The sequence below is a fragment of the Oncorhynchus gorbuscha genome, linkage group LG20 (genome assembly GCF_021184085.1).
Source record: "Oncorhynchus gorbuscha isolate QuinsamMale2020 ecotype Even-year linkage group LG20, OgorEven_v1.0, whole genome shotgun sequence".
Classification (NCBI taxonomy): Eukaryota; Metazoa; Chordata; class Actinopteri; order Salmoniformes; family Salmonidae; genus Oncorhynchus; species Oncorhynchus gorbuscha.
The window spans coordinates 13,947,129-14,017,605 of record NC_060192.1 but is presented as its reverse complement, the minus strand read 5'-3'; the positions used below and the strand labels follow the sequence as shown (position 1 = coordinate 14,017,605).

At 43.0% G+C, this 70,477-nt stretch overlaps 6 protein-coding genes across 12 annotated transcripts in view; 3 read left to right on the top strand and 3 right to left on the bottom strand.

The window, feature by feature from the left end:
- Nucleotides 1-77: 77 nt before the first annotated feature.
- LOC124007396 (neurofilament light polypeptide-like) lies at nucleotides 78-2,646 on the bottom strand. Its single transcript, XM_046317910.1, has 4 exons — nucleotides 1,532-2,646; nucleotides 1,080-1,204; nucleotides 494-936; nucleotides 78-358 (listed from the first exon to the last, which is right to left on the bottom strand). The coding sequence occupies exons 1-4, from the start codon at nucleotides 2,582-2,584 to the stop codon at nucleotides 87-89; spliced, it is 1,893 nt and encodes a 630-aa protein (XP_046173866.1). The 5' UTR covers nucleotides 2,585-2,646; the 3' UTR covers nucleotides 78-86.
- A 3,291-nt stretch (nucleotides 2,647-5,937) lies between these two features.
- LOC124007483 (phosphoglycerate mutase 2-like) lies at nucleotides 5,938-11,656 on the top strand. The gene is made up of 3 exons (XM_046318094.1): nucleotides 5,938-6,451; nucleotides 7,390-7,570; nucleotides 11,284-11,656. The coding sequence occupies exons 1-3, from the start codon at nucleotides 6,035-6,037 to the stop codon at nucleotides 11,451-11,453; spliced, it is 768 nt and encodes a 255-aa protein (XP_046174050.1). The 5' UTR covers nucleotides 5,938-6,034; the 3' UTR covers nucleotides 11,454-11,656.
- A 4,239-nt stretch (nucleotides 11,657-15,895) lies between these two features.
- Nucleotides 15,896-19,383, top strand: LOC124006628 (T-box-containing protein TBX6L-like). Its single transcript, XM_046316678.1, has 9 exons — nucleotides 15,896-15,992; nucleotides 16,155-16,301; nucleotides 16,559-16,661; nucleotides 17,475-17,639; nucleotides 17,770-17,916; nucleotides 18,034-18,110; nucleotides 18,200-18,279; nucleotides 18,398-18,635; nucleotides 18,909-19,383. The coding sequence occupies exons 2-9, from the start codon at nucleotides 16,225-16,227 to the stop codon at nucleotides 19,381-19,383; spliced, it is 1,362 nt and encodes a 453-aa protein (XP_046172634.1). The 5' UTR covers nucleotides 15,896-15,992; nucleotides 16,155-16,224.
- Nucleotides 19,384-30,986: 11,603 nt separating this feature from the next.
- LOC124007015 (crk-like protein) lies at nucleotides 30,987-46,144 on the bottom strand. Its single transcript, XM_046317253.1, has 3 exons — nucleotides 44,943-46,144; nucleotides 43,956-44,424; nucleotides 30,987-33,036 (listed from the first exon to the last, which is right to left on the bottom strand). The coding sequence occupies exons 1-3, from the start codon at nucleotides 45,251-45,253 to the stop codon at nucleotides 32,902-32,904; spliced, it is 915 nt and encodes a 304-aa protein (XP_046173209.1). The 5' UTR covers nucleotides 45,254-46,144; the 3' UTR covers nucleotides 30,987-32,901.
- A 148-nt stretch (nucleotides 46,145-46,292) lies between these two features.
- LOC124007194 (mediator of RNA polymerase II transcription subunit 15-like) lies at nucleotides 46,293-66,289 on the top strand. Its single transcript, XM_046317585.1, is given in 20 exon segments — nucleotides 46,293-46,428; nucleotides 52,736-52,839; nucleotides 53,353-53,440; nucleotides 54,977-55,028; nucleotides 55,128-55,154; nucleotides 55,278-55,442; nucleotides 55,872-56,170; nucleotides 57,211-57,531; nucleotides 57,747-57,851; nucleotides 59,369-59,479; nucleotides 60,072-60,196; nucleotides 60,327-60,411; nucleotides 60,413-60,458; nucleotides 60,740-60,874; nucleotides 60,961-61,024; nucleotides 61,123-61,189; nucleotides 61,366-61,526; nucleotides 61,769-61,935; nucleotides 63,976-64,074; nucleotides 65,805-66,289. Coding segments are annotated over 19 exon segments (2,331 nt in total). The 5' UTR covers nucleotides 46,293-46,428; nucleotides 52,736-52,762; the 3' UTR covers nucleotides 65,942-66,289.
- Nucleotides 66,290-69,287: 2,998 nt separating this feature from the next.
- Nucleotides 69,288-70,477, bottom strand: part of smpd4 (sphingomyelin phosphodiesterase 4) — a 20,008-nt gene continuing 18,818 nt past the window's right edge. For all 7 annotated transcript variants that reach the window (XM_046317303.1, XM_046317304.1, XM_046317305.1 and 4 more), the window contains 4 exons: nucleotides 70,441-70,477; nucleotides 70,185-70,316; nucleotides 69,968-70,096; nucleotides 69,288-69,887 (listed from right to left, as the gene is read on the bottom strand). The exon at nucleotides 70,441-70,477 is cut by the window's right edge and continues 194 nt beyond it. In XM_046317303.1, the coding sequence (XP_046173259.1) occupies nucleotides 69,564-69,887; nucleotides 69,968-70,096; nucleotides 70,185-70,316; nucleotides 70,441-70,477 (622 nt within the window). In that variant the 3' untranslated portion in view covers nucleotides 69,288-69,563. The remainder of the gene's footprint in view (nucleotides 69,888-69,967; nucleotides 70,097-70,184; nucleotides 70,317-70,440) is intronic.

Sequence of the window (70,477 nt, the reverse complement as noted above, 5' to 3'; positions counted from 1 at the left end):
TTGCCGAGCTGAGGTTTTATTAGACTGTCTTTTGGCTTGTGTGGTCTTGGGCCACAAACTTACTTTTTAGCCTTTGGTATTTCAGATTAGTCTTTCCCTTCGGCAGATTTTTCTCTCTTCTCCTCACTCTTGGACATCTCTGGTTCGCCCTTCCCTTCTTTGGTTTCTGAGTCGTCATCTTTTTTCTCCTCACTTTTACCTTCATCTTTCACTTCATCTTTATCTCCCCCTTCTTTATCATCTCCTCCCTCTTTCTCTACCCACTCCTCTTCCACACCTTTCTTTCCATTCTCCTCCCCACCCTCGTCCTTATCTTTCTCTCCATCCTCTTTTGCAGTTTCTGCATTCTCGTCTCCACCTATATCAAAAAAGGAAATAATTGAGAATAGAGGAATAATTTAGTTAGTATACAGGTTTGTAAAAATGTCAGCATGTAAGCCATACACAACAACAATAGAGAATATTCTTTGAGGGGAAATATCCCAACGCTAACCTTGATCTCCATCTTTAGCATCCTCTCCATCTTCCTTCTCCTCCTCGCCTCCTTCATCCCCATCTTCCTCTTTCTCTTCTCCCTTTTCCTCCTTCTCCTCTCCACCCTCTTCTTCCTCCTCCTGTCCCTCCTCTTTCTTCTCTTCTGCTTCTTCCTCCGCCATTGCCTCCTCTTCCTCCTTCTCCTCCTCTTCCTCCTCCTGTGGTGGGCTGGCAGAGTCCCGTTGGGCCAGGCTGGTAGAGATGATGTCTTCTCCAGAGACGAATGAGGAGCCGAGGAAGCGTGAGGTCATCAGGTAGGGGGCGCCAGAGCTCAGGCTAGACTGCATTGAGAACATGGAGCGGCGGAAGGAGGGCATGACTGACAAGCTGTGGCCATAGACATTGGACATACCCCCTGATCCACCCACACTGAAGTGAGACTCCTCCCCCTCCAGCAGCTTCCTGGAAAAGTAAAGGATCATGGGAAAGATAAAACTTTAGAATAAAAGAGCAAAAGACTTTCCTTGACCTGGACTGGCATTAGTATTATTACATTATATTTGTTTAAGTTGAAGCTCTGGCCAATGCTCCTCATAGCATCCTACCTGTAGGCAGCGATCTCAATGTCCAAGGCCATCTTAACATTCAGCAGGTCCTGGTAGTCCTTCAGGTAGCGAGCCATCTCCTGCTTGGTGGCTCTCAGATCATTCTCCAGCTGGCCAATAGTGTCCTATGGGAGACGTTTAAAGGTTATGAAGTGGATAAAAATAAAAAATAAAATTACAGTGGGTAATACAGGTAATATGCTTAAAATGTCTAAATGGATTACATTTTAAAGGTATTCAAAATAATCTTATTTGTTCCTATTCTGTATTACTAAATCAGTTCCACTTGGCACAAAATATAAAACGTTATTGGTGTCTTGTATTCTGACATAGTCATTTACCTATTAGTAAGCAGTTTCTAAACATAAATAAATTCACATTAAGATTGCATTTATTCTGAGGTATTTGCATCAGATTTGCTGTTTAATTCGCCCTGCAGTACCACCACTGACCTGCATGTTGCTGATCTCAGCGCTCTGCTTGTCCTCCATGATGTGTAGCTGGTTTTCCAGAGACTTGTTGAGACCCCGGCAGGTATCGATCTCCAGCAGGTGGGCCTTGAGCTGCCGGCGGTACTCCCCTGCCTCATCCCTGGAGCTCTTCATCACGTCACTGTGCTGGGCAACACTCTCCGTCAGGGAGCCCACCTTCCCATGGAACCACTCCTCAGCAGACTGCATGTTCTTGGCCGCCAGCCTCTCGTACTGGGCCCGGATGTCCCTCAGAGCACCGGACAGGTCTGGTGTGGCTGCCTCCATCTCCACAGCCACCTGGGCCCCCAGCTGGGCCTGGGCCTGGAGCTCCACCACCTCCCTCTCGTGGAGCTTCTTGAGGAAGGCCACCTCGTCCAGCAGGGTCTCCACCCTCTTCTCCAGCTCAGCCCTGGCCAGGGCAGTCTGGTCGGCCCCACACCGTGCATCCAGCAGCCTGCCCTCCGCGTCCTCGCGGGCCACCACCTCCTCCTCATAGCGGGCCTGCAGGGCGCTCAGGGCCTGCTCCAGGCGCTCCTTCTGGCCCAAGGCGGCCTGCTGCTCCCCACGCGCCTCGTCCACGGCGGCCCTCAGGGCCCGCGCCTCCTGCTCATACAGGGCCGCCAGGCGGGAGGGTTCACCGTGCCTTTGCCTCAGCATCACCAGCTCAGCCTCCAGTACACGGTTCTGCTGCTCCAGCTCCCGCACACGCTCGATGAAGCCAGCGAAGCGGTCGTTGAGGTCCTGCAGCTGGGCCCTCTCCTGGGTCCTCACTGTGCGGAACTCAGAGCTCACCTGGGTCGCCTGGTTCAGCTCCAGTTCTACAGAGGAGGAAGAGGCCATGGATGAATGCAGAGCCTGGCCAGGAAAGGAGTACTGCAGACGGGAGCTCACGGAGGAGGAGAGAGGGGAGGCGTGGGAGGAGAAGGCCGATCGTGACCTCCCCTTGGTCACCACTCCGCGGGGGGCTCCCTCCACGTGCCAGCGGCGATAGGAGGAGGATGAGTAGTAAGGGTCAAAGCCGAGGGTACTCATGGCTGGGCTGGGAGGGCAGGCAGCTCTGTTTGGCTCTGTGTCAATGTGTCTGTAGGGCTCAGGTGAAGAACCCAGACTGATGCTGCTGCAGTGGCTCCAGCTTTTATAGCAGGAGGAAGAACTCTGACGCAGGCGCATTCCCAAACTCTGACTATGCGGGATCGATAGGCTTACACTGCAACGGACAGAGAGGGAGAAAGGAAAGGAAAGAAGGAAAGAAAGGGGGAGGGAGAGGTTGCAGATGGAGAGATATGTGTTTTTGAGGGTACAAAGGAGATTAACATGTTTCTAGTTTCTCTATACTGTTTCTGTCATACACAGTAACATTGACTACTAATGTTCACAAGTTAATGTTCAGGAAAGTAGAGTTAGGTAGCTAAAGCCTCTGGATAATGAAATATAAATCTGCACTGTACCTGCACCGATAGTAAAAATGAATAGTCGCATGAAATTACTTGAGTCATTCATTTGAATGTAGGTCTCGCAGTCCTCCCTGTAGGGGAAGAAAATTAATGGGCTGTCCTCATTCTACAGCAGCCTATGCATTGATATTATACACAGCTTCTCCTCATACAGTGACACAGCACCTGCCCTGCTGGCCAATTAGAGAGAGACACCCATGACCACATAAAACTCACATTGATAAACACCGAACACACGGCTGGATGGTATGTGTTTATTTATTTATACATTATGGCTGGGAAGCTACTGTTTGGTGCCTGTAGATACTTGTGAGGTTCTGAATTAGATGCTGTAATGATAATGTGTATAAATATGATGATGTCTGTGAAGATGTGTTTGTGTTTTTGGGAAGATAATGCATTGATAATCATAATAATAGATCATCGTAATAATGATAGATAATGCATCTATTATACAAAAAAGGTCAAATGAATTCAAATACATTTTCATGATTGCCTTAATTGGAAGGGACACTGAGGAATGTGAAGAGAATTTAAGTATTTAAGCATAGTATGAGGATCTTGTGAGAGAACAGGCTGGTATAAGTCCATGTTTAGGTGCAGTATATTATGCATTTCGCCTGTACACATTTGAGGAGAGTGTATGAATTTACGTGTGTTTGTGTGTCTCTTTTGTATGTGTGTATTTTGCTGACAGTTCTCAAAGCAGAAGCCTTGAAGGTGAGATGGATGTGGGTTGCTAGGCTACAGTAGGTGCGGGGTGCTGCCGCAAGCTGAGTCATAAGTAAAGTCGGGGCCGGTTCCAGGCGTTATCAACATAAGCCCCAGGCATTTTAAGAAATCAGTCGGGGGCTCAACTTACTGTTGAGAGTAAGAATAGTAGAGTATACAATGTGCAATTTAGATTGTTGTGCATCGGCATTTTGACAGTCACTCAATTAGCCCATGTCAGTCACTGACAGTCCCTCAACTAGCCCATGTCGGCTAAAATGTTTTAGATTGGTAAATGAGTCTAGCCAGGTATATATACTTGTAGTTATCATGGTCAAATTACCCTGACCTCCAGGGGGCCCCCATTGATTTTGTGAGTCACTCTCACTCAGAAGTCATATTGACATGGCAAATGTGTAAAATTATAGCAAACTTGCTTTGAAACTGCAACATTTTCTTTACAGCCCATGTTGTAAAAATAAATTAGCTTAGGGCCCCAAAAAGTGAAAGCCAGCCCTGAATACAGTAGTTTTTTCACCCATCCCCTCCACACCCAGCCACGCAGTATCCTCTCCACTTCTCTCTCATACACCCTTCTCTTTCAGCTTTACCTGCTTTACTGCTCTCCTTTCTCTCTATTTCTCGCTCTCTCTCACGGCAGCATCCTCAGTCTTTCTCTCTCTTTGTGATTCCTCTATCTCTCTGTCCTTTTTTTGTGATATAATATATGCAGATTGACTACATGTCCAGAGTTCCATTACTAATGTATTTGCTGATATTGTATTTCTCTCTTTCCTCAATGTGATTGGTAAAAGGGGCATTGGTCAGTTTAATGCAGAATCAGTATTTTCACCTGTAATGGCCCCAGAGTTTAAGTGGGTGGTAGGAACGGTTTGAAACCTTGGTGCATTTCTGCATAGAATTTCAAACATCCCAAATAAATATTTGCTGACTGTATTTATTTGCTGACTGTTGTCCTGTGGAGGCCCAATAGTGGTTGTACTGGGAATAAGTACAGTTTCTCATGTGTGTTCTTTGGAGTATGTGTGATATTATACAGTAGCACTACTATAGTATGTGTGATATTATACAGTAGACCTACTGGAGTATTTGTGATATTATACAGTAGACCTACTAGAGTATGTGTGTTATTATACAGTAGGACAACTAGAGTATGTGTGATATTATACAGTAGACCTACTGGAGTATGTGTGTTATTATACAGTAGGACTACTGGAGTATGTGTGATATTATACAGTAGCACTACTATATATGTGTGATATTATACAGTAGCACTACTATACTATGTGTGATATTATACAGTAGCACTACTAGAATATGTGTGTTATTATACAGTAGGACTACTGGAGTATGTGTGATATTATACAGTAGGACTACTAGAGTATGTGTGATATTATACAGTAGGACTACTGGAGTATGTGTGATACTATACAGTAGGGCTACTAGAATATGTGTGTTATTATACAGTAGGACAACTAGAGTATGTGTGTTATTATACAGTAGGACTACTGGAGTATGTGTGATATTATACAGTAGACCTACTGGAGTATGTGTGTTATTATACAGTAGGACTACTGGAGTATGTGTGATATTATACAACTTCCCCTAACGTAACCCCATGTTGAGACAGAATGTTTTAGTCTGTTTTACCCTAGTCACTACTACCTCATTGCATGGGATAATTGCCTGTATCAGTTCTAGTTTTGGAGTCAGATTACTAATTCCATTGCCTTAAATTGATGTCAGAAACTCTACCACAGTAGGTTGCTGGCACCCTAATTGGGGAGGATGGGCTCGTGGTAATGGCTGGAGCGGAATAGGTGGAATAGGTCAAATATACATGGTTTTCATGTGTGTGATGCCATTCCATTTGCTCCGTTTCGGCCATTATTATGAGCCATCCTCCCCTCAGCAGCCTCCCGTGCACTCTACAGCACCTCAGCAGCAGCAGCTTACTCTGATCTTTACACTTTTATTTCACAGCTCTCGGTTTAAAAGTCATGTTGCTATTTTAGCTCAATCCCTGACCTCTGGCCTTCCCAGCTGGGACATGTCCCTCCAGTCCATGGGAGGCACTGCCCTATTGGCTGAGCCTAGTTGTCCATCAGGGGGTGAAGTGCCCTCATTGGTGGAGAGCAGTTTACGCCCGGCTGCTATGCAGGGCCTCATTCCAGAATGCTATAAAAAGAGTGTGTGAGGAGTCGCTCTGGGCTGTTGGTCTCAGAGTGTGTGTGTACCATAAGGTAGGAGCGTGTCTCGTGTGTTTGGTAAAGGAATTTAAAGCAACACTGCAAGCATGACTACTGCCCATAAGTTGGTGATCGTCCGTCATGGCGAGAGTGAGTGGAACCAGTACAACAAATTTTGCGGCTGGTTTGATGCCGACCTCAGCGAGAAGGGCCTGGAAGAGGCCAAACGTGGTGCCAAGGCCATCAAGGACGCCGGAATGAAGTTTGACATCTGCCACACCTCCGTGCTGAAGCGAGCAGTCAAGACCCTGTGGACCATCCTGGAGGGCACAGACCAGATGTGGCTTCCCGTGTACCGCACATGGCGTCTGAACGAGCGCCACTACGGCGGCCTGACAGGTCTCAACAAGGCAGAGACAGCCGAGAAGCACGGAGAGGAGCAGGTCAAGATCTGGCGTCGTTCCTTCGACATCCCCCCTCCCCCCATGGAACACGACCACGCCTTCCACAAGATCATCAGTGAAGTAAGAGGCCGGTGTTGCTGGTGGTGAATCGTAGTACATCACAAAACAGACTTGTGAACCACATTTTAGATCTGTGACTGCTAACATAATAATAATAATAACACCTGACACATTATTTTAAAGCCTTGCGTGCAACTACTCCTGGAATATGTTCCCATCGTACAAGGAAACCAGTCAATTTCAGGAGATTTATGACTTGCTTAGGAGGTCCTGCAAGACTTGCAGGTTTCAGTCGAAGTAAAACAGCATTCATTGGATGGATGGAACAGTGTTGGATGAAATTCTAGAACTTCTCATGTAAGACTTGTTACTTGTATGAGCCAAAACATGTACTGTATGAATCAAATGAAATCAAATGTTATTTGTCACATGCGCCCCGAATAGAACAGGTGTAGACCTTACCGTGAAATGCTTAATTACAAGCCCTTAACCAACGATGCAGTTTTAAGTTAAGTTACGAAATTTACTAAATAAACTAAAGTAAAAATGATTTTTAAAAGTGACACAATTAAATAACAATAACAAGGCTATATACAGGGGGTACTGGTACCGAGTCAATGTGCGGGGGTACAGGTTAGTCGAAGTAATTTGGACATGTAGGTAAGGGTAAAGTGACTATGCATAGATAATAAACAGTGAGTAGCAGCAGTGTAAAACAAAGGGGAGGGGGCAGTCTCATTGTTCACCAGTCTTATTGCTTGGGGTAGAAGCTAAGGAGCATTTTGGACTTAGACTTGGCACTCCGTTACCGCTTGCCGTGAGGTAGCAGAGACAACAGTCTATGACTTGGGTGATTTCCTCTGACATGTACTGCTTGAGGTACTACGTAGGCTTTGCCAGGTTTCATTTGCAGCCCTCTAGGATGTTACATCATACCTGCTTTTGTGATGATACATTTGAGCAGTGTAACCCAACATGCTGTTCTGTCCTCCCACCAGTCAAGGCGCTACAAGGGCCTGAAGCCCGGTGAGCTGCCCACATGTGAGTCCCTGAAAGACACTATTGCCCGTGCCCTGCCCTACTGGAACGATGTCATCGCACCTGAGATCAAGGCTGGCAAGAACGTCATCATCGCTGCCCACGGCAACAGCCTCCGCGGAATTGTCAAGCACTTAGAGGGTTGGTATTATGGGCTGCTGCAGTGGCTGGACACAGGGGGGTCAGGAAGTGGGAGACGAGGTACAGGGAAAAGGTTAGGGTTAATGTTTCACAAGGAATGTTGGCATGTTGTCAAACATCACATGACTCACAGATCTAACAGATGCATAGCCCCTGCACAAACTGAAAGGTCTGCAGCCTGCAACAAGTAAGGATGATGCACAGTAGTAATGATGATACACAGTAGTAATGATGATACACAGTAGTAATGATGGTACACAGTAGTAATGATGGTACACAGTAGTAATGATGGTACACAGTAGTAATGATGATACGCAGTAGTAATGATGGTACACAGTAGTAATGATGATACGCAGTAGTAATGATGGTACACAGTAGTAATGACAATACAATGATAATACTAACATAATGTGTATACACTCAGGACATTAATCACCTAACTGTTTGCTTACTGTGGTTCAGTGAGAACTCAGTGAGAATACAGCTGCTGGGCCTGTAGGCATAGTATGGTACACCACATGCACCCAGTCACATAAATATATATATATATATATATATATATATATATATATATATATATATATATATATATATATATATATATATATATACACTACCGTTCAAAATGTTGGGGTCACTTAGATATGTCTTGTTTTTGAAAGAAAAGCACGTTTTTTTGTCCATTAAAATAACATCAAAAATACAGAAATACAGTATAGACATTGTTAATGTTGTAAATGCCTATTGAAGCTGGAAACGGCAGATTTTTTATGGAATATCTACATAGGCGTACAGAGGCCCATTATCAGCAACCATCACTCCTGTGTTCCAATGGCACGTTGTGTTAGCTAATCCAAGTTTATCATTTTAAATGAATATTAGAAAACCCTTTTACAATTATGTTAGCACAGCTGAAAACAGTTGCGCTGATTAAAGAAGCAATAGACTAGTTGAGTATCTAGAGCATCAGCATTTGTGTGTTAGATTACAGGCTCAAAATGGCTAGAAACAAATAACTGTCGTCTGAAACTCGTCAGTCTATTCTTGTTCTGAGAAGTTAATGCTATTCCATGTGAGAAATTGCCAAGAAACTGAAGATCTTGTACAACGCTGTGTATTACTCCCTTCACAGAACAGCGCAAACTGGCTCTAAACAAAATATAAAGAGGAGTGAGAGGCTCCGATGCACACCTGAGAGAGAGGACAAGTACATTAGAGTGTTTGGTTTGAGAAACAGATGCCTCACAAGTCCTCAATTGGCAGCTTCATTAAATAGTACCCGCAAAACACCAGCCTCAACGTCAACAGTGAAGAGGCGACTCCGGGATGCTGGCCTTCTAGGCAGAGTTTCTCTGTCCAGTGTCTGGGTTCTTTTGCCCATCTTAATATTTTATGTTTATTGGGAAGTTTGAGATATGGCTTTTTCTTTGCAACTCTGCCGAGAGGGCTAGCATCCCGGAGTCGCCTTTTAAAATTAAAAACTTTGATTAGCTAACACAACGTGCCATTGGAACACAGGAGTGATGGTTGCTGATAATGGGCCTCTGTACGCCTATGTAGATTTCCACGACAAATCAGCCGTTTCCAGCTACAATAGTCATTTACAACATTAACAATGTCTACACTTTATTTCTGATCAACTGGATGTTATTTTAATGGACAAAAAAAATGTTTTTCTTTCAAAAACGAGAACATTTCTAAGTGACCCCAAACTTTTGAACTGTAGTGTATATACATTATATATATATAAATATATACACAGTACCAGTCAAAAGATTGGACACACCTACTCATTGAAGGGTTTTTCTATATTTTTACTATTTTATACATTGTAGAATAATAGTGAAGACATGAAAACTATGAAATAATACATGTGGAATCATGTAGTAGCCAAATTGATTATTCGAAAATGGATTAAAGAAAAAATTTGCTCAGCAATCTACACACAATAACCCATAATTACAAAGCAAAAGCAGGTTATTTGAATTTGTTTCAAATGTATACTTTTTAAAAACCGAAATACCTTATTTACAGACTCGAAATTGAGTTCAGGTGCATCCTGTATCCATTGATCATCTTGACATGTTTCTACAACTTGATTGGAGTCCACCTGTGGTAAATTCAATTGACTGGACATGATTTGGAAAGGCACACACCTGTCTATATAAGGTCACACAGTTGGCAGTGCATGTCAGAGCAAAAACCAAAGGAATTGTCTGTAGAGCTCCGAGACAGGATTGTCTCGGAGCCAAAAATGTCTGCAGCATTGAAGGTCCCCAAGACCACAGTGGCCTCCATCATTCTTAAATGGAATAAGTTTGGAACCACCAAGATTCTTCCTAGAGCTGCCCCCCCCGGCCAAACTGAGCAAATGGGGGAGAAGGGCCTTGGTCAGGGAGATGATCACTCTGACATAGCTTTAGAGTTCCTCTGTGGAACTCTAAAAGACACATGACAGCCCGCATGGAGTTTGCCAAAAGCACCTAAAGGACTCTCAGACCATGATAAACAAGATTCTCTGGTTTGATTGAACTCTTTGGCCTGAATGCCAAGCGTCACGTCTGGAGGAAACCTGGCACCATCCCTACAGTGAAGCATGGTGGTGGCAGCATCATGCTGTGGGGATGTTTTTCTGCTGCAGGGACTGGGAGACGAGTCAGGTTTGAGGCAAAGATGAACGGAGCATAGTACAGAGAGATCCTTTATGAAAACCTGCTCCAGAGCGCTCAGGACCTCAGACTGGGGCGAAGGTTCACCTTCCAACAGGACAACGACCCTAAGCACACTGCCAAGACAATGCAGGAGTGGCTTCAGGACAAGTCTATGAATGTGCGAGGCATTGGAAAACCTCTCTGGTCTTTGTGGTTGAATATGTGTTTGAAATTCACTGCCTGACTGAGGGGAAATGTGTGGGGTACAGAGATGAGGTTGTCATTCAAAAATCATGTTAAAATCTATTATTGCACATAGAGTCCATTCAACTTATTATGTGACTTGTTAAGCACATGTTTACTCCTGAACTTACTTAGGCTTGCCATAACAAAGGGGTTGAGTGCTTATTGACTCAAGACATTTCAGCTTTTAAATTATTTTATGAATTTATATATTTTTCTCAAAACATAATTCCACTTTGACATTATGGGGTACTGTGTAAACAAAATCAGGCTGTAACACAACCAAATGTGGAAAAACTTAAGGTGTGTGAATATTTTCTGAAGGCACATTTCCAGATAACCAGGAGTCTATAAATAGCTTGTTGCTCTCTCCCTGGAGCTCAGACAGACACAGTGGAAAAGGCCATGGGCACGGTTCCCGTTACTGACACGACCTTTCTGCAGAAAGGTTCTGCATTCTCCAGGAGTGGTGGGACCGGGGTGATGCCGACAGGGTTGCTGGGTTGCAGGGTTGCAGAGGGAGAGGGGGTGACAAAAGGGCAGAGGGAAAGGGCAGATAAAGGTAACGTCTGCTGTAACAAGCTACTTAGTGGCCCCCCTAGCTCTCCCCTGAAAGAGGAGTATGTACGACCTCCCCTGTCAAAGGTGGTACTAGCTAAGAAATATACCAGCCTTTGAGGATCTGTACTTCCCCTCCACTGGGAATACACATGTCAAATACATTGCCTTATGTGAATTTCCTCTATGTGGATGATCAGTCTTGATTTCACAAACTATCCTCTGCTCACTCCTAACATGTCTTTCTGTCTGTCTCGTCAGGCATGTCAGACGCTGCCATCATGGAGTTGAACCTGCCAACAGGTATCCCCATTGTGTACGAGCTGGACGCAAACCTGAAGCCCGTCAAGCCCATGGCTTTCCTGGGAGACGCTGAGACTGTGAAGAAGGCCATGGAGGCTGTAGCTGCCCAGGGCAAAGCTAAGAAGTAAGCCAGCCTGGAGACATCAAGAGGAGAAAGAGAAAAAGTGACTGTCCCTCCTCCTGCTCAAGCCTTGTCCACTCAACCAAACACACACGCACACACACACACTATTGTGGAGTGTCACAGTCCCACTGTAGGTGTTGGTAAAGCCCTGTGTTAAGGGCACAACAGTCTGACACAACAAATAAAGAAAACACCTTTTTGTGTCTTTGCCTGTTTCTGCTTTTATCTCTTTCCTCTTCCTCCATCTGTTTTGATGTTTTTCCTCCTTTATAATATTTTTCCTCCTTTTCCTCTCTTGCTCCACCTTTTCTCTTCTTCCATTTATCCTCCATGACCTGATCTTCCTTCTCTCCCTGATGGGTAATTCACTGGTATAAAAGCATGGCGATGGTGGTGCTGTGTAATCTTATCCAGATAGCAGAGCAGAGCGGGGAGGAGAGAGAAGAGGAAGGTCACTGAGTTCCTTTTGGCAGCGTTCCTGTGGTGCAGCAGCACCTTGTCTGACTCCGTCCCTCCCCATCCCTCTCATCTCCTCAGTACAGACACAGTACACTGGCTGGGGCTGGCTCAGAGCCAGGGACACGTTTAACACTGGACTAGTCGCTCTCTCCGGAGACAAAAGGACAGGTGCAGGGGATTGTGTGTGTGTGTGTGTGTGTGTGTGTGTGTGTGTGTGTGTGTGTGTGTGTGTGTGTGTGTGTGTGTGTGTGTGTGTGTGTGTGTGTGTGTGTGTGTGTGTGTGTGTGTGTGTGTGTGTGTGTGTGTGTGTGTGTGTGTGTGTGTGTGTGTGTGTGTGTGTGTGTGTGTGTGTGTGTGTGTGTGTGTGTGTGTGTGTGTGTGTGTGTGTTTAGGGGGTGAGGTACCAGGGCAAAGTCAGTGTGTGTGGCAATATAGCTCAGTATTTGTATGATTTATTTTAGTGTTTTATTTTGCTCAACTTTATCAAGGGTGCCAATAATTTCGAAAATGACTGTATATCAGATGACTGGGTCACAGAAGGGGGCACTAAAAGGAATTGCCTTCACATTAGATTGAACGCAAATGACATCAAACCTAGAGCTGGGACAGCAGTAAAATACAATTTTACACTAACTAGCACTGTTCTAAAGTGGATAAATAAAATCATACTTCCATCAATTAAGTTAGAAAATCTTTAATTAAATTCTCAACTACAACCAACCTTATAAAGCAGTGTGTTGTAAGGCAATCAGATGTTCTTATTCAAGTTCTATACTGTAAGGTATCCATGTCTTCACTGACACAAACAATTTAGCTTTTCCAATCAATCTTACTTCAAAAATATGTTTTTCTCTTTTCTTGCATTGAATAAAATCCTTAATTTAAAGTGAAAAGTATTCATTCACATAATAAATGATCAAGCCCCAGAACTGACTTCTCTCAATTTTTCAAATATAAAACACAATTATAATGTTTAATGTGCTATTGAGCAGGCAAAGGCTAAATGCTACCTACTAACAGTGGTGTTGATATGGAAGTAAATACCACAGTTGTTCAATGTATAATCTATAGGAGAAATTAGAGTATCAATGTATAATCTATTGGAGAAATTGGAGTATCAATGTATAATCTATAGGAGAAATTAGAGTGCCCCCTAGTGGTTCAACATGTTCTTATCTGTTGAGTGACTCAGATTATTTTCCACATTATTAGAATTGCATGTGTGGGGAGACAGAAGCAGCTGAGCCCAATAGGTTGCCATGCAACCAGAATCCACCAGGGTGAGCTCGTCCCACAGAGATGCTCACTGCAGCAGAGAAACTTCATCTGAAGAGACCAGAGAATGCCAGAGAAGCCGGTGTTTGAAGGATGTATTGGCACAGGTGTTGTAAGGCCTGAGATGAAGTCGAGCGTTGCGTCATGCCTAACAACAGCCCTTAGCCGTGGTATATTGGCCTATCGCTTTATTAAGCCAATGTCTAACTTCTTTGACATGAAACGGTCCCAACGCAAAAGATATCTAAGTGTAACCATTTTTGCCATGCATACTGTATCATAGTTGCAAAGGTCATCTGGAAAACCTACACTTCAGGCACATAGGCCGACAGAATTCCACCTTCCAGGCTGAGGTTGATCTAGGCGGTAGGGACGTGTCTCTGCATGTCAGTCTGGAAAGTAGATGGGCCTAATTGAACACTCCGATGTGCTTCAACTTCTCCGAGACTACTGTACAACGCACACAAACACACCTTGATTTTACCTGAGTATTTGGGCCTGCCTGAGTCATCCTGGTTTTTCCCATCGGGAACATTCTTAAAGCTGAAGGTGCAAAGTCGAACAGAGATACTAAGCCTTCTGCAACAATGAGTTTCACACCGACATACAAAGTTTGTGTCATGCATTTGTTAGACGTCCTCTGTTGTATCCCTATGAGATATCCCATTTAGCACTGTGTGAATTGAATTATATCCCTATACTAACTCTTGAGACAATAGCCACTAAAGCTACCACACACAAAGGCCTCACCCTCTACCCTTGTGCTATGAATAGTGTTGCATACAATGTCCACACAGAGACACAGTAACCTATTCAGAATCTAAACAATGTTTATTCAAAGAACTTCTTCACCAATCTGGGCCATGTCATGTGCTCAAAAACAGTGCAGTAATAGTTTAACACAGAGTAATTAACACAAATACAGTATGCAGAACACAGACTCAAACCCAACTTCTGGAGTCCTCTCAAACCTCAATGATGATTGCGTCTGAAATTCAGATAGGATGTGCCTGGGCTGTGTGACCGTCACTCCTTCACTGCTCTCTGGGTGTGTTTAGCATGTGTATGGATCTCAGCCGGGGATCAGGAGGGTGCTCCAGACCCAGACAGGGGCCGCATGGGATCAGAGCAGCCAGAATGGAGGGCCCTGCGGTGGGGTTATCACACATCAGAAATCCTGGAGCCTCCATCCATCCCCCCATCCCCTCCCTCTGTCCTTTCAGGCTAACAGGCCACTTGTGCCAGCCCCATTAGGCCCCATACGGCACCTCTCCAGGCCTGGGGGCCCATCGGCCATGATTAGCCAGAACTGCCTCCCATTGTCAAGGATGGAGATAACTCAACCCCCCCGCTCCCCCATTTAAAACCCTTAATCAACAGGGAAGTTCAAGAAAGAGTTAAGTAAAGTATTTACCAAATAAACTAAGTAAAAAATTATAATAAAAAGTAACACAATAAAATAACAATAACTTGGCTATACAGTGGGTACCGAGTCAATGTGTGGGGGGTACAGGTTAGTCAAGGTAATTTGTACATGTAGTTGGGGGTGAAGTGACTATGCATAGATAATAAACAGCGAGTGGCAGCAGTGTAAAAACAAAACAAATGGGGGGGGGGTCAATGTAAATGGCTCCTGGATGGCGCAGCTGTCTAAGGCACCACATCTCAGTGCTCGAGGCGTCACTACAGACACCCTGGTTTGATTCCGGGCTGTATCACAAATAAATCAAATCAAATGTATTTGTCACATACACATGGTTAGCAGGTGTTAATGCAAGTGTAGCGAAATGCTTGTGCTTCTAGTTTCAACCATGCAGTAATATCTAACAAGTAATCTAACAATTTCACAACAACTACCTTATACACACAAGTGTAAAGGAATCGATACGAATATGTACATAAAAATATATAAATGAGTGATGGCCGAACGGCATAGGCAAGATGCAGTAGATGGTATAGAGTACAGTATATACATATGAGATGAGTAATGTAAGGTATGAAAACATATAAAGTGCCATTGTTTAAAGTGGCTAGTGATACATTACATCAAGATGGCAGGATGCATTAGATGGTATAGTGTACAGTATATGCATATGAGATGAGTAATGTAGGTTAAGTAAACATTATATAATATAAAGTGGCTAGTGATAAATTGATTACATCAATTTTTCCATTATTAAAGTGGCTGGAGTTGAGTCAGTATGTTAGCAGCAGCCACTCAATGTTAGGGATGGCTGTTTAACAACCGGCCGTGATTGGGAGTCCCATAGGGCGGCTCACAATTGGCCCAGCGTCTTTCGGGTTTGGCCGGTGTAGGGCATCATTGTAAATAACTGACTTGCCTAGTTAAATAAAGGTACATTAGTTTATTTGGAAAATATACATATTTTTTTTAAACAGTGATTTCTAGAAACAAAAGGTCACGTTCGGGCAGCTATTTCCTCACAGCACCACAGTATGCCCACCCCCTCCATTTCCCACCCTCTTGTCTGACACTTCAAAAGTTCGAAACCAGGCACACCACTCTGTTGTAACCACACCCACTTTGCCCTCACGGGCCATTCCCCTTCTGGGCTGACCAATGAACTCCAGAGGTCAGCCCCTCTAACTCCACAAGTTAAGGATATGGAAAGGAAAGTCTTGATCTTGATAGGAAACCTTTCATGATCCAAGGTCCACAGCTCCTCTCACAGTATTCTCACAGGGATGTGGGTCTGACAGCAGCGATATCAGCGCACACATTTGGATAAGGAATTCTCTTCTCTTTGACCATTGTGGTGAACCGTGCAGGCAATGCAGCATATCTCTGGTAAGCATCACTTTTTCAACCTTTGCTACGTCAGTCAGTGGTCTAACAAGAGAGTAACAGCAAGTCTATTGCATAGTTTAAATGTTGCATTGCCTGTGAACAAAGGGTTTCTCCAGCACTGGTCCACTCTGTAAGGCTCCATGTCCCCCTCTCTCTCTCCAGAGCCGAGGCCCAACATGATGACCCCGTCCCCCCCCCTACAGCTGAACCCTACCACCAAGGCAGTGTCAGGATGACCCTGGAAAAGGCTGACCTCTGGAAGTCCTTCCACAACCTGGGGACTGAGATGATAATCACCAAACATGGCCGGTACAATTGTTGTTATATCCTTCATCATCATTTTTGATCTGCGTAAATCTCCTAAACACATTCTATGATATGGTGTGTTCACTACAAAGTACATTTCGCCCATAATTTCATGCCATATCGTAGCTTTACCAATATTGTAGCTTTACCAACGTTGTGAAACTGTATCTGCTGCTAGTGTACTTTGTCTGAGAGAGCGCATAGAGTTGTGATCGGGAATTGAGAGGATAATACAATTAGTGTGGATTTGTATGTATCAGGAGGATGTTTCCCCATTGCAACGTCAGTCTATCTGGACTCCAACCCTATACCAACTATGTCCTCATGGTGGAAATGGTTCCGGTGGACAACTCCAGATACAGGGTAAAAACAACATGTCCACCATCCTTATATAATGCCTCAAGTTGCAAGGAGTTTTTCCTAGCCACCGTGCTTCTGCATCTGCATTGCTTGCTCTTTGGGGTTTTAGGCTGGGTCCTTGCGTAAGCACTTTGTGACATATGCAGATGTAAAAAGGGCTTTATAAATACATTTAATTGATAATACATTTGATTGATATATCACATCTTACACACACACTACAATACATTTCTATTGAGCAAGTTCCAATTAGATAAGCTATATGTGTCACAGTTTGGATTATAGCCAGGCATTGTTTTAAAAGGAAACATCAGGAGATGAAGTAAAGACAAGCCTGCAGTCAGTCTGCATCCAGCATACAGTCCAGACGGTGCCCCGCCCACACCCAGCCACACTGCATATCAAAGACCATTACTACATCCTGTTTTTCTACCCCCATTTAACAACCCCCCCCCCCCCCCCCCCCCGCTCCAATCAAAGTGAATGGGGAGCAATACCCCCTCCATGCATCCACTGGCCCTCCCCTCAGTACACATTGCTTTTGACCATATGCTCCAGAGGGAGGGAGAGGAGTGTTTTTCCTTTGCTATAGCAGTTCATGTATATATGTTGGTAGATTATACGCAATTATATACATACCTATAGGATACTGTTCAAGCTTGCAATAATATGCACCACATATTCCTTATATATATCAGTGTAAAGACTGGGGGTATGTGAGTTTTTGTGGAGCGTCTACGTGTCGAGGCTTGTCTTGTGGTTCGTTTCACACCTGAGTAACGCCCGTCCCCTCCCCCCTTCTCTATCTCTTTGTAGTGGAATAAAGGCCAGTGGGACATGGCTGGGAAAGCCGAGCCCCAGCTCCCCTGTCGGACGTACGTGCATCCAGACTCCCCCACCCCGGGGTCCTACTGGATGAAACAATCGGTGTCCTTTCTCAAGCTCAAACTCACCAACCACACACTGGACCAGCACGGCCATGTAAGAACACGTATCTCCCTCTCTACTGGATCCCCAGCCCGCAACCTCTCACAGTCTGAGAGTAGACAGCTGTCACTTCTGTAAACAACGTTATTAGTTGACTCATTAGTGGTGTCTGTTCTCTCCTCAGATCATCCTGCACTCTATGCATCGCTACATCCCACGCTTCTCTGTGGTCCAGGCTGACAGTCTGCACAGTGTGCGCTGGGGACACTTCCATTACTTCTCGTTCCCTGAGACCTCCTTCACTGCAGTCACGGCCTACCAGAACACTAAGGTCCGTCTATCAACTCACGTATTAAGCACATACAAACGCCGTAGCCACGTAATCAACTTGCTCTTTGGGAATGGGTGTAACCTAATCTGATGTCTTCATCTCCACTCCTGCTTTCAGATCGCTAAACTGAAGATTGACCACAACCCCTTTGCTAAAGGATTCAAAGGGGAGAACACCCGTACTCATAGCAAGAGGTAGGGATCAATAGAACTATAACACTACGTGCGTGTGAGTTGGGGAGACGTGCCTTACAAGTTTTTATTGTCTTTTTTTAAATATATAGGTGTCGATCCAACAAGAGTTCTGGAAATGCTTCAAAGAAAGCCAAACAAGACAGAGAAACAGAATTCAAAAGTCCTTCAGGTGTGGATCTTAACTCTATACAGTAAGATTAGACTGATCAGATCTGTATAATGTCAAATGTTGTCCAGTCCGTAGGCCTATAGGCAGTCTCATTGATCCAGAATCGTTTCCCATTTAGACCTCCAAAGGGCAAAATTAGACTGTGAGCCAGCAGAACGGGGGATAACCTTGGGAACAACGGAGAACATGGTGACGGCTAAGGAGGATCTCTTCTCCCCCTGGGCCATAGAACAGGACCCATCCCAGAGCCACAGCCTGCACACTGAACTACTGGAGCTCCACGACCACAGACAGGACTACAGCACCGAGGAGCAGATGGTGCCTGGCCCTGCATCTATGTCCTCCCAACCATGCAGGTACTGTACAACCACCAGGCACAACATACAGGCGAATCCCCACTCTAACAGCCTGCACACCCACACAGGTTCATATGCAGAATCCTGACCCATTATGCCAATAGAAAACTCAGTGACTCAGTGCTATACTTAACAGGCACTCTATGGTGCAGACTACACCTCCATACTGTGCAATTAAAAGTGACACTTTGAGTCAGCGAGTGTTTGATTTCACATACTGTATGTGGGTTGATGACATATTAGTAACCCGCTACATATTTGTATTTTCTCCAGATCTGTTGAGCATGACAGACTTCCATCTCCATCTTCTGTAGTGGAGGATTGCAAAGGCAGGCGCAGCTATGAGTCTCACCTCCGTGATGTAGCCACTGTCCCTGGGCACAAAACTAACAGTCCTGGCCCTGTCAGGGACATGGGACACACCCCCTTGGCTCAAGCTATGCCCCAGGACTATAGCATGTCCCCTGTCCATCTGCCCACGTCCTCCAAAACCTACCCTGGGTACCTGGGTTACAGTTACCCCCTCTATGGCCACTACACTACTAACCAGGGCATGGGTCAGTGGAGTGAGGGTGGTACAGGACAGTACCCTGGACAGTCCTTGACTCACCACCTGCCCTTCTTCACCAGTCAAACACTGACTGCAGACCACGGCACCCACCAACGCAGCGTCCATCACCATGGCAACACAGAGGCAGAGTGGAGCTGGAGCCAGTACTTGAGTTTGGATAATGATCAGAATAGCTGACTCTGACTCACAAAGTGAAGGAGCTGAGATTCATTCTGTGAACAAAGCTACTTGTGACATTTCAGAAAAGTGAGAGCCTATGATCTTTGTGCACGAGGTCCAAACCAAGATATCGTCAGGTGTGTTGAAAAAAAAAATGCTCTCTGCTATGGACATGTGTGTCAAGAGAAGTGTGTGCAATTTTCTGTTCCAAGTCTATGCAGAGCTGCAGTCCTATTTAGCGGAAATAGCAGAAGGCTATTTGAGCTATATACTGGACTTAATGGACTGAGCCTCCTCATACTGTGCCTAGTGCTCCATATGAACTGCATTCAAATGTTTGTGGGCATTCATGCTTGTATTACGCATGTGATGTGCATATGCGTTTTTGTTTACTTATCAAAGTGATGATAATTGAGATCAGATTATGACCAAAAGGATATCATGATATCCACAAATAAATAATAATAAGATTCCCATAACGGTATAGTTCTCTACGTCATAACTGTTGTAAATATGACAACTCTTAAGAGGTTTCTCACAAGCCACAAGTGGTTCCAACATGAAGGGTCATCAATGTTACCCAGCAGAAACTGCATGACAGAGAGATACAAAGGGACACAGAGGTGAGTCCTTCACTCCCACAGTCGGACAGGCCAGGAACACATGTAAATAAGTCAATCAATCAAATGTATTTATTAAGCCCTTTTTACATCAGCCGAAACCCAGCCTAAAACCCCAAACAACAAGCAATGCAGGTGTAGAAGCACGGTGGCTAGGAAAAACTCCCTAGAAAGACAGGAACCTAAGAATAAACCTAGAGAGGAACAAGGCTCTGAGGGGTGGCCAGTCCTCTTCTGGCTGTGCCGGTTGGAGATTATAACAGTACATGGCCAAGATGTTCAAACGTTCATAGATGACCAGCAGGGTCAAATAATAATAATCACAATTGTTGTAGAGGGTGCAACAGGTCAGCACCTCAGGAGTAAATGTCAGTTGGCTTTTCATAGCCGATCATTCAGAGTTAGAGACAGAAGGTGCGATAGAGAGAAAGAGAGTTGAAAACAGCAGGTCCGTGACAAGGTAGCACGTCCGGTGAACAGGTCAGGGTTCCAAAGCCGCAGGCAGATCACTTGAAACTGGAACAGCAGTACGACCAGGTGGACTGGGGACAGCAAGGACTCTTCAGGCCAGGTAGTCCTGAGGCATGGTCCAAGGGCTCAGGTCCTCTGAGAGAAGAGAGAAAGAGAGAGAGAACTGGAGGGAGGATAGTTAAATTCACACAGGACACCGGATAAGACAGGAGAAATACTCCAGATATAACAGACTGACCCTAGCACCCCGACACATAAACAATTGCAGCATAAATATTGGAGGCCGAGACAGGAGGGGTTGGGAGACACTGGCCCCATCCGACGATACCCTCAGACAGGGCCAACCAGGCAGGATATAACCCCACCCACTTTGCCAAAGCATAGCCCCCACACCACTAGAGGGATATCTTCAACCACCAACTTACTACACTGAGACAAGGCCCTGTATAGCCCACGAAGATCTCCATACGGGACCAACCCGAGGGGGGCGCCAACCCGGAAAGGAAGATCACGTCAGTGACTCAACCCACTCAAGTGACGCATCCCTCTTAGAGACGGCATGGAAGAGCACCAGTAAGCCAGTGACTCAGGCCCTGTAATAGGGTTACAGCAGAGAATCTCAGTGGAGAGAGGGGAACCGGCCAGGCAGAGACAGCAAGGGCAGTTCCAGAGCCTTTCCTTTCACCTTCACACTCAAATTAAATTGATTTATATAGCCCTTCGTACATCAGCTGATATCTCAAAGTGCTGTACAGAAACCCAGCCTAAAACCCCAAACAGCAAGCAATGCAGGTGTAGAAGCACGGTGGCTAGGAAAAACTCCCTAGAAAGGCCAAAACCTAGGAAGAAACCTGGAGAGGAACCAGGCTATGTGGGGTGGCCAGTCCTCTTCTGGCTGTGCCGGGTGGAGATTATAACAGAACATGGCCAAGATGTTCAAATGTTCATAAATGACCAGCATGGTCAAATAATAGTACTCATGGGCAAAAGACTACACTCAATCATATGACCTACCGAAGAGATCAAATCAAATTGTATTTGTCATATACACATGGTTAGCAGATGTTAATGCGAGTGAAGGGAAATGCTTGAGTTTTCAATAAAGACTTAAAGGTTGAGACCGAGTCTGTGTCTCTCACATGGATAGGCAGACCATTCCATAAAAGTGGAGCTCTATAGAAGAAAGCCCTGCCTCCAGCTGTTTGCTTATAAATTCTAGGGACAATAAGGAGGCCTGTGTCTTGTGACCATAGCGTACGTGTTGGTATGTACGGCAAGACCAAATTGGAAAGACAGGTAATGCTTTGTAGGTTAGCAGTAAACCTGGAAATCAGCCCTGCAGGAAGCAAGTGTAAAGAGGCTGGCACTGAAGTAATATTATCACATTTTTTGGTTCTAGTCAAGATTCTAGCAGCCGTGTTTAGCACTAACTGAAGTATATTTAGTGCTTTATCCGGGTAGCCCGTAAGTAATCTAGAAGTGACAAAAGCATGGATTAATTTTTCTGAGAAAGAAAGTTTCTGATTTTTGCAATGTTACGTAGATGGAAAAACGCTGTCCTTGAAACAGTCTTGATATGTTCGTCAAAAGAGAGATCAGAGTCCAGAGAAACGCAGAGATCCTTCACAGTTTTATTTGAGACGACTGTACAAACATCAAGATTAATTGTCAGATTCAACAGAAGATATCTTTGTATCTTTGGACCTAGAACAAGCTGTTTTGTCCGAGTTTAAAAGTCAAAAGTTGCAGCCATCCACTTCCGTATGTCTGAAACACAGGCTTCCAGGGAGGGCAATTTTGTGGCTTCACCATATTTCATCGAAATGTACAGCTGTGTATCGTCCACATAGGAGTGAAAGCTAACATTATGTTTCCGGGTGGCATCACCAAAAGGTCAAATATATAGTGAAAACAATACTGGTCCTAAAACGGAATCTTGAGGAAGACCGAAATTTACAGTTGATTTGTCAGAGGACAAATGTCAAAATGTGATCTATGAAATCAAAAGCAGCACTAAGGTCTAGGAGCACGAGAACAGATGCAGAGCCTTGGTCTGACGCCATTAAAAGGTCATTTACCACCTTCACGAGTGCAGTCTCAGTTCTATGATGGGGTCTAAAATCAGACAAAATCATTTGGTATACATTGTCTGTCTTCATGAAGGCAGTGAGTTGCTGCTCAACAGATTTTTCTACAATTTTTGAGAGGAATGTTTGATTTGATATAGGCTGATAGTTTTTTATATTTTCTGGGTTAAGGTTTGGCTTTTTCAAGAGAGGCTTTATTACTGCCACCTTTAGTGAGTTTGGTACACATCCGGAGGATAGGGAGCCGTTTATTATGTTCAACATAGGAGGGCCAAGCACAGGAAGCAGCTCTTTCAGTAGTTTAGCTGGAATAGGGCATGCAGCTTGCAGCTTGAAGGTTTAGAGTTCATGACTATTTTCATCAATGTGTCAAGAGATATAGTATTAAAAAACTTGAGTGTCTCCCTTGATCCTAGGTCCTGGCAGTGTTGTGCAGACTCAGAATAACTGAGCTTTAGAGAAATACGCAGATTTATAGACGAGTCTGTAATTTGCTTTCTAATGATCATGATATTTTCATCAAAAAAGGTCATGAATTTATCACTGCTGAAGTTAAAGCCACCCTCACTTGGGGAATGCTGTTGTTTAGTTAATTTTGCGACAGTATCAAAAACACATTTTGGATTGTTCTCATTCTCCTCAATTAAGTTGGAAAAATAGGATGATCGAGCAGCAGTGAGGGCTCTTCAATACTCCACAGTACTGTCTTTCCAAGTTAGTCGGAAGACTTCCAGATTGGTGTAGCGCCATTTCCGTTCCAATTTTCTGGAAGCTTGCTTCAGGGCTCTGTAATTTCTGTATACCAGGGAGCTAGTTTCTTATGAGAAATGTTTTTTGTTTTTAGGGGTGCGACTGCATCTAGCATGGCGTCCGTTACTCCTCAGCAGGCCAGGCTTGTTCCTGTTTGTGGGTGAGTCCCAGAAAGAAGACCAATTATCTACAATTTCTACCTTTTGGGAGGGGCAAAAAACTGTTTCCAACCAACGATTGAGTTGTGAGACTCTGCTGTAGAGCTCATCACTCCCCCTAACTGGGAGGAGACAGATACAATTACTCGATGCCAACATCTTTCTAGCTGATTTACACGCTGAAGCTATGTTGCGCTTGGTGACCTCTGACTGTTTCATCCTTACATCGCTGGTGCCTTCGTGAATAACAATATCCCTATACTCTACACTCGCCAGTTTTAGCCTTAGCCAGCACCATCTTCAGATTAGCCTTAACGTTGGTAGCCCTGCCCCCTGGTAAACAGTGAATGATCGCTGGATGAGTCTAATACTGCGGGTAATGGAGTTTCCAATGACTAGGGATTTCAATTTGTCAGAGCTAATGGTGGGAGGCTTCGGCGTCTCAGACCCCATAATGGGAGGAGGAGAGACCAGACAAGGCTTGGCCTCTGACTCCGACTCGTTGCTTAATGGGGAGAACCGGTTGAAAGTTTCTGTCGGCTGAATTAGCGACATCGGTTGAGCATTCCTACAGCATTTCCTTCCAGAAGCCATGAGAAAATTGTCCGTCTGCGGGGATTTTGCGAGGGAATTTATACTAGTATCTGTACTTATTGGTGGCACAGATGCTGTTTCATCCTTTCCTACACTTAAATTACCCTTGCCTAACAATTGCGTCTGAAGCTGGGCTTGCAGCAGGGTTAACCTCACCATAATACCCTGACTACACCGCTCGTGTCGCGTGCGCAAGCGTTGCAAAATACATTTTGAAATCTATGTTATTCAATTATTGCACCCACACTGCTCGCGCACGTCAGCGAGTGTCTGCGTTGCCAAGGGCTAAAATAGACGTCATTTCTATTTCTGACGCAGATCGCGCTGCAAGTCCTGCCTCTCCCATCTCCTCATTGGTTTATAGAAACAGGTAACCACGTGCCATCTCCTCATTGGTTATACCCACGTAGGTGATTGAAAGACAAACTGTGTTGCCGGTTGTTGTGGTAATACTATGAAAGTTTAGATGCCAATCACAATATATGTTTAAAGATGAAAAAGCCTGGAATGAGGAGAGATGACTAGAAACGATTCGGTTGACCGTTTCATGTGTGGATTAAATGTTGGAGTAGAGGACCTTGTGCATTTCAGGTAAAATAACAACGTTGTTTTACAATGTTTATATCCCAGGACAAATTAGCTAGCAACAGCAAGCTAGCTAAATAGGACAAGTTAGATAGCAAGTGCAAGCTAACTAGCTAAATTGCCATAAATGTTTAATGCTTTTTGACCTGTCCCCAAATGAATGTCATTGGTTCAGAGTTTGTTTTGATATTTTAACCTGCGTGTCGTGCGCCATCTATGCACGATGGCGCACGAACGCAGCTGGTTTGGGTTCCGTAAGGCGATTGTTCTCCTGTATATTATGAGTACAGAGACTGCAATTAGAAGGCTTAATGTTACTACTTAGCTTCGGCTGGTGGAGGCCCTGTAGAACCATGTCCAGATAAAGCGTCTAGGTTGAAAAAGTTTAATTAAGAAAGTCGAGCGAGCAAATTTTTTAAAATATTTAATACGGTAATTAAAAAGTAAAAAACGGAAAATTGGCAGGTAGCAAAGTAGCGTTAGCAACAAACCTCACAGCAGCACATAAACAAGTCCATAAGTTTTTCATTCTCATAGGATGGTTGGTAACGCAGGGTTACAGACGGACATAGAAGGGCACTAAGAATAGTTGGTAACAGTTTACTTGACACCCAGGGTCATAACACATTATGACACGGTCATAACAATGTCACAACAACTGACATAACTTGCATAACCTGTCATAATACAGTCATAACACTGCCATGAATTTTTGTGTCATATATTGTATTATTTTATGTATTATTTCACACACTCCAACACTCACACATAATTTCCAAACTAAGCAATTGTGTTTAGTGAGTCCGCCAGATCAGAGGCATTAGGGATGACCAGGGATGTTCTCTTGATAAGTGTGTGAATTGCAGGACCATTTTTCTGTCCTTCTAAAAATTCAAAATGTAACAAGTACTTTTGGGTGTTAGGGAAAATGTATGGAGAAAAAAGTATATAATTATTTTTAGGAATGTAGTCGAGTAAAAGTTGTAAAGTACAGATACCCAAACAACAGATGCAGTTTATACCTGAGCACAGATCAGTTAGATATTGTTAGTTTATACCTGAGAGCAGATCAGTTTGATATTGTTAGTTTATACCTGAGTGGAGATCAGTTAGATATTGTTAGTTTATACCTGAGAGCAGATCAGTTAGATATTGTTAGTTTATATCGTACCTGAGAGCAGATCAGTTAGATATTGTTAGTTTATACCTGAGAGCAGATCAGTTAGATATTGTTAGTTTATACCTGAGAGCAGATCAGTTAGATATTGTTAGTTTAAACCTGAGAGCAGATAGATCAGTTAGATATTGTTAGTTTATACCTGAGCACAGATCAGTTAGTGGAACCTATTTTGAAATGTAAGGAGCTGCAATGCAATGAACAAATTGCATTCCTATTCAGTAATTAAATTCAATATTCATGAACCATTTAGACATTCTTATATTTTATATTATCGTAATCTAAATCGCACAAAAGTGCCGAAAACATATTCACAGATATTAAACTAGGTAGAAAATTATTAATGGACTGATGCCCATGCAAACACAGTGAGTGACAGCTGCTCAGTGGTGAAAAAAGTACCCAATTGCCATACTTGAGTAAAAGTAAAGACACCTTAGTAGAAAATGACTCAAGTAAAAGTGAAAGTTACCCGGTAAAATATTACTTTAGAAAAAGTCTACATGTATTTGGTTTTAAATATAGTTAAGTATCAAAAATAAATGTAATTGCAAAAATATACTTAGTATAAATCATTTCAAATTGCTGATAATAAGCAAACCAAACAGCACAATTTTATCAAAAGTAAAAGTATAAATAATTTCAAATTGCTTATATTAAGTAAACTAAACAGCACAATTTTATCAAAAGTAAAAGTATAAATCATTTCAAATTGCTGATATTAAGTAAACTAAACAGCACAATTTCCTTATATATTTCTTACAGATAGCCAAGGGCACACTCCAACACTCAGACATAATTTACAAACATTTGTGTTTAGTGAGTCTGCCAGATCAGAGGCAGTAGGGATGACCAGGGATGTTCTCTTGATAACTGCAAGAATTAGACAATTTTCCTGTCCTGCTAAGCATTCAAAATGTAACGAATACTTTTGGGTGTCAGAGAAAATGTATGGAGTAAAAAGTGCATTAGTTTCTTTAGGAATGTAGTGAAGTCTAAAGTAAAAGTTGTCAAACATATAAATAGTAAAGTACAGATACTAGTTAAGTAGTACTTTAAAGTATTTTTACTTCAGTACTTTACACCACTGCAGCTGCTTGCGTACAGACAGTGGTTGTGATACTCCAGGACCAGTGTGCCATTTAAAAATCCGTTTTAGCTGTTCCTAGCATGACAAGAGCCTGAGCTGGCCATAAGTTCAGCTGACCGTGACTAATGAAAACTGGCTAAAAATAGGCTCATCATTCATTCTGTGCTTTCTGCTTCATTTGAGCAAGTCAACCAAGGAGAAAATCGGATTCCTTTCCCCGGACAGGACAAATGGATGGACCAGAGGGGAGATGAGGAGTCAGAGAGGAAGACGTGACTGACCAAGCAGAGTTGAGGAAAGGCCATCACAGGGAGAGAACATAACATAGGAGAAGGCATGCCACAAAGACTTCCCTTTCTCAGTTTGAGGTTGAAGAAAGTCAGGGAGCATCTCCTCTCTCTCACACACACTAACACCCACAGAAACAAATGCACACACACATACATGCACACATACACGCACACACACACACACACACACACACACTGAAAATAGCCAAAAGAATATATGGATTGGGTAAACACTAGCATTTACAAAGCCAATCAATGCTGACTCATTAACCTATCTAGACTGCCACAGAATGTCATCCTGCTCCACTACTTAGCATATACACATTGTAGAGAAGATAGAGCCTGACTTCTCTTTCACACGTCCCAGGGTAACACATCACTATGGGTTCAACACTCCAACATGGCAGCCACCAACAGATAGCTAGGGGGCGAGCTGCTAATGGAATGGAGAGAGGCCTGTATCGACCTTGTGCTACACAGCCTGATTCATTTCAGGAAGTACCATTGAAGCCATAACAGTCTAAATGAATACATCAAGTTAGCCTTTAATGACTAATTTAACCTGACATTTTGTGTTGGAAGCTAAATAGGACAGAACATGATGCAGGTTGGTCTGATTTCGAGTCTTTGTGGCAAGGGCAAGAATGTAGAGAAGTCTACTTGGCTGGAGTGGAGCAGCGGGTAGAAGTCCATTCGATCAAATGGGGGCCCATACCTGTAAAAGGAAGGATCAACAGGGGAGGCTGGGAGAAAGAGGAACACAACCGTTTCAAATTTGGGGTAAAACAATGCCCTCTTGTGTATGCAGTTACATCTAGGATACTGTATCCTTTATTTCAGAAGTATACGTGCCTAGAAACAGTTACGTAATGGCCTTATTTATAGCGCCGCCAGTGTAGTGCCACTTTGTCTGCGAGACACCCGTTGGTGGTGGTAACCCCAGAGTTGGCCGTAGTTGAGCACTCTGCTCGTATGCACCTGTTCTTGCGTATCACTGCAAGCATCTGTGGCCTTCCAGTCAGCCTGGGCTGCAGTGGCTGGAGATGACAAACGTTGAGCTCAAAGAGTAGAATATACCACGTAGACTGCTAGAAGCAGGAGTCAGCCATTCAATCAAGTGTGAGACATACTGGAAGATGAGTGGATATAGACGCAGATGTGCAATGCACCTCTGTTGTGTAATGCAATCTCCAAAGACCACACTATGGAGGGCATGTTTTTTACCATCTGACTTGTTGGACAAAGTCTACGAATAGCCTAGTCGAGGCTGGGTGCCATGGTGGTTTCCATACCAATGGGCCAGGTAAGTCAATCTCTCCCCTCCTTCAACACAGACCACAATCTTCTTTCTCACCATGAAGACCTTACAAAAAGATGTACTGAACAAAAATATAAACGCTACATGTAAAGTGTTGGTCACATGTTTCATGAGCTGAAATAAAAGAGGACAGAAATGTTCCATAGGCACAAAAAGCTTATTCCTCTCAAATTTTGTGCACAAATTTGTTTACATCCCTGTTAATGGGCATTTCTCCTTTGTCAAGATAATCCATCCACGTGACAGGTAAAAGGCCACTCTAAAATGTGCAGTTCTGTCACACAACACAATGCCACAGATGTCTCAAGTTTTGAGGGAGCGTGCAATTGGCATGATGACTTCAGGAATGTCCACCAGAGCTGTTGCCAGAGAATTTAATGTTAATTTCTCTACCATAAGTTAGAGAATTTGTCAGTACATCCAACCGGCCTCACAACCACAGACCAGGTGTAACCACGCCAGCCCAGGACCTCCACATCCAGCTTCTTCACCTGTGGGATCGTCTGAGACCAGCCACCTGGACAGCTGATGAAACGGTATTATTTCTGTGCAAACTGTCAGAAACCGTCTCAGAGATGCTCATCTGCATACCCCATCCCAAAGCCATATTACAATTTACGTGTTGTGTGTGATAATTGCGTTGTTTGCTGTTAATTCATATGCCTTGTGTCTGTGATATATAGGCCTAAAGGCTGAGACAATGAGAAGACGGAGACAGAATAAATTCAACCACACCATTGTTTTATCACAAAACGGGATAGCAACCTCTCTCTGGTGAAGTCCATGACGCAAATGGCATGAAACAGACAGTTACATGACCTACAGCATGGTCAAGCAAGTTAATATTTCAGACATTTTCAGACCACTGAACAACTATTGATTTAGAACCACATAGAGTTAAGAAAACAGGAACTGCCTCCACTATTCCAGCACCATTTACACTTCAACATCATCAAATCACCTCTGCTTAGTCTAATACAGTGACAATTAAAAGATACCAAAAACAATTTAGTCCAATCAACATGAGCTAAATATGATGTGGCTGTCCATGGTTCTGATTTCTGTTTGTGTGTGCTTGCGCATGCATTGATGCAAGTAGAAAAACATGTTGACTCACCCGACTTGTAGAGAAATGCCAATGTCATCCTCCACTCTTTCATGTTGACGAAGCGGTCTATGACAGTACATACATGTATTTTTTGCTGTCCTAGGCTACCTGGCTAAAATGCTTGCTCATTAGCCTAACTTCCATTCATGAGCAATGTTAGTTAACCTTCTACATCTAGCTACATATTGAACTTCCATCCTCTCAGGCCAGGGGCACAACAATGTATGAATTTATGGTTGGATCAGAATCGCCGTTATAATCATTGGCCAGTATGGAGAATTAAGTAAAACTACAAGTCCAAATCCCTATCTCCATCCATGGCTAATTTAGGAAAGGGACAATTTTAGCTAGCTAGCTAGCCATCTGAGAACAAGACAACGAGATGCAACAACATAAGTTGTTTCTGTTAATGACATATGCTCTCAAAGCGATTTGATATAGAGATGCCAAATCCAAGCTGGCTTCCCCAGACACTTTTTTTCTTTCTTTCGCCAGGACCATTCACAGTTGAGCTCGCTCAGTCTAGCTCAAACGATGATTAGCTATTTTTGCGTACCTTTTTTGTCAAGGGAGGCCAAATGCTCACGGGCTTCCCTTGCATTCAATGCTATGGGTGAAAACAATATCATACTCGTTTGGACCAGACAGTATCAGATAGATGGCCTACACATAGAGACAGAGGGGCGCTGTTTCGCTCGCTCAGATGCTTTCTCTTGGGAGATTACATTCAGCCTCTTGCAAATTGAAGGAAAATTCTGAAATAAAATGATAAATTATTTGACATCATTTGTATTTTTCTGTTGGGGGGGGGGCAGTAGCTTGGCATCCCTTTGCGTCCATGAATACAGGTCATGTGAAATCCATAGATTAGGACATAATTAATTTCAATTGACTGATTTTCTTCGATGAACTTGAAATTGTTGCATTTATATTTCTGTTCAGTATAATTTTACAATGCCCAAACTAAGATGATATTGAATGAATGGAGTACGTTTCCAAAAGTATACCCTATTAACATGAAATGCATGCATGTAGTAGACCTAAATGTACATATTTGGATACCGGTCATGTAAGGAGAAAAGAGACTAAACCTTGCCCTTTAAAAGTGTCTCTCTCTAGGTCAGCGCTGTGTGTGCGCAAGTCCTTTTATTAGCACTTCATTAACATTAATTAATTGCTTCCTTTCTCATGGGCACAACCACAATCAAAACTGAAACTAATAGAAATGAAGCAGAGAGCAAAAACATCCCACCCACCTACTCCTCTCCTGTTCCACTTTAACATACACATCCCCCCCCACCCCATCTATGCTGAGCAGGAGACCTATTTGGAGCATTCGTATTCCCATCTCATAAGAAAGACGTCAGAGCAACTTAAAAGAAGTAGATGTACATTTTATTAACTTGTTCTGTACATAAAGGGTCATACCAGCACGGGTGTTAACCATGGGAAATATTAACACATGTAAATGGTATAAGAAAATAAAAAGGCACAATTTTTCATTTTGAATTAAGAATACAACATGGAGGCTCTCTTAAAACACGAGGGGAAAAGCACAGTAATACTTTTAATGCCTTGAGAGAAAAAAAAATCTGAAGCAGGTTGAAAACATCTTCACCTAACAAAAACAAGAATTAGGATTGGCGTATTGCTTAATCAAATGGGTTAATATGAAAGGTTGGACAAGGAAAACCAAACTATATTTGAAAGAATTTATTCCACAGACAACGAAAAAAAAAGAAAAAAAAAGTCTAATTCATACTTGGAGGAAATTAGAACTGACAAAGCAGCATTTGACCAGGAAGAAAAACCTCAAGGCCAAGAAGTCATGCAGAGGCCACCAACAGGTATTTTCTTCTCCCTTTTTAGAAAGCGACCTTCGGTCTAATTTTCAGTTTAACAGCTGGCTAACATAATAAACAAAAACAGTACAGTTGGGACACGATTGATAGCTGTACAATGGTATTACTCTACCCAATGAAAAAGCTCAGGGGGATTGAGGGAAAGCACTCAGGGAGAGTAAGTCTGTTTTCTTCTTTACAGCAGAGATCTAGTAGAGCACTTTATCAGCGCGTGCACACACACATACACACACCTGAGAGCAGGACAGCTCTGGCATCACAACATCAGACATACCAAAGACAACCATGTTGTCTGCCCAGAACCTGTGCTCGACAGTCAACACCATCTACAAACAAGACAAAAGTGTAACCAATCACCACCTTAGGGAACCTGGAGAGAGAGAAGAGGAAAGGATTGCTTGTGCGAAAGTTGCATTTTCAGTGAAAGGTATTGATGGGATGTCATTGGCTGGATGAAAACTTTGCCCGCCTCCCATGACCCATAACATTGGATGCAGGAGGCATCTGTCTCATAGAAAAACCCTTACCCCTCAAAAGTATTTATAAGCCCTCTTATAACATTGGCTATAGCCTGGTCACAGCCATGCACTTACACTATGACAAACACCTTGCAGAACTCCTGAATTGATGGCATAAATAAAACAAAAAGATGTCATCACACATGGCCATTTCACATGTTGTCTTGGGAAAACATAAATAAGGGAACTCTGTCGACTAGGTTCATGTCACTGAGGCTGTGGGCTATTCCACAAGGCAGGATCCATGTGGGATTCTTCTCCTGTCCCTGTCTTGACACAGGCTGAGCTGAAAAGAGACTGATCCTCACACACACAGCAGTTGCCCTAAACAAGTAATGGTTTACCGGTGTGTATGTGTGGCTGTGGTTAAGGTACAACAGTGAATGATTGTTTGGTGAGAGACAGTTAACTGGCTGGTTCTAACCTCAGGCCCCACCTGAAGCCCTCTATGCCTTTGCTCTCCTGACCTAAGTCAGTTCATGTGATGTTCAGTCACCTTTCATCCCCCCCCCCTTCTTTTTAGTTTTGTTTTACATTAACCTCCTCCAATCCACAATATGAAACACACAAGCAAGCACTCAACAAATTCCTAACTCTTCAAATGTAACAAAATAAAATAAAAAAATGACCAGGTAAGACATGGCGTCGTGGGAGCCATGGCAACACACATTAAAGGACAAAGGCAAAAACCACAGACCAAACTGTAACCAAGTTGGCGATGTAGGAGTTTAGTTAAGTCTGTAGCTGTAAACAGTCAGAAAGCTGCACGATGGTTGGCGTGACAATAACAGGGAGCGCTGCGGTATAGCCTCAAGCAGGCAAGCGCGTAACCGTGGTGACACTGGCAGGCGGGGTGGAGACAGCCAGCATTTTGGGTGTCACTGTGGAAGGGTTGGTTGGGGTCCAGGTCATTCACACTCATCTGGATTCAGGGGGTCTATTATTTTGACGTGGGTGAAGGGGAAGAGACCTCTCCGGCCGTTTACCTCTCCCTCCCACTGACCGCTGATGTTCATCCTCGTCACTTTGACTATATCACCCACCTGAGGAGAAATGGAGCATGGCGTTAGAAGAGTTTTCCTTAACACAGAAAAATGTGGTGGAAAATGTAAGATAAGTGCCAACCATCACATGATTTGGTCAACCCTTCATGTATTTGACACTGTACTATGGTTATGACAGGCTGAGCAGAAAGCCATAAATCGGATGCTTTGTGACACTGTGCATGACCCCAAACTTCAGACCACATGTTATTTACTCAGGATTAAATGTGGAAAGTTGGCATTGTTAAGAGGGAGATTAAAACCTGAAAGTGGAGGGAAGGCTTTAGATGTTGCAGAAACATTGGATCAGATGAGGCTTCATGGACATTGAAGTCATCCAGACCTATCTGCAATCGATAATCATAATCCTTCAGACAAATTCCTCAGCTTTAATAGTGTCTTTTGCAATCAACGCATGCTCTTCTTGCATAGTGAAAGAACATGTTAATATAGTCAACATTTAAAAAAGGTGCAATATGCACAAATCGCTCCATCATTTCCTGGTTGCTAAAATTCTAATAGTAAGCTTAATTTCAGTTTATGTGACAAAACAAGCAATTTATAGTGTAGAGAATCATTGTACCATATAAACCACTGAAATATATCGTGTACAAAAACCGAAAGTAAAAGTAGTAAACACTCAATTTAAAAACAGGAAGCATAGAAATTAGTACATAGAACAGATCTCCTGCTTAAGACTTGCTTTCAATGAAGAATGACAGATCTATAAATCACATTTATGTGAATTGGGTCAGGTTGACCAAAAAGCTTTAGTAGAACTAATCTGACTACAAAGATTACAAAGTAATGGGTGAATGGGGTTCTGCATAACCACTGTAAAATCTCAATGTATATGCTACTAGCACTTTATTCATATCAGAAATGATTCTGTTGTGTGGTGATACAATTTTCCTAAACTGATTTTGCAAATGGTCCTTATCATTACAATGTAAATTATGTTAAGACTAACTTTAATATATTTTCAATAAAACCTTAGTAATAACCAGATTTCAGTAAGCCTCTCTGTAATAAGAGTGGGTGGGTGGTAGATCACAGGGTATATTCCTCCCTTCAGATGGAGTCAGAATAATGACTTTGTTTCCGGAAGCAGATAGGCCCCAAAATAGACTGCTGCTAAATTGTAGGTTTCTGCAGTAGGAAATGACCTACTCTAAGCAATTCAGAGAGTGAAAGAGATCACATTAGTGAGTGTGTGAGAGGAAGCGAGAGTGAGCGAGCAATGAGAAGACTAGAAAAAAAAGACAGAAAGAGAGAGATGAAGTGTAAAAGACTAATAACAAAACACTTTACACATATGGACCAGTGGAGGCTCCTCAGAGGAGGACTAGGGTTGACCCAATTTAGTCGACTGGTCGATTGTTTGGTCGATCGAGAATTTGTGTGTCTTGATTGACACCTATCGGAGTGGACCAATCCATTGTGGAGGCCTCATCGATGCCACACCAGTACATTTACCGTTAATTCCCATAATTTCTCAACTACAATGTTTGGTAACCGTAATTTCTGTTATTGCATTCAATATATTAGTCTTTTAGCGTTCTCATTTTTGCAATTGACACGTTTACAGAGCGCGCAACCTAGGCTACACTTGTGAGAAACAAATTTTGGTTAATTTCATTTATGTGATGGCAAATTATTAATTTTGTTTTGAGCGCTCCTGTCAATGTTGAGTAGTGCACCTGACTACTCAGAAGTAGGCCTAGGCTACTAGGCCTGCGTGCAAATGTAGGCTTATAAATGTGCCCATTTGGGAATCTAATAGTATTTCTGACTGTCTTAACTCAGCACTACTGAGCTGTGGAGCCTCTCAAAGGCGTTTTTAGCTTCAGCTCAAACAGCAAGTAAACAAAGTCTGTGTATACATCCAATGACAATGCTTCCTTAATGTAGAATATGAAAAAACATTCCAGCTCTCTCCCGTTCAATAACCACTGTGTGAAAGAAAAAACAAATGTAATGCTCTGGTTTAGTGGGTGGAAAAGTCAGAAAATATTTGATTACTTCTTATCCTACACGCAAATAGCCTACAGCTGTGCCTATCCGGAGCTCACCAGCATGGTTAACTGAGGGTCCAGAATATTTTATACAATGTTGCAAGTTTGTTAGCACAAGCTTAAGGCTTGACCAAATTGATACAATGTTTCAAGTTCCTTGCAGACAAGCCACGAGTAGCCAGTTTTTTTATTTGTCAAAATCAGGATATTTTCTACCTTCAGGCTGCAATATTTTTATTTGTTAGCTTTATCTAGGATATTTTTTTACAAAGTTGGCAATGGAAGTTACTTTTAGACTTGCATAATTTTCATAGAATTTCATTATTAAATAACATGACAAGACTGAGATACGAAGACTATCATAAAATAAACTGTTCCCCAAAAATGTGCATATGAAAATCATAACTGGCACGCAGATTGATAGAACTGACAAGATAAATTGGCACTCATTTACATTTAAGTCATTTAGCAGACGCTCTTATCCAGAGCGACTTACAAATTGGTGCATTCACCTTATGACATCCAGTGGAACAGCCACTTTACAATAGTGAATCTAAATATTTTAAGGGGGGAAGGGGGGTTGAGAAGGATTACTTTATCCTATCCTAAGTATTCCTTAAAGAGGTGGGGTTTCAGGTGTCTCCGGAAGGTGGTGATTGACTCCGCTGTCCTGGCGTCGTGAGGGAGTTTGTTCCACCATTGGGGAGCCAGAGCAGCGAACAGTTTTGACTGAGCTGAGCGGGAACTGTACTTCCTCAGTGGTAGGGAGACGAGCAGGCCAGAGGTGGATGAACGCAGTGCCCTTATTTGGGTGTAGGGCCTGATCAGAGCCTGGATGTACTGAGGTGCTGTTCCCCTCACAGCTCCGTAGGCAAGCACCATGGTCTTGTAGCGGATGCGAGCTTCAACTGGAAGCCAGTGGAGAGAGCGGAGGAGCGGGGTGACGTGAGAGAACTTGGGAAGGTTGAACACTAGACGGGCTGCGGCGTTCTGGATGAGTTGTAGGGGTTTAATGGCACAGGCAGGGAGCCCAGCCAACAGCGAGTTGCAGTAATCCAGACGGGAGATGACAAGTGCCTGGATTAGGACCTGCGCCGCTTCCTGTGTGAGGCAGGGTCGTAATCTGCGGATGTTGTAGAGCATGAACCTACAGGAACGGGCCACCGCCTTGATGTTAGTTGAGAACGACAGGGTGTTGTCCAGGATCACGCCAAGGTTCTTAGCGCTCTGGGAGGAGGACACAATGGAGTTTTCCACTCCAAGTGGAAAAGGTTGCCAACCCCCGGTGTAGCCTATTACCGGCAACTTGGGGAGCGTAGTGGTAGAATTTGTGAAAGCGGGCAGAAGGTGGTTCGGGAACAGGTTATTTAAAAAAAAAAATCTGGTTAGGCTCTTGATTTCTGGCTCTCGACTGAATTGTGAGTCTTAATTATTTAATCAGTGTGCTTAATGCATCAGACAAGCGCCTACATATAGTTGATGTTATTAAAACACATAGGGGTGTGTTTTTATATGGAAACATACACTTTGGCTAAAACGATTTGTTGAAAGAAGTTGGCAGTTTTTTTTTGGGGGGGGGGGGGTCAGGGACAGCCCTAGGGAGGACTATACTCCTGAGTGAATATCAGAAAAATTGTGAAATATGTGTTTTAAAGTTACGTTTTTAGATAGAACTATACAAATATATTCACGGCACTAAATAATTGATTAAAACACACTGTTCTGCAATGAATGTCTACAGTAGCCTCAACAACACTGTAGGGTAGCACCATAGCGTGGCCAGAGGACAGCTAGCTTCTGTCCTCCTCTGGGTACATTGACTTCAATATAAAACTTAGGAGTCTCGTGGCTTTCACTCCATTCCATAGACTTACACAGCGATTATGACAAAGTCCGGAAGACCCACTCAATCCGATCGGAGCTCTTGCAGCATGAACTGATATGTCCACCAAATCAAAAGATCAGAGCATCTAGTACTGAAAGCATAAGCTACAGCTAGCTTGCACTCCAGTGCATAAAATGTGATGAGTAGTTGACTCAAAGAGAGAGAATGATAGTTGAACAGTTTTGAACAAATTAATTTATTCCCAAATTAAGGAGAAGCAGAGAGAGCTACAGAACCAGTCAAAAGTTTGGACACCTACTCATTCAAACGTTTTTTTTATTTATTTATTTTTTACAATTTTCTACATTGAAGAATTATTGTGAAGACATCAAAACCATAAAACATCACATAAGGAATCATGTATGTAGTAACCACTGTGTCAGATTTCAAAAAACGTTTACGGAAAAAGCAACCCTTGCAAATAATCTGAGACGGAGCTCAGAACACTAACCAAATTAGCCGCCATGTATTAGTCAACAGAAACCAGAAAATACATCATCAATGTTTCCTTACCTCAGAATGCAGTCGCAGGAATCGCAGGTCCACAATAAATGCCGGATTTGTTCGAAAATGTCCGTTATTTATGTCCAATTAGCTACTTTGGTTAGAGCGTTTGGTAAACAATTCCAAAGTCAAAGCGTGTCCATTATAACGTGACAAAATGTCCAAAAGTCAGTAAAAACATGCCAAACGATGTACTGAATCAATCTTTAGAATGTTGTTTACATAAATCTTGAATAACGTTCCAACCAGAGAATTAGAATGACTTCAGATGACCGGTGGAACGCAGGGCCATCCCCTGTGAACGCGTATGGTGAATGTTAGGGGGCACTATTTTTATTTTTGGAAAAACAATGTTCCCAAAGTAAACAGCCTATTTCTCAGGATCAGATGCTAGAATATGCATATAATTGACGGGTTAGGATATAAAACTCTAAAGTTTCCAAAACTTTAAAAATATTTTCTGTGAGGATAACAGAACTGATATTGCAGGCGAAAGCCTGAGAAAAATCCAATCAGGAAGTGACTCTTATTTTGAAAGCTCTGTGTTCCTATGCATCCCTATTGACCATTGAAAGGGATATCAACCAGATTCCTTTTTCTATGGTTTCCCTAAGGTGTCTTGAGCCTTTAGACATAGTTTCAGGCCTTTATTTTGAAGAACGAGTGTGAATGACCACATTACGTAAGTGGTCAGGTGGGGGCTCCGAGTGATTTTTGCGCAAAAGAGAGAGGTGGCCATTGTTCCTCCCGGTCCTAGTGAAAAGCCAACTATCCCAGTTGATATATTATCAAATAGATATTTGAAAAACATCTTGAGGATTGATTATAAAAAAACGTTTGCCATGTTTCTGTTGACATTATGGATATAATTTGGAATTTTTGTCTGTGTTGTCATGACCGCTATTTCCGGTGGATTCCTGGGCATAAGACACCAAACTAACATAGGTATTTGGTTATAAAAATATATTTTTGGAACAAACGGAACATTTGCTGTCTAACTGGGAGTCTTGTGAGTGAAAACATCCGAAGATCAAAGGTAAAAGGTTAATTTGATTGCTTTTCTGATTTTCGTGACCAAGCTCCCTGATGCTAAGTGTACATAATGCTATGCTAGGCTAACGATAAACTTACAAACGCTTGTATTGAATTCACTATAAAGCATAATTTCAAAATCTGAGACGACAGGGTGATTAACAAAAGGTTAAGCTGTGTTTCGCTATATTTCACTTGTGGTTTCATGAATATGAACATTTTCTAGTAATATTTTTTGACTGTTGCGCTATGCTATTCAGCATTGCTGATGACAAATATACCAGATGCGGGATGGGTAGTTCTAAGAGGGAGAGGTATATCTATAATTCCCATGTGTATAACTTGTATTATCATCTACATTTATGATGAGTATTTCTGTTGAAAAGATGTGACTATGCAAAATCACTTGTTGTTTTTGGAACTAGTGAAACTAATACACCAATGTAAACTCAGACTTTTTTTTTATACAAATATGAATTTTATCAAACAAAACATGCATGTAGTGTAACATGATGTCCTATGAGTGTCATCTGATGAAGATAAAATTAATCACTAACCTTGAATTATTTTTATTTCTGCTTTTTGTGAATGCTATATTTAGCAGGAAAATGGCTGTGCTTTAGCTGAAAAGCATATTTGAAATCGGACACTTCGGTGGGATTAACAACGAGAACAGCTTTAAAATGGTATGAGACACATGTATAGGTTTATCAATTGTAATTATGAGATTTCTGTGGTTTGAATTTGGCGCCCTCTATTTTCACAGGTAGTTGTCATATCGATCCCGTTAGCGGGATTGCAGCCATAACAAGTAACAAGGCACACCTGTTAATTGAAATGCATTCCAGGGGACTACCTCACGAAGCTGGTTGAGAGAACGCCAAGAGTACACAAAGCTGTCAAGGCAAAGGGTGGATACTTTGAAGAATCTCAAATATACTTTGATGTTTAACACTTTTTTGGTTACTACATGATTCCATGTGTTATTTCATCGTTTTGATGTCTTCACTATTATTCTAGAATGTAGAAAATAGTAACAATAAAGAAAAACCCTGGAATGAGTAGGTGTGTCAACTTTTGACTGGTACTGAACGAATACATAAAAGCAACAAGTAAAAAGTGTTGGTCTCATGTTTCATGGGCTGACATAAAAGATAGGAAAAATGTTTCATATTCACAAAAATCGAATTGCTCTCAAATGTTGTGCACAAATTTGTTTACATCCCTGTTAGTGAGCATTTCTCCTTTGCCAAGATATACCAGCCACCTGACAGGGGTGGCATACCCAGAATTTGACTAAACGGCATGCCCATTACACGGGTGCACCTTGTGTGTGTGTGTGTGTGTGGGGGGGGGGGGGGAATAAAAGGCCACACTAAAATGTGCAGTTGCGTCACAACACAGGTGTCTCAAGTTCAGGGAGCGTGAAATTGGCATGATGACTGCAGAGCTGTTGCCAAAGAATGTCATGTTAATTTCTCTACAGAGAATTGGGCAGTACATCCAACCGGCATCACAACCGCAGACCACATGTAACCACGCCAGCCCAGGACCTCCACATCCGGCTTCTTCACCTGCAGGATCGTCGGAGACCAGCCACCTGGACAGCTGATGAAACTGTGGGTTTGCACAACTGAAGAATTTCTGCACAAAGTGTCAGAAACCATCTCAGGGAAGCTCATCTGTGTACTCGTCATCCTCGCCAGCGTCTTGATGTCAACGTTGTGAAAAGAGTGCCCCATGGTGGCAGTGGGGTTATGGTATTGGCAGGCATGAGCTACAGACAACGAACACAACTGCATTTTATCAATGGCATACTGAATGCACAGAGATACTGTGACGAGATCCTGAGGCCCATTGTCGTGCCATTCATCTGCCGACATCACCTCATTTTTCAGCATGATAATGCACAGTCCCAAGTTACAAGGATCTGTACACAATTTGTGGATACAGACAATGAACCAGTTCTTACTTGGCTTGCATACTCACCAGGCATGTCACCCATTGAGCATGTTTGGGATGCTCTGGATCAACAGTGTGATCCAGTTCCCGCCAATATCCAGAAACTTTGCACAGACATTGATCAGGAGTGGGACAACTTTCCACAGGCCACAATCAACAGCCTGATCAACTCTATGCGAAGGAGATGTGTTGCGTTGCATGAGGCAAATGGTGGTCACACAAGATAATGACTCGTTTTCTGATCCACACCCCTACTTAATTTTTTTTTTTTTTTTAAGTACCAACAGATAAATATCTGTATTCCCAATTAAATTAAATCCATAGAGGTGGGCCTAATGAAATTATTTAAATTGACTGATTTCCTTATATGAGAAAAGTGTAACTTTGTAAAATATTTTAATTGTTGCATGTTACGTTTGATTTTTTTGTTCAGTGTAGCTGCGAAAAGGAATTATATATACACAATGAACAAAGTGATCATGCTGTTTTTATGTGGCTGCTATGAAAGTGAACTGTGTTTGCGTGTCAGCAGGGATGTATTCATTCCACTGATTCAGTTGAAAAAAAATACCTGAATTTGTCCAACAGAAACTCACACTGTTGGACTAATGATTAAACCATAGATCAGCTAGATGCAGGCAAGTGTGCAAAGCAATATTGAATGTGTCACTATCACCTTGATTATTCAAAATTCTCTAGAACTGTGTACCTACGTTATAAACTTTCATTCATAAGCTAGGTTGTAGCAACCTGATAATGTGTAACACAAAGCTAACACAATATCATGTAGTAGCCTAAACCTATCCATGTTACAGACTTGGGTGAATGGAATATGAGTAAGTCAACCAATATGCTGTAATAGAAATAAGACCATGCTCATAAATGCTAAAAGTGTGTGTACGAAGAGTGGATGTGTGATGAGTGGGTGTTTGAGGACAGTGCAGCAACAACAGGGGGAAGTCCCCAACAAACTTGTACCCACCATGAGCAGAACCTCTAAATGAGAGATGGTTTACTTTAGTGTGGAGGTCTAGTTCTAGCTACTGATGACTAATGCTGCAGATCTCTCTCTCCCTCTGAAAATGTGCACTATGACTAATGGCACATTTGACAACATGCACATCTCCAATCAAAATACTGCTACAGTCGAGGGCTGTGGGTGAAAGGAGACTGGACATTACCTACAGATGTTCATACCAAACCAATACATTCAAAGTCATGAAATAAGTCACCTGAGTTAGAAGGAGTGACCATTGCCTCAGGTGGTGTGATGGAAACTATATTCAGAGTCAGAGAGACGAGGACAAAAGCTGAGAGATTCTGATGTGGAGCCATAGCAGTTTCCATGATTAAATCAGATGACTTAATCCAAGGTGGTGGAAGCTACCGTAATACCCCATTTTTCTCCACTGACTCAAACTCTGCTGAATTCTGGGGGAGGATGGTAATCCAAGGCATTAGTCAGCCTTGCTCTAGTTTGTGAAAGTGGTGGTGCAATTCACACAACCCGACTCTCTGTCAGATGGGAATTTAAATGCAAACCTTCCATCTGCTCTGAAGGATACATGATGAGAACAAATTCTCTCTCTCTCTCTCTCTCTCTCTCTCTCTCTCTCTCTCTCTCTCTCTCTCTCTCTCTCTCTCTCTCTCTCTCTCTCTCTCTCTCTCTCTCTCTCTCTCTCTCTCTCTCTCTCTCTCTCTCTCTCTCTCTCTCTCTCTCTCTCTCTCTCTCTCTCTCTCTCTCTCTCTCTCTCTCTCTCTCTCTCTCTCTCTCTCTCTCTCTCTCTCTCTCTCTCTCTCTCTCTCTCTCTCTCTCTCTCTCTCTCTCTCTCTCTCTCTCTCTCTCTCTCTCTCTCTCTCTCTCTCTCTCTCTCTCTCTCTCTCTCTCTCTCTCTCTCTCTCTCTCTCTCTCTCTCTCTCTCTCTCTCTCTCTCTCTCTCTCTCTCTCTCTCTCTCTCTCTCTCTCTCTCTCTCTCTCTCTCTCTCTCTCTCTCTCTCTCTCTCTCTCTCTCTCTCTCTCTCTCTCTCTCTCTCTCTCTCTCTCTCTCTCTCTCTCTCTCTCTCTCTCTCTCTCTCTCTCTCTCTCTCTCTCTCTCTCTCTCTCTCTCTCTCTCTCTCTCTCTCTCTCTCTCTCTCTCTCTCTCTCTCTCTCTCTCTCTCTCTCTCTCTCTCTCTCTCTCTCTCTCTCTCTCTCTCTCTCTCTCTCTCTCTCTCTCTCTCTCTCTCGGCGTTAGATACCCACTTGGCATGTCATCGGCCCTAGCTTCCCCCTGTGGGGTACCTGTCCATCAGGTGTGATCTTTGGGAGAGCGGGAGCCAGGGTTGGGCGTTATCCAAATGTTCATATTCTCATGCAGTCCTTCCTCTCATACCGGGATTTACAGTATTACCAGCTTAGTACACAAGGGGTCACCAAAACTCAAAAAGCCTATTACCAGAACGCTAACAAAATCAGCACAAGTAATAATGAATTTCCATGGAGGCTGCTAGCTAAAAATATGCTCACGAGCGCAAGCAAAAATAAACAAATTGCAAAAACAGGCAATCAGCTTATAAAGTGGGTGTCACTAGGGCAATGGGCCTTACTTTTCTCTGCTAAAACATTTTGAAATGTAGCTGTTTCCATTTTTTCCTATGATACACATTAGAAATATGATGGCCACCCATCATGTTTGGCAAAAAAAACCTTGCCTTTTCATTGTAAGCTCATTTTACTTGTGTGGCTGCCAGCCAAATAATGTTGCACTTCTGTTGGCATCTGGTGACAATGAAGCTATTTTCTGCCAAATGTGTTGCACTAATATATTTTCTGAGAAGATAAACTAGTTGCACGTCAGGTGAAATGAAGAACGCGATCTGCTTTATCTCCTCACGCATTGTACAATTTGATTGCAGGTATTTACTTAAAAAGTAGCTAACAATATAGAAATGTATTGAAAAACAGTTTCAACAGCATTGAAAAACCACCTTGTGGCCATTTCCAAATACCCCAGTATGTGGTATACCGCCCAAGCCTAGCGGGTGGCTCTTGAGGATGAGCTCAACAAATAGAGAGAGGAGTCCTCTAGAGCTCAAAGCCACCCACCACCACCCTCAGCATTTATACTCCAAAAAAAGCTGACAACTTTGCACTTCCTCACAAAATATCTACACAGACTGATTGATGGAATCTATACCACTGGTCAGGAGAAGAGAGCAGAGAATAGGAGAAAAGGGAGGAAAGGAGATTACTTAAAAATGAGGGATGCAAGACAGAATATGCTTGCTGCATCAGAACTTTCTCAAACACAACGGTATTTAAATGACCTGATACATAATATTTGGCACAATGTGTACTGTGGCTGCAGGCTATAGTTCCTGACAAACTGCAATGCAGTTTCCACAGTATTAGCTCATTAAATCTAATAAAATGTACACAAAATAGTGAACCAACTAATCAAATATGAGAATAGGGGACAACTGGGAGGATTTAGGCCTCCCTTCACAAAGCCATACTAGAACAGAAAGTGAGGAACTCCTACCTCTAGAGCCAGGGCAGTCTTGTCATATGCACAGGGTACTCGTTTCTGAATGGCCTTAGCCATGACTGGCCCGTTCTGCATGGAGGGTAGGGGTGTGATGACTGCTCCAGGGGTGCCAGGAGGCAGGGGTGAGGGCGTCTGAGGCTGGGCGTAAGCGTGGGCCGGCTCTGGGATGCCATAGCTGTTGGAGTTGCGGGAGCTGTGAGGGGGCTGGCCAGGGTGAGGGGATGGTCGCACCAGCTTTTCCACGTAGGGCACAGGGATCATGCCCACTCGGCCCTCCTTGCTCTTGGCGCTCCACCACTGCTCCTCAGGCTTCTCCAGGATGATCAGGATCTCCCCTTTTTTGAAGGGCAGGTCCTCAGTGTCGCTGCCCGTGAAGTCGTACAGAGTTCGCACGTACTCCAGGTTGTCCTCTAGACCCCCCATCGTCTGAATGGGTCCGGTGCCTATCGCTGTGTTAGGGTACCTAGGCAGGAGGGTGAGCATAAAATACAGATTAACATGCAGATTTTCAAAAGACTGTTTCAAGATAATATTAAAAAGTTTTACTGCTGAACTACTGAAACCATCAGCTGACAAGCTGGAAATATATACATTCCTCTCTAAAAACAGTAGTGACTGCTGTTTTGTAAGTGTGGCCCTCTTTGTGAACACACAACTAGACAAGGTTCAAATGGTTATGCAGCAACAATAACTCTGGCAGAAGCACTGGAAGGAACTACACAATTCCTTTCCTTGTTAGACGTGTCATTACAAGAGAGGTCAATCAGGTCACTTATTAAGTATAAGCCTGGTAGCCTATAGTTTGTGATTGAAATGTGGTACAACAATCAGAATTGGTTTCTAATAGGTCAATCACATAGGAAATGTGTCAAATAATTTGAATTCTAAATATCTTGCAAACCTAAGTCCTAATTGCATTTAACTGCATTCCTTTGAGTGGTTTGTGGTAGCAGGTGCAGCCTATGAATGACAGTTCCTTACCTGGGGGCAGGTTCTATCAGTGTAGTCGTATCCAGGTAGTGGATTTTGTAGAATTCCAAAAGAGCTGGGAGGTGCTCGAATTCTTGGTCACCGATCTTGAACCTCTTGCTTGGCAAGGAGTTGATGATATAGTGGGACACTTTGGAGTTTTCAGATACTGACAGCACATAGTCGCCAGGGCAGGTAGAGGAATCCCGAACCAAAAACATGCCATGCCTCTGTCCTTGTAATCTATTCTGCGCCTCCTGTCTCGACACCGGCCCAAAATACCAACTGGACCGGTCCGATGAATCAAACCGTGCAGATGACATATTTGATCCAAATTAAATTAACTCAAAATAGAAATACCAAATATATTAGTTTAAACACTAAATAAATAAAAAAATATACAAGTTACCTAAATAAGCTAGATAGATAACGATGCGAAACCGATTTTCACAACTAAAGGTTGAAGATCCAGGGCAGGGCAAGCCGTCGCCCTATACTCGTCTTGAATCAATTTCTAGCCGAAGGCTGCAGGTCTCAGCTAGCTACATCCAATAGAAACGTTACCTGGCGTTTCAGAGACAGGCTGTGACTAGCTTGAGCCAACTTCGAAGCATAATGTTTCTACGTTTATTGTCAATGATAAATGCCAGATCTCGGTGTCAAACTACGAGAAGTGACACACATTTAGAATGCCTGGCTGCAACAATGATCAATCAAGGTTCCCCTTTTCGTTCCCTCTTCCGAAAAAAATATAATCGGATCTATGTCATGAAACAATATATATCCAGTCACTGTCTAAATGAGAACAGAAAAGGTCTCCTCACTACTAGATTAAACGAATCTCCATGTCGAAACAATGTTGCAAATAGCTGCGCGCTGGAGCCTAAATTGTAATTGTTGAATTTCTTGGTCGAACATTGGCACGATTCGCGGAAATATATTTTTTAAATCCTATTCTGGTGTCCCGACAGACTTTTTAGGCAGTAACAAAAATGGCGGCCTGCAACACGTCTTCACACAAAATTAATTCACTAAATAGTGACTCAGCTCCAATGCATGCATTTTTAGCCACAAAAATGTAGAGTTTGTTGCGTATATTTGTATCCCCTGGAAAGTTGAATAATAGGGTCCCTCTATAATTGTCTTTCCCTTCTTTATACTCGGCTCCACTCCTCCTGCCTGATGGAGTCCGAGACCGAAAAATGGCGGCTAGAGGGCGGGTCTGTGCGCTCCCAGCCTTTCGAGTTTTACTAGCTAGCACAGCCACAAAGTCAAAAGGGCTAATATTTTATTTATTTAAATAAAAACAAACATTTGCTTTTTAGTCTTTACGATTGGGTTTAAAATCATATGTTAAGAAAATAAATTGTAGAAATAGGCGGAGTGTATATGATTGTGGCAACCAAGTATATTTTCACGTCACTGACACCTCGCGCGAACGCTACGGAAGAGGAAGACAGAGGCCCAACTCGACGGGAAATCTTTCTTCCTCCAGCAGGTAGCGGTTTTCCGTTGTTTCGCCCACCAAGCAAATAGTTTTGTTTGGAGGTCAATAGTGGTTTCCATCCAATTGGCGACAGATTTTCATGCGAATATTCTAAAATCCGCATAAAAATAATATGCGCATTTCTCCATCAAACATGTGGATACAAGTATGTGCGTGAGGAAGTAGGGCACATTAAACTATATTTTGCGGGTGAATTCGGATGTTCTAAATATAAAATTCGATTCCATCGTATTTTCAAATCTATCTCACAAAAAAATGTTGCGTTATATAGCGAGTGTGCCACCTCCGGTATTGGCAGTTAAATTCTTGCCAATATTGCGTGTATAGCGTTCATGATGAGATTATTATGGACAAAAGAGAGATTATTTTGTCAAATGGCAACCAAACATCGATTATCATGTCACCAGACTAAGACCCTCGATATTTATTGGAAAGGACCATCAAACTCATCACCTTGCACTTTCACCACCATGTGAAGTTCATCATTTAGTTCGTATGTAGCCTAATAAACTGCCTGCTTTACTGATGAGTCGTTGTGGGAATACCGCGCAACATGTTATCACGTGACTCCAAAGCGTTTCCACCGACATTTCTCACATAGGTTTTTATTTGATCAAATAGAAGTGTCATAGGGTTTCAGTGATGAGTGTACTGATATAAATAGGACACCTTACATCCAGGCAACTTGATTGTTGACTTGATTCATGATGATGACTGCTAGCTAAGATTTTGAAAGTATGATGTTGACATACAGGCCGTGTATGTTTTGGTTTTACAAAGATGTGTAAATAATAACATCCAACCAATTAATTGCATACATCATTTTTTTGCCAATCCTCAATTCTAAACATGTATTTTTCTTCTCTTTGCTCATGATATATGGCACACAGTTGGTGGTCGGAGCACGTCTCTAGAGCCACTGAGCCGGAGGAGCGTGTATTAATCCTTCTGTAGGCCTAGGACTCATTGCCGCCAGCACTATCATGGCAAACGAACGACTAACATTAACGAGTCAATCAGAAAGACATATCGTGACTCTCGAGTCTGTAAAAAAGCGTCGTTCAAAAATAGCTAATCTTTCGCAAACTGCACATCACCAGCATTTCTGCTCAAGCACGGCCAACAGCAGAAGGGTACAGATTTTCATGCGAATATTGTAGAATCTGCATAAAAAAATATGTGCATTTTCCTACTGGTATTTCCACCAAATGGACTTGTTGCATAAAAATCAGTGCGTGATGAGGTAATGCACACAATTTAAGCTAAATGTAGTCTAAGTTTTCTTGTAGTCCTACCGATTAAAAAATCTTAAATTCAAATCTAATTTTATTTGTCACATACACATGGTTAGCAGATGTTAATGCGAGTGTAGCGAAATGCTTGTGCTTCTAGTTCCGACAATGCAGTAATAACCAACAAGTAATCTAGCTAACAATTCCAAAACTACTACCGTATAGACACAAGTGTAAGGGGATAAAGAATATGTACATAAAGATATATGAATGAGTGATGGTACAGAGCGGCATAGGCAAGATACAGTAGATGGTATTGAGTGCAGTATATACATATGAGATGAGTATGTAAACAAAGTGGCATAGTTAAAGTGGCTAGTGATACATGTATTACATAAGGATGCAGTAGATGATATAGAGTACAGTATATACGTATACATATGAGATTAATAATGTAGGGTATGTAAACATTATATTAGGTAGCATTGTTTAAAGTGGCTAGGGATATATTTTACATCATTTCCCATCAATTCCCATTATTAAAGTGGCTGGAGTTGAGTCAGTGTGTTGGCAGCAGCCACACAATGTTAGTGGTGGCTGTTTAATTAACAGTCTGATGGCCTTGAGATAGAAGCTGTTTTTCAGTCTCTCGGTCCCAGCTTTGATGCACCTGTACTGACCTCGCCTTCTGGATGATAGTGGGGTGAACAGGCAGTGGCTCGGGTGGTTGTTTTCCTTGATGATCTTTATGGCCTTCCTGTGACATCAGGTGGTGTAGGTGTCCTGGAGGGCAGGTAGTTTGCCCCCGGTGATGCGTTGTGCAGACCTCACTACCCTCTGGAGAGCCTTACGGTTGTGGGCGGAGCAGTTGCCGTACCAGGCGGTGATACAGCCCAACAGGATGCTCTCGATTGTGCATCTGTAGAAGTTTGTGAGTGCTTTTGGTGACAAGCCAAATTTCTTCAGCCTCCTGAGGGTGCATCAAAGCTGAGACCGAGAGATTGAAAAACAGCTTCTATCTCAAGGCCATCAGACTGTTAAACAGCCATCACTAACATTGAGTGGCTGCTGCCAACATACTGACTCAAATTTCTAGCCTCTTTAATAATTAAAAATTGGATGTAATAAATGTATCACTAGACACTTTAAACAATGCCACTTTATATAATGTTTACATACCCTACATTACTCATCTCAAATGTATATACTGTACTCTATATTATCTACTGCATCTTGCCTATGCCATTCGGCCATCGCTCATCCATATATTTATATGTACATATTCTTATGCATTCCTTTACACTTGTGTGTATTAGGTAGTTGTTGTGAAATTGTTAGATTACTTGTTAGATATTACTGCATGGCCAGAACTAGAAGCATCAGCATTTCGCTACACTCACATTAACATCTGCTAACCATGTGTATGTGACCAATAAATGTGCTGTGATTCAGGCAATTTGTGCTTCAAATCAACATTTATAGGTATAGGGGCCTGCTTGGTGATTAGCCTAGTGTACGCTATTCAGTCTACACACGATTCATGAATAGATGTCCCCACCAGCATATTTCCTTATTTTCAATTCCTGTCAATCCTCAACTTCCCCTCCATTCAAGCTCCTCTGAAGTGTCATCTGGCATAGAACCATGACACATCGACTTGGGCCTCCCCACACTCAGCATTCTATTCTGAAAGGGACAGGATGCATGTGAATGCAGGAAACATTGCCACCCAAGACCCTCCAAAAAACTATGCAAATGAATACATGAATACATTAGGACTAGCATTAGCATGAGAGGTTGTTTTGTAGATTTTGTGAGTCAACCATAACATTTGGTCACATTCAGTTTCTATCTTCCTCTCTTGGTTTGGAAATAGAAGAGTTTTCAGAGTACATACCTCTTGAGATTGCTACTGGCACAGAGTTGGTCTCATCACTGCAACACAGTCTGAATGTTAATAGATTTGTACCCACTGATTCTTAATGGCTAACGCCGGCCAATTCCCACATTCTTGCAGGCTCACTGGTGCAACAAATTGGATGAAAACCTACAGGAATTTGTTTTATGTGAATGTATAATATCTGCTGACTCCAAAACATAGGCCTAGGCTACTTCACTAACCAAGAGTGAAATTAAATACCATATAGAAGGATTAACATAATTTCTGTGACCCTACTGATTTATCTACTATTTTTGTGTTCTGGTTCCCAAAAAAATGCCTTCTAGGTCATTTGTTTCATTGTCACTTGATGAACTTACCAACATGACTAACAGAAGGGGTATGTGATGTAGGTAATGGGCAGAGCCTTCTATTGCAATAAAGGTATTTGGTGATTATGAATAAATGGGTCAGAATGACTCAAATTACAACTCCAGGAAGCAGCACCAGCTCAGTCAAAAGTAGGGGGGGACATACAAATGCCTCATCCAAGAATGACAGAAAATTCAGTAAAATCAATAAAAACACACACAAAAAAATAACAACTAATATGGCAGTGTTGGAAAGAAGGACAGACAAATCTGTTTCCAGTTACTGAAGTCCTATGCACATCAAAGTAAGACCGTTTTCTTTGTCCATTTGAAATACACTTCCCATTTCGAAAGAAAAATCACCCATTAAATATGCTGTGTTATTGATGTAAAAAAATGTATGCATTTAGGCTATTTGGGTGATGCAATCTCTTTGTTTGTGCAACTACTAGAATTCAGGACACTTTCAGGTTTCCTCGATTTCAACACCCTCTTGTCTAGTGGGTAATGGAAACTAGTGGTGAGGTCATAAGATCCTGAAATAGATTCTGAATAGACTGAGGTCCCAGGAATTTGATATGGGTAACATCCCTATTAAGCTTGCTAACTTTCATAAACAAGTACTCCTAACTTGGAACATCATTTACAAACACAATTATCCCCTTATAGGTATACAATCTGGAATATTTGTATTGATTTTTTTATTTGACCTTTTTATTTAACCAGGTAGGCAAGTTGAGAACAAGTTCTCATTTACAATTGCAACCTGGCCAGTATAAAGCAAAGCAGTTCAACACATACAACAACACAGAGTTACACATGGAGTAAAACAAACATACAGTCAATAATACAGTAGAAAAATATGTCTATATACAATGTGAGCAAATGAAGTGAGATAAGGGAGTTAAAGGCAAAAAAAAGGCCATGGTGGCGGAGTAAATACAATATAGCAAGTAAAACACTGGAATGGTAGATTTGCAGTGGAAGAATGTGCAAAGTAGAGAGAGAAATAATGGGGTGCAAAGGAGCAAAATAAATAAATAAATAAATACAGTTGGGGAAGAGGTAGCTGTTTGGGAAAAATTATAGATGGGCTATGTACAGGTGCAGTAATCTGTGAGCTGCTCTGACAGCTGGTGGTTAAAGCTAGTGAGGGCGATACGTTTTTCCAGTTTCAGAGATTTTTGTAGTTCGTTCCAGTCATTGGCAGCAGAGAACTGTAAGGAGAGGCGGCCAAAGGAAGAATTGGTTTTGGGGGTGACCAGAGATATACCTGCTGGAGCGTGTGCTACAAGTGGGTGCTGCTACGGTGACCAGCGAGCTGAGATAAGGGGGGACTTTACCTAGCAGGGTCTTGTAGATGACCTGAAGCCAGTGGGTTTGGCGACGAGTATGAAGCGAGGGCCAGCCAATGAGAGCGTACAGGTTGCAGTGGTGGGTAGTATATGGGGCTTTGGTAACAAAACGGATGGATCTGTGATAGACTGCATCCAATTTATTGAGTAGGGTATTGGAGGCTATTTTGTAAATGACATCGCCGAAGTCGAGGATCGGTAGGATGGTCAGTTTTACAAGGGTATGTTTGGCAGCATGAGGGAAGGATGCTTTGTTGCGAAATAGGAAGCCAATTCTAGATTTAACTTTGGATTGGAGATGTTTGATGTGAGTCTGGAAGGAGAGCTTACACTCTAACCAGACACCTAGGTATTTGTAGTTGTCCACATATTCTAAGTCAGAACTGTCCAATTAAATTAGAAGGAATTTACATGTTAAACTATAAATGTAATAACATGTATATACGGAAACTATGTCAATATGTTGCTATTCCCTCTGCTAAAATGTACTGGAATGCAGCCCTAGGACAAGTAAACTGGAACAAAGTTTTGTTGTTGTCTGGTAAATATTGCATATCTAATAAGATGAAATAAGTATCATACAAACTCATTCATAGAATCTACCCTGTAAAGATCTTTATCATACACAGATTTAAAATAGCTATTGATAACAAATGTGTATTTTGTGGTTGTGACCCAGAGACTCTTGACCATTTTTGGGGGGACTGCTCTTATGTCAGAAGATTTTGGAGTGAGTTAGAAGATTTTATTTTAAAATAAATGACTGTTATTAATCTGAGGGACTCTGATTAAGTCGCTCTGGATAAGAGCGTCTGCTAAATGACTTAAATGTAAATGTAAATGATATTCTGTTTTGTTTCGATCCAAATGATATGGACCCTGATTTAACTTTCATTGTTAATTTGTTTATCTTTCATGGAAGATTCTTTATCCATAAAATGAAGTGGGCAGAGAACCAAACCCCTCTTCACATTATTTAAGTTATAATTTAAATATTACTTAGAAATTATCAGTAAATGTAAAAACAAAAAAGCAATACGCACCATAAAAGTATTTAATAAATTGAAAATGAATCTTGATATGTAATTCCCCTGTCTGTTAGGTTTATGTACTCTTGTTTATGTACTCTTGTACATGTACACTGTACATCCTTGCAGTTCAGATTAACAGCCCCATGCAGATGCCTCACTTCATGTTGCAAAACTCAGAATAGGACGTTTTGTAGATCCATGAAATTCAGAGGCCTACTCCTAAAAGTCCACCCCCATTGAAAGTATTCGTTTCCAATCAGAGATTAGTTTATCACATTAAGCACTACCAAAATCTTTCTAATCAGAGATGTCTTTGAAAACTACAGCTACATTGTTGCAGATGTAGCAGCTCTTGAATGGATGGAGAATTTAAACCGGAAGTACGTTTATGTTTTCTATTTATGCTTTTTGGTGCTGCATTCATTCAAAGCCTACGTTTGCGGCTTGTCTGAAAACGATGTCTGCAATGGAGGTCCCAGGACCAGAAAGCGATTGGAGAAGCCCTGCATTCCGACAGAAAGTTGTTGCACAAATGTGAGACAATTTAGTTTTATTAAACATTTGTAAACGTTGCTCACGTTGTGATATTTTATTTACTCCGCTATTATCACGACAGTGGCTAGCACACCAGTTAGCCATCTATGTTAGCTTCGCTACTGAACATGCTTGATATGAGGCCGTAAGCAATGCATCATCTGTGTTGATGCAGTTAGCTGCATGTGTTCTAATTTGACCATAAAAAATGCCTGCAGTTTGAGAAGTTTTGAGATGAACTAATTGGCGTTCAGCTGAAAAGGTTAGCCAAACTAGCCTTTGCTATTGTTACTTCGCTTCCTATGTAACTAGCTAGCTAATGTTAGCTGGCTAGCTAGCTAGATGCGAGGTATAGTCATCACAGACCCGGTGACATTTCTTCTTGGCCTCATTTAGAGTAAATTGCAGTTAATCATCCATGAATATAATATCACTGGAATGTGTGTTAGCAAAATACAGCAGGCAAAAATATATAATCTTCCAACATTCGTTTGATCTTAATCTCTTTTTCAGTGAAGAGGCGATGAGAAAGGCTGGGACTGCACACACGAAGTCCAGCAATGATATGGAGAATCATGTTTATGTCAAAGCCAAATCTAGAGTGAGTGAACGTTTTTAATTTACACACACCTAGTAAACTCATCATGGATCACCAGACAACACTCGGTCACGTTCTATATAATTAACTGGAATTATTGGTGAAGAATGACCATCTCATCTACACTGAACCAAAATATAAATGTAACATGCAACAATTTCAAAGATTTTACTGAGTCACAGTTCATATAAGGAAATCAGTCAATTGAAAGGAATCCATTTGGCCTTAATCTGTGGATGTCACATGACTGATATACATCTGTTATTCCCAGAAAAAGTAGGGGTGTGGATCAGAAAACCAGTCAGTATCTGGTGCGACAACCATTTGCCTCGTTGCGTGACACATCTCCTTTGCATAGAATTGATCAAGCTGTTGATTGTGGCCTGTGGAATGTTGTCCCAATTCTCTTCAATGGCTGTGCGAGGTTGCTGGATATTGGTGGGAACTGGAACACACTGTTGTACATGTTGATCCAGAACACCAGCATGTCTGATGAGTATGCAAGCCATGAAGATCTGGGACATTTTCAGCATCCAGGAATTGTGTGGAGATCCTTGCGACATGGGGCCGTGCATTATCATTCTGAAACATGAGGTGATGGCGGTGGATGAATGGCATGATCCTGTTACGGTATCTCTGTGCATTCAAATTGCCATTGATAAAATGCAATTCTGTTCGTTGTACTTCGTTCATGCCTGCCCATACCATAACCTCACCTCCACCATGGGGCACTCAGTTTACAGCATTGACATCAGCAAACCGCTCGCCCACACAACGTCATACACGCTAAACAGTCTGCCATCTGCCCGGTACAGTTGAAGAGCACACTTCTCCAGTGTGCCAGTGACCATTGAAGGTGAGCATTGGCCCACTGAAATCGGTTACGACGCCGAACTGCAGTCGGTTCAAGACCCTGGTGAGGACGACAAGCACGCAGATGAGCTTCCCTGAGTACGTTTCTGACAGTTTGGGCCGAAATTCTTCGGGTTGTGCAAGCCCGCTGTTTCATCGGCTGTCCGAGTTGCAAGTCTCAGACGATCCCACAGGAAAAGAAGCTGGATGTTGAGGTCCTGGGCTGGAGTGGTCTGCAGTTGTAATGTCAGTTGGATGTATAGACAAATTCTCTAAAACAATGTTGGAGGTGGCTTATGGTAGAGAAATTAACGTTACATTCGCTGGCAACAGCTCTGGTGGACATCCCTGCAGTCAGCATGCTAATTGCATGCTCCCTCAACTTGAGACATCTCTGGCATTGTGTTGTTGAAAAAACTGCACATTTTAGTACTCTTTTATTGGCACCAACACAAGGTGCACCTGTGTAATGATCATGTTTTTTAATCAGCTTTGTGATATGCCATACCTGGCAGGTGGGTGGATTATCTTGGCAAAGGAGAAATGCTCACTAACAGGGATGTAAACAAATGTGTGCACAAATGAAAGATTTCTGTGATCTATTAGTTGATTCATGGAACCAACTCTTTACATGGTGCATTTATATTTTTGTGTGTTATAATGGTGTTATTGTTTAATTCTGAACAGGAAGAATACTTGTCCCTGGTAGCAAGGTTGATCATTCACTTCAGAGACATTCGTAAGTACCCCACATACTTTTCCTATCTGAAATGTAGGTCTAACTCTTGTTCATATTTTGAGACAACTATTCTGTAATGGTATATTTTTTGTTTTGCAGATAAAAAGGCACAAGGAGGAGGTCTGGGTGAGTTGTTGTGATTTTGCTAAATATGTTTTCCCTTACTGAAAGACATTCAGAAGAATATCTATGTAGCTACTCATGCCGCTACCCATGTGTAAAATGTATATACTGTCTCCCCTCTTCCAGATCCCATGAATGCCCTGACAAATCTCACAGGGGTACCAGGGGTTCCAGGGGGCATCGCCATGGGGCCTAGGCCACCTGGTGCACCCATGGGTGGCATGGGGACCATGGGGCAGATGCAAATGGGTCAGCATGCAATGGCAGGTGTGGCTGGAAATCCTCAAGCGAGTGAGTGTATTTCTGAAGCTATTTAACGTTCTCACGTTATTCATGTTTATTTGAATGCTGCTGTCTGTTAGCCCACAGAAACAATTGGATCAGTAGCCTACTGGTCATGACATTTTGATTTTCGATCAGGGACCTCCAAACTCATATTCCTGTGTCCTCCATGAGGCTCAGAGCATGTGAGCAGAGATGAGTGGGAGCAGAGCGAGGAGCAGAGCGGGCACAATTTGACTGCAGCTGGGGAAATGGACGTGGAGCGCTCTGTGTGCAGTGAGCTGGATTTCCGACCGCTCAACTCGGCTCACAGGCACTGCTCTACACTCATATTTCTGTTTCCTCAGTAACGCTCAGGTGTAGTGCTTTTCCTCCAGGGCTTTCCCCAAGTTCTCAGCTGGAGGATGTGTGTCTGTTTTGTCCTCATCCTCCCTGTAGTAGGAGGTCCAGGGCAGATGCAGATGCAGCAGATTGCCCAGCAGCAGCAGTCCATTCAGTTCCAGCAGTTCCAGGCACAGCAGCAACAGACAGCCATGCAACAACAGCAACAGACGGCCATGCAGCAGCAGCAGACAGCTATGCAACAACAGACAGCCATACAGCAGCAGCAGTTTCAGGTCCAGCAGCAGCTGAAGCTGCAACAGTTACAGCAGCAACACCATCAGAACCAACAGCTCCAACAGCAGCACCAAAACCAGCAGCAGCAGCAGGCCCAAAACCAGCAACAACAGAACCAGGTATAACAGGGATGCAAACTTGTCCATTTTTGACGATGTTCGCCGCTTGGATCTCAAAATAGGTCATCCACGTGAGTTGTGTAGAGCTGTAAAAAACTGACAAAAAGTGTGCAGGCGTAGAGTGTATCACCCATAGTGCTATACAAAAGAGCCTCAAACAGATCTTCTCCCTGTGATCACTACCTTCTCTCTCTCGAAATGAATGACTGAGCACAGAATGTATCCCTACACGGCCTACAAATAGAATATCAGAGTTCAGAGCGTGATGTCAGATTTGTCATGTCAGAATGAGTGCTTCATCCAATATCACGTGACAGCTGTGAGCATCCAGCCACATCCCCTAACCAGCCATTAGCCTACTCAGCTGCTTCTCTGTCCATTCTTTCTGTGCATCTCCATCAGTTTTGAAATGTTATTTTCCGTGATGGCGAGCTGGGGTGTGCAGACGTTATTGGAGCGGCTCGCTGCGCAAGCGAAGTGGATACGCCTCTATTAATTTCGCCTGTAAGAACAATAAGGGCAGTTGGCTTCGCTGTCACCCAACCTCTTAGTGCCATAGAGGAAAAACGGAGCACATTGACAGTCAGGTTTGCCATAAGTTTCTAGCCCAAACCACTCCTTACCGGAGCTACCTTCTTCCTCTTTCTACCTGTAATTGGTACACATTTTATATAATTTTATAAACCATGCGCGCCTCACATTTTTGGATGGATAACAAGTGATCGAGGGGCAAACCCTGTGGTATCATGATACTACTTGGTATCGTGATACTTGGCCTGGTATCACATCGTTAGTAAAATGTTGGTATTGTGACAATTCTTTTCACCTTTGGGCCCTCACCAGTTTGTGTCCCTTGTATAAGCTCCAATCCCCACCATGATGGCATGCCTAGATGTACATCAAAAGCTAACATCGACATACAGAAAGCAGTTCAATTGGTTGATCTTTTGGTAAATAAATATAAGGATAAAATTAGCATATTTTATGGCTTCAAATCATCTATATTTAAGTATTTACATGCCTTCCCCATCTCTCTTCAGATGCACCCATCAAGGATCCAGCAACAACAGCAGATAGTTCAGTTACAACTCCAACAGCAGCATGCCCAGGCCCAGGCACAAGCTCAAGCCCAAGCCCAGGCCCAAGCACAAGCCCAGGCGCAGTCCATTCAGCACATGGTCCAGCAGCAGCAGCAGGTTCAGGCCCAGTCTCAGCCCCAGGCAGCCCAGCTACCCCCCCACTCCCAGCAGCAGCAGGGCATGGTGCCCCAGTCTCTCGCTGGACAGATGACCTCCACACAGCACGTGCCCATCAGCTCGCTCAGTCAGCAGCAGCAACAGCTCAAGATCCAAGCATTGCAGGTAAAGCAGAGGTGGTGTTATGGAAAAATATTAACTATGTTTAGTTCACCCTCTGTAGAATAGTGGTGACCTTTGATTGTCCACTCTAAATTCGTAATCTCGAGTCTCTGGGATAACACCCATTCCAGTATCTTTTTTTTTTTACACACCCCTCTGTTTGCTTGCTTCCCTATGCGTGTGTTTGTGTGTGTGCTGTGTTCTGTTTGTGTGGCCAGGCTAGAGCGATACAGCAGCAGCAAGTCCAGCAGGCCCAGCAGGCAGCGCAGCAAGCCCAACAGGCGGCAGCCCAGGCCCAGCTAGCTGCAGCAGTACCTGGACAGGTAAGAGCACAGCACTGCAAGCTGGTGTGTAGTGGGTCTCATTGACTGACTGGGGACTGCCACTTGTCACTGAGCTTGGCCTGGAGTGAGTGCACGCTTTCAGATTCACCCCCTTTGAAATTTCAGCAGTTGATTTAATTTTGGGTCGCAAGCTCTTCTGTTGGTGTTAAATGACTTGAGGAAGACACAGGATATTTCTCTGTGTTGTCCGTTGCCATACTTAATCTACTGCCATAGCCAGGAGGCAGTAATGCTTGTTTTATAGCTCAACGTTACCTACAGAGACTTAAGTTAGCATCTATTCTAATAATTGCACTGTTGCTGCTTGATGTCTCAGGCTCAGGGGTTCTTTGGTTTGAACTGAATGATGAGTCTCCTACATAACCCAGGAAATCAATTTAGTTTGTTGTCATTTGAATATGATGCTTTCTGAGAATTCCTTGATAGGCTTGGTACTCCTGTCTCTATCGCTTCCAAGCAAAATAGGGATGGAGCTAGGATTCACTTCCACAAGCCACTTCCCCCATCCCTTTCTTCTCTACCAAACTAGAACTCACCTTGACCTCTTCTCCCCCTGCTACTTCTCCCTTTTGAAAATCCCTGGAAGTGTGCTACTGCATTTCTCAGAATGAAACCCACGGGTGGGCTACTGAGAGAAAATAAAGTTGATCTCCCAGAGGATGTCTCTTTATTGTACCTCACAGCAACGTTAGAATGTCTTGTTCCCCCTCCATGCATGTGTGTTGTTCATGCAGTGAATGCTGCAACTGCATGCCTACTCTGCCCTGCAAACCAACAATATTCTTCAACTCGGCTGCTACATCTACCAGCGCTACTGTTACTGTAGATGCAAATACATGGCATCATCAACCATTGAAGGGCCCCCATTCTCTCATCCAATTGACCAATAGATACTGTTTTGGAAAACCCTGCCAAACCTCCTACTGGGGGTACCAGTGAGGTTCCACCATTCAAAATGCAATGTCTCTCTACGCAACCGTTGTTTGATAAAACCATTGAAATAGTTTCCAGACTAGAATGTTTAATAAATTAATGTTGAATAATTTAATAACCAAAAATTGAGATCTATGTTATTTCTGGTCAGTTGGCAATGTTGACCTACTGTACTTGGCTAAGCCATTTAAATAACATACACACTGCATGGTTTGGCCTAAAGAGGAGAGGGCGCATGTTCCCACGGCTGGCCTCATCACTGTTGTCATGGCAACTGTTTGTTCCGACTCCGGAGACAGGGTCACATGCTTGGCAACGCTGCCTGGCTGTCTCTCTCTCACCAGGGTTTAAGATGATACTATAACTGTGGCTCTGTCTGTGTGTCAATGAGTGTGCGTCCATGTGTTTGTTGTGTAATGTATTTGACAGATTTTGCTCCTGGGAGTGTGCTTGCATGTGTCCGAGTGTGTTTTTTTTTGTGTGTGCATGTGCATCATCTCCGCTAATGCATTGCATTTCTTGTTTTGCTTGTGACATGTGTGTTGTCCCCTCTGTCCTCCAAGATGATGATGCCCCGCCTTGGGATGCAAATTCCACCCCGGTTGCCCCGCGCTGCCCCGAACCCCGCCATACCTCCAAACTCTGCTGCCATGGGAGGACAGCAAATGCCACAGGTATTTACGCCAGGGTAGAGTGACCAGGTAGTCTTCCTACTCTGACCTGACCCTCATGGTGACCACCACCTCTCCTAAAACCGTGTCCCTCTGGTGTGCTTCCTTATGCCAACCCTCATCCCTCAGTGCAGCCCTCAAATCTCATCCCCAAACCTCCACTCCTGCTTCTTATACAGACCAGTGGAATTAGATCGGATAGTAAACATCTGTTCTCATGCTCAGTATAGATATGTATATGGATTCATGGAAAGAGAGCTGTGCCTTCTACAAGCAGGTTCCCATTTGGAATCCATTAAGGGCAGGCCTATAGATGTGATTGGGAATGCTGTTGTTTATTTTGCTCAGTGTAAGGGCGTCTGGCCAGTATTCATTGTGTATGGTAAGTACCAGTAAGACAAGTATTTTCTTCCTATCTTCCTCAGTAGGTACTCAGGCCCTGGTCGGTGTAATGGCTGAAGGATCTTTTCCCCCTGCTATCTAGGATGGATGGTAACGTGATACAGCATTCAACCAGCTAAAGATGTGCTGGGGTCTCCAGTGATTGGTTCCGTCTGGTGTGAGCCCCCAATATTTATTTTCACTCCCTCCATAGGTTCAGCAGCACCAGATGATGTCATCGCCCTCGCCGGTACAGGTGCAGACCCCCCAGTCCATGCCCCCCCCTCCCCAGCCACAGCCATCCCCACAGCCCCCGTCCTCCCAGCCTAACTCAGTCAGGTGAGCAAAGATGACAAGCCCACTCTCTCCCTTTATGTAGTGATTTTATTGACTTGAATATGGCATTTTTATTTCAGGTCTAGAATAGAATGACTTTCTCTGGTGTCAACTGTATTGCGTTTCTTCACAGCAGTTCTGGTCCCACACCGTCGCCAGGTGGCTTCCAGCCTAGCCCATCCCCCCAGCCCTCGCATAGCCCAGCCACCGCACGCACCCCCCCAGAACTATAGCGTTCCCTCCCCAGGACCCCTCAACACCCCAGGTACTGTCCCAACTCCTCGTTGGAGCAGAGGTGGGGGCCTTAGCCCCTAAATATCATACCTTATAGTAAGGATTGTTTTCCTTACTATAGTTTACATTCTTAAATCGGCTCTATGTAGGATTTTGATTTGTCTGGAACCATATCATTTTCTATTTACATTCTATGCCAAATATTGGAAGACCAATCAAGCCTTTTCCCAGTGTCCCCAAGACTATGTAAACACATTGAATGTACCCGAGGATTTTAATTGTTGTCCCACGTGGTTGTCTGGTGACGTGAAGGGAACCCCAGTTCAGTGATGAGTCCATCCGGGGCCAATCAGCAAGAGGACCAGCAGTACATGGAGAAACTCAAACAGCTCTCCAAATACATCGAGCCGCTGCGTAGGATGATCAACAAGATAGACAAAAATGAAGGTATGCATTCACGCCATGCTCTTTATTACTTTTCTCGCCACTCTTGACTGTTCCCACTCACTAAAGGGAGTTTGCGTTCCCAACAGATAGGAAAAAGGACCTGAGTAAGATGAAGAGCCTGCTGAACATTCTCACTGACCCCAACACAAGGTAAAATAATACAAGTGTGTTGCTTATGTGTGTCAGTGTCCATCCAAGTTTGTCTCAGCAATGGTTATTGAATGATATCTCCTCTCCTGGACTTGCAGGTGTCCTCTCAGAACCTTACAGAAGTGTGAGATAGCCCTGGAGAAACTGAAGAATGATATGGCTGTGGTAAGCATGAGACTGTGTTGATAATATTGTGCTGTTTAATTGCTCCTTGGTTTTCAAAATGTCTTTCTGTCGTGAATTCCTAAAGGTTACCCATTGAATGTGAATCGTCAACAATTCAACAAAATGTTTGCTTATTTAGCTCCTTAACAACTGACTTTTTCCTAAACCTGTTCTAGCCGACGCCACCCCCCCCACCTGTGCCCTGCACCAAGCAGCAGTACCTGTGCCAGCCCCTCTTGGATGCCGTCATGGCAAACATCCGCTCGCCTGTCTTCAACCATTCCCTGTACCGTACCTTCGCCCCAGCCATGACAGCCATCCACGGGCCGCCCATCATGTGAGTTTACCCTAACCACTCCTTCATGTCCAGAAACACTACACTTTAGGTCAGGGTAGGAAAGTATTTTTTGACGGGCATTGTGGAGCATCCCTGCTTTAGATCTCTGTGTACCACTCTGTCGTTGATACTAGACCATCCTCATTTCCTACAGTGCATAAAGAAAGTGTATTAAATAGTACAGAAGCTGTGGGATCAGGCCGTCATCTGACACCCATGTCTATTCTCTCTTCACTCCACAGGGGCCCCATCATCGCGGCCCGGAAGAGGAAACACGAGGAGGATGACCGTCAGACCATCCCCAACATCCTGCAGGGGGAGGTGGCCCGTCTTAATGCCAAGTTCCTGGTCAACCTGGACCCTTCGTTCTGCAGTAACAACGGCACTGTGCACCTCATCTGTAAACTAGGTGAGTTAAGGGCTGAGGTAGGCAACTAGATTCAGTCACGGGATGATTTTAGTTGGAGCGGATGTTCTGCTAATTATTTATTTTATTTAACCTTTTATTAAACTAGGCAAGTCAGTTAAGAACAAATTCTTATTTACAATGATGGAAGCAAAAGACCTCCTGTAGGGACGGGGCTGCAATTAAAAATTGAAATATAGGACAAAACACACATGACATGAGACAACACTACATAGAGACCTAAGACAACAGTACAGCATGGCAGCAACACATGACGACAACATGGTACAAACATGATTGGAAACAGACAACAGCACAATGGGCAAGAAGGTAAAGACAACAATGCCTTACGCAAAGCAGCTACAAGTGTCAGAGTCCATGATTTGAGTCTTTGAATGAAGAGATTGAGAACTGTCCAGTTTGAGTGTTTGTTGCAACTCGTTCCAGTCACTAGCTGCAGCGAACTGAAAGGAGGAGCGACCCAGGGATGTGTGTGCTTTGGGGACCTTTAACAGAATGTGACTGGCAGAATGGGTGTTGTATGTGGAGGATGAGGGCTGCAGTAGATATCTCAGATAGGGGGGAGTGAGTCCTAAGAGGGTTTTATAAATAAGCATCAACCAGTGGGTCTTGCGATGGGTATACAGAGATGACCAGTTTACAGAGGAGTATAGAGTGCAGTGATGTGTTCTATAAGGAGCATTGGGGGCAAATCTGATGGCCGAATGGTAAAGAACATCTAGCTGCTCGAGAGCACCCTTACTTGTCGATATATAAATTACGTCTCCGTAATCTGGCATGGGTAGGATGGTCATCTGAATCAGGGTTAGTTTAGCAGCTGGGGTGAAAGAGGAGTGATTACGATAGAGGAAACAAGTCTAGATTTAACCTTAGCCTGCAGCTTTGATATGTGCTGAGAGAAGGACAGTGTACCATCTAGCCATACTCCCAAGTACTGGTTTAAGGTGACTACCTCAAGCTCTAAACCCTTGGGTAGTAATAACACCTGAGGGGGACCTTATTCTTACCGAACCACATGATATTTTTTTAGGAGGTGTTCAGAACAAGGTTAAGGGAAGAGAAAGCTTGTTGGACACTAAGAAATCTTTGTTGTAGAGCATTTAACACCAAATCCGGGGAGGGGCCAGCTGAGTAGAAGACTGTATCATGTGCATATAAATGAATGAGAGCACCTCCTACTGCCTGAGCTATGTTGTTGATGTAAATTGAGAAGAGCATGGGGTATAGGATTGACCCTTGGGGTATTCCCTTGGTGACGGGCAGTGGCTGAGACCGCGGATATTCTGACTTTATACACTGCACTCTTTGAGAGAGGTAGTTAGCAAACCAGGCAACAACCCCTCAGAGACACCAATACTCCTTAGCCGGCCCACAAGAATGGAATGGTCTACTTCATATAAAAATAGCAGCACAATATTGCTTAGAATCAAGGGCAATCGTGACATAATTTAGGAAATTTAAGGTTGCAGTGACACATCCATAACCTGAACGGAAACCAGATTGCATACCAGAGAGAATACTATAGACATCGAGAAAGCCCGTCAGTTGATTGACACATTTTGCCAACACTTTGATAAACAGGGCAAAGTAGAAATTGGCCTATAACAGGATCAGCTTGATCTCCCCCTTTTAAATAAAGGACGCACCATGGCTGCCATCCAAGCAATTGGAACTTCCCCAGTGAGGAGAGACCGGCTCAGCGATGATACCTGACCCAGATTGTTTTTTTGGGGTCACGTTTAAGGATCTCCTTTAGCACCTCAGACTCAGTGAGCGCCTGCAGGGAGAAACTTTGTAGCGGAGCAGGGGGGAAAGTGGGAGGAGTATCGGGGCTAGTCGCATTAGAAGGGCTGGGAGGTGAGGAAATATTGGATGGGCAAGAAGGCATGGCTGAGTCGATCACTTATGGGCCAACCGCTAGTGTAGGGCATTGAGAGATGAAGACCGGGGGAAATCTCACTATTCTCTCTCAAATATAAAATAAATTGGTGCCTGACGTTATTCCTTGCCTCTCTCTTTCAGATGATAAGAACCTGCCAAGTGTGCCTCCTCTCCAGCTCAGCATCCCAGCAGACTACCCAGACCAGAGCCCTCAGTGGGCAGACGATGGGCAAGTGTATGGTAAGACACACTGGCTTCTCTGTACCCATACATTGCATTCGGAAAGTATTCAGACCCCTTAACTTTTTCCACATTTTGTTATGTTGCTGCCTTATTCTAAAATGGTTAAAAACATTTTTTTTCTCATCAATCTTCACACAAAGTGAAAACAGGTTTTTAGACATGTTTTAAATGTATTAAAAATAAAACACATACCTTATTTACATAAGTATTCAGACCCTTTTCAATGAGACTCGAAATTGAGCTCAGGGGCATCCTGTTTCCATTGATCATAAATAATAAAAATCTTTGAGATGTTTCTAAAACTTGATTGGAGTTCAGCTGTGGTAAATTCAATTGATTGGACGTGATTTGGAAAGACACACACGTCTATATAAGGTCCCACAGTTGACAGTGCATGTCAGAGCAAAAACCAAGCCATGAGGTTGAAGGAATTGTCTGTAGAGCTCCTAGACAAGATTGTGTCAAGGCACATCTGAGGAAGGATACCAAACATTTCTGCAACATTGAAGGTCCCCAAGAACACAGTGGCCTCCATCATTCTTAAATGGAAGAAGTTTGGAACCACCAAGACACTTCCTAGAGCTGGCCCTCGGCTAAACTGACCAATCGGGAGAGAAGAGCCTTGATCAGGAGGTGACCAAGAACCCAGTGGTCAGTCACTCTGACAGAGCTCCAGAGTTCCTCTGTGGAGATGGGACAACCATCTCTGCAGCACTCCACAAATCAGGCGTTTATGCTTACTGGCTAGACGGAAGCCAGTCCACAGTAAAAGGCACATGACAGCCCACTTTGAGTTTGCCAAAAGGCACCTAAAGGACTCTGACCATGTGAAACAAGATTCTCTGGTCTGATGAGACCAAGATTGAACTCTTTGGCCTGAATGCCAGGTGTCACGTCTGGAAGAAACCTGGCACCATCCCTGCGGTGAAGCATGGGGGTGGATTTTTTTCAGCGGCAAAGACTAGGAGACTAGTCAGGATTGAGGTAAAGATGAACGGAGCAAAGTACAGAGATCCTTGATGAAAACCTGCTCCAGAGCGATTAAATCCTCAGACTGTGGTGAAGGTTCACCTTCCAACAGGACAACCACCCGAGCACACAACCAAGAAAACGCAGGAGTGGCTTCGGAACAAGACTCTGAATGTCCTTGAGTGGCCCAGCCAGAACCCGTTCTAACATCTCTGGGGAAGAGACCTGAAAATAGCTGTGTAGCGACGCTCCCCATCCAACCTGACAGAGCATGAGAGGATCTGCAGAGAATGGGAGAAACTCCCCAAATACAGGTGTGCCAAGCTTGTAGCATCAGACTCAAGGCTGAAATCGCTGCCAAGGGTGTTTAAACAAACTACTGAGTAAAAGGTCTGAATACTTATGTAAATGTGATATTTCAGTTTATTTTTTAGACATTTTCAAACATGTCCAAACCTGTTTTTGCTTTATCATCATGGGGTATTGTGTGTAGATTGAGGGGGAAAACAATTTAATCCGTTTTTAGAAAAATACTGTAATGTAACTAAATGTGGAAAAAGTCAAGGGGTCTGAATACTTTCCGATTGCACTGTATTAGTCAAATTGACTCTGTAACTTTGGGTGTAATGGAGAAAGTAGCCCAACATTACCATGACAGTTTAAAATGTTACGTATATTTATTTATTTTTAGCTTGTCTCAGGTTTCAATGCATTTTCGAGTTGATTTATGCTTTACTTTGTCTTCCTCTACCCTCCAGGTGCTAACCCCTTCCTACAAAACGTTCACAGAAATATGACCTCCAAGCTCCTACAGCTCCCAGACAAGCACTCAGTGACTGCACTTCTCAATACTTGGGCCCAGAGTGTCAGACAAGCCTGTCTTTCAGCAGCATAGACAAGAAGCTCACCTCACCTGTCCAGCATAACTTATCACTAAGACAGTGCAAACAGGAAGGAGTGGGCTACCACATCTTGGAGCACCAGCTCTCCCCTATCACTAGGGTGTGCTGCTGATGGTTCTATACAAACTGTATTATGAGAAGGTCCATTTGGGATGAGTTATGTAAAGAATTTTGATTTGAGAAAATGTATAACCAATAACTGAAAACGTTGCGGTGTAAAGCTTTGAAGTGTGTGTGTATATATATATATATGTGTATGTATGTATGTATATATATATATATATATATATACACTCATAAGGGATTTTTGTTTTGTTTTGATGAATAAAAACTTTTCTGTTCATCTGTGTTTTCATGAACCTAGATACAGGTAACTTCCAAAATAAAGGAAACACTTCAGTAAATGAGTGATACAAAGTATATTGAATGCAGGTGCTTCCACAATGCTGTGGTTCCTGAGTTACTTAATCAATTAGCATCCCATCACGTTTAGGGTCATGTATAAAATGCCCAGTAGCTCATCGTTTTGTCTACTGTGGCTCGAAGTGATCTCAGTGTCTTGGAAATTAGGTGTCTCAAAGGATTACAGGGGGTTTAAATGGTGTCTGTCACCAGATTTTAACACAGTTGAACACTTATGGGAGATTCTGGAGCAGCACCTGAGATGGTGTTTTCCATCAACAAAACACCAAATTATGAAATGTCTTGTAAGAACGGTGTCGCATCCCTCCAATAGAGTTCCAGACATTTGTAGAATCTATGCCAAGGCGTGTTGAAGCTGTTGTGACCTAACACCCTACTTTAAGACACTGATGGTGTTTGTTTTGGCAGTTACCTGTACATCCATAAGAGAATACAACTAACTTGACCAACAACGCCACACCAAAATACGTTTAATAGGGAGAAATATAAATGTATGTACATTGAACTTAAACTTTATAAGTTAGCATTCAGTCAGTGGTAATTTACTGGAAGTCCTTCAATGGCCATGGTAGGAAGTCTGTACTTTTGTTAGTGTGGACTGAGCCTGCTGTACTGCTAGTCCCTCAATGCATTGTTTCTCAGCCTGATCCTCTGTGGACACATATTTTTAACAATGCTTTTTTATAATAAAAAGTAGTTAATTGCATCCGTGGTGGAGCCCAGTCTCATATTACCAGCATTTTTCACCCTGCCAGCTCCTATTAGTTATATTGAACATTGTGGCACCAACTCGCCTTCTGAACGTTCTAATCCCATTTTGTTGTACTATGTCACAATGGCAGTTTCGCTATAGTTGACAATGGAGACCTACCTGCTCACGTTGATTATAGTTCAAATGTAAACAAAATGTTACTCTGAGGTTGTCCCATTGTTTACTATAGGGAAATATAGGTATGTCTGTCTATTTTGCCAAATATCTCGCAATGTGTATGTTATGATTTTTAAATTGGACACCATTTTAATCATGAGAATCTCTTTCTAATTAAGTAAGGCTGGGCAGTATATCTCGTCATCAAACGATAGACCAGAAATAGAAGTTGCCATTTTTTCCCCTACTTCCTCGTTATGCAGACATAAGCACACTTGGCACCATTGAGGTGCGGATGTTTACTTTCTACACGATATGTTATTTTTCAGTTTTGTCAAAAGAACAGATTGTAGTGGTAAAATAAAGAAGGGATTACAAGCTTCACTCCAGTCAAAACAGGCTCTGCGAACGTTCGATTCCATTCATTTGCTATGGACACGCGCTAGTGTTCCAGTTTAGCCAACGAACTAAGTCGTTTTCAGCCTTGGGTGAATTTTGACCCGTTCTATTGTCCAGCCTACTTCTGTATCTCCCTGCGATTCTGGAGTTCAGGCTATTTGAGGGCTGGGAGGGTCACCCTTGCCTGCTTCCCAAAAAAGGTGCAGGGACATGGAGGAAGCAGTTCAACAATAGGTTCTGATGCGTCATTGTCCTGTAGATGCAACAACTGAATATAAATCTGAAGCAATGCACCAGTGTTGCCAACTCCTCAGTAAGGAAAGTAGCTACAAGTCGCTAAATGACGTCATCGCATAATTGGCCATGTGAACGTAATTGTGGTGGACGCTGTAGGAGAGGGGAATAATGTCGTGGGAGACAAAAAGCGAGTAAAAAAACACCCTAAATATGTTTAGAACTACAAATGAACTTTCCTCTCTATCGATTTTTTTTTATATGTCACAATTCCTTGGGACCGGCAAAAGTGACCCAAAATAAACAGTTACTTCGTTTTTTTGTTTTAGTTTGCTTAAATTGGTTTGGTTTTTAACCTTATGGTCCACTTAGGGGCCTACAAGTAGTCACAGTAAAACAAACATTTTTAACCATAATTGTTTTACAGTAGAATCTACATTAACAATCTAAATGGACCAAAAAGAGACAATAGAAGAAAACGTCAATGGCAATGTGAGAAAATTATGGTAACTAGTCTGGCCCTAATTCAGGTTATTAAAAAAAAAGAAAAAAATACGTAAACCAGGGCGGGATCAGCCAGCAGCGACGATTCATTTGCAGTCTGGACACAGAGGGGTGAACATCTCACTGCTTTGGGAAATATAGCTGACAAAAGTAGGTGCTTTCACGTCAGTCTCCAACAACACCAGAAAAAGTCGCTAGCGGGGTCTGAATACTCACTAAATATAGCGACAAAGTTGCTAAGTTGGCAACACTGGATGCAACGCAGGTATCCATATTGCGGTGAGATGAGACTTAACTTGGTTCGTAGACTGGGACATGAAGTGGTTGTGGAAAGTAAGGCTTGTCAAAGCATTTAACATGGGATCAGTGGGGTAGATTTCGGACAGACTGTTGCCAGACAGTGTCTTAATTTAAGGTTAGGCATACGGTTAGTGGTGTGGTTAAGCTTACGTTTAAAAATCACATTTTTAGAAGATACATTGTAGAAATAATCAGTCAAACCCTGCCGGTTGTAACTTGACGACCGTTTAACTTGGCTAGCTAGCAAGTCCAACAATAATCGCGCAGAACCCCTTACCACAAACGTTCCCGAGCGCAAGGATTGTTCACCGCCACAATGTGCAAAGTTCAGGAACAATTGAACGAGATAAGGTCAATACACAGATCACCCACGTGCATTTACAATTAATTTTTCCTCTCACCTGTCTTTAGTGGACAAGCACGCCTGCATACGTTGCCATGACAACCAGACTGTCTCAATCGGTAGCGGAAAATACTGCCATTCGAATGCAACATTGTACAACTACATTTCTGTCGTCTTTGCAAGCTCACACATACAGACAAGCAATCATACAAACACGATAAAGGCAAAGAATACCATCAGTCAAATGATTATCATCAATTCAAAATACTAGTGCAAGACTCATTAACTTTTTATTACACCGGCCAATCTTGTAGTTTGAGGATAACCACCACCATCCTTTCAATGTTCAATTGAAAAATATTCAATATTTTGTTAGAATATTAAATCATACAACTGTCAATCAGTAAAACTGCTTAAAAAAAGATTTAGCAAACTTAATCTGAAAAGCAATGCACTTGTATTTATTTACAAGAATAAAAAGGGACTGAATATATCAGATGGCCAAGCAAAGGCAAGTGGCAAAAAAAGCCTTTTAATTACCCTGCTACTGGGACTTGAGTTTATCTCCAAACATTGTTATGAAGAGTCCATAGAGAAAGCCGCCTGTAAGGATGAGCAGTGTGCTGGATATGGGGCCGAATGAGAACAGCACCCCAAACAGGTAGAGAAATAGAAGCATCAGTAGGGTTCTGTAGCTCGCCAGTGTGCGCAGACTTAGCCGCGGCCGTCTGTTCCTCTCCGCTGTTCGCCGTGTCTCTGGGCTCCTCTGCCTGCCATCCGCCATGACCTCGGGGCTGGCCAGGTAGTGTCGTCCCAACCGGCCCAGGAAGTCCGGCCGCGAGCACAGAACTTCCATGTGACCTCCGAACTGTGGAGGGGAGAACGGTTCTGATTACAGAATGCTTGGACTATGATAACTCAGATTCTGGTAGGCTACATATCACATACCCTCTCATTCACCAGGGACGAGATCTTGAAAAACAGTCTGACCAGGACAGCATTCTCATAGCTCCTGATGGGCTGAAGCTCTGGGTCTCCTTGGTACTCAATCTCAAATCTACGCAGTCCATTGATGATCTGCAAAAACATGACACATTTTTAACAATAATCCCTCTATGACATGGTTGGAGTTGTAGTTTTGGGTGAGTTGAATAAGTAGTCTGACCTGCATTCGGCCCAGGTCTGTGAGGATGAGTCCATTCTCACCCTGAACACAGTCTGGTAGCTGCCTGAAGTTCCCATCGTCCTGACCAGAGCCCAGGGTTGCCATCAGCTGAGAAAGCTGCCCTGCATTCAGCTGGAGACGAGACAGAATAGCATGACACATTTTCACCCAACATTAGTTGAATTAAGTTTGATTAATATCAATTACAGCAGTTTAGCACATGCGAAAATCTTAAGGAAAAAGTCCGTAAACCTACACGAAATATCTGACAGAGGTAGTCCAGTGACCTCTCC

Excerpts from the sequence above, each read along its gene's own strand:
- LOC124007396 (XM_046317910.1), bottom strand. The coding sequence starts at position 2,584 with ATGAGTACCCTCGGCTTTGACCCTTACTACTCATCCTCCTCCTATCGC. Across the intron at positions 1,205-1,531 it reads CTGAGATCAGCAACATGCAG|GACACTATTGGCCAGCTGGA; the intron begins GTCAGTGGTGGT and ends CGTCTCCCATAG. Across the intron at positions 359-493 it reads TGCTAAAGATGGAGATCAAG|GTGGAGACGAGAATGCAGAA; the intron begins GTTAGCGTTGGG and ends TTTTTGATATAG.
- LOC124006628 (XM_046316678.1), top strand. The coding sequence starts at position 16,225 with ATGACCCTGGAAAAGGCTGACCTCTGGAAGTCCTTCCACAACCTGGGG. Across the intron at positions 17,640-17,769 it reads CACTGGACCAGCACGGCCAT|ATCATCCTGCACTCTATGCA; the intron begins GTAAGAACACGT and ends TTCTCTCCTCAG. Across the intron at positions 17,917-18,033 it reads CGGCCTACCAGAACACTAAG|ATCGCTAAACTGAAGATTGA; the intron begins GTCCGTCTATCA and ends TCCTGCTTTCAG.
- LOC124007015 (XM_046317253.1), bottom strand. The coding sequence starts at position 45,253 with ATGTCATCTGCACGGTTTGATTCATCGGACCGGTCCAGTTGGTATTTT. Across the intron at positions 44,425-44,942 it reads CTGATAGAACCTGCCCCCAG|GTACCCTAACACAGCGATAG; the intron begins GTAAGGAACTGT and ends CCTCCTGCCTAG. Across the intron at positions 33,037-43,955 it reads AGACTGCCCTGGCTCTAGAG|GTGGGTGATATAGTCAAAGT; the intron begins GTAGGAGTTCCT and ends ATTTCTCCTCAG.
- LOC124007483 (XM_046318094.1), top strand. The coding sequence starts at position 6,035 with ATGACTACTGCCCATAAGTTGGTGATCGTCCGTCATGGCGAGAGTGAG. Across the intron at positions 6,452-7,389 it reads TCCACAAGATCATCAGTGAA|TCAAGGCGCTACAAGGGCCT; the intron begins GTAAGAGGCCGG and ends TCCTCCCACCAG. Across the intron at positions 7,571-11,283 it reads AATTGTCAAGCACTTAGAGG|GCATGTCAGACGCTGCCATC; the intron begins GTTGGTATTATG and ends CTGTCTCGTCAG.